Source organism: Camellia sinensis, chromosome 15, assembly GCF_055761805.1.
Source record: "Camellia sinensis isolate YWXY chromosome 15, ASM5576180v1, whole genome shotgun sequence".
Classification (NCBI taxonomy): Eukaryota; Viridiplantae; Streptophyta; class Magnoliopsida; order Ericales; family Theaceae; genus Camellia; species Camellia sinensis.
In genome coordinates, this window is record NC_138975.1 from 13,478,355 (window position 1) to 13,549,803 (window position 71,449).

Here is a 71,449-nt window from a genome sequence, read left to right on the forward strand (position 1 = left end):
ATTTCATCTTTTTATCTTTTTTGGGTCACATCAATCAACATCTCCTCTCTACTTTTTCTATACATAATACAAAAAAAGTCAAAAAGTGCACTTATTTAGTCTTTCCAAACTAGGCCTTAGTTAAACTAGTAAAGCATTTCAAGTTTCCACTTAACACCATTCAGGGTGTTTTATTTGAATTTTTTGAATTAAATTTTTTTAAAATTATATTTTTAAGTTTTTGTATTTTTTTGTTTTTAGTAAATATTTTTAAAATTTTAAATATTTTTTTAACTTTTTTAGATTCACCTTACTTAGATGTATCTAAAAAGTAAAAAATTTATGAAAAAATATTTTTAAAAATTAATAAATACATAAAAATATAAAAAATGTACTGAATTTTTATATTTTTTTTGTATTTTTGATATTTAGTGAATTTTTAAAAGTTTTTTTTTCAATTTTTTTTTTACTTTTTAGGTATATTTATGTTAAGTATGACTAAAAATAAAAATAAAAATTGCTCAAAATATAAAAAAAATCAATAAAAATAAAAAAATACGAAAAATAAGAAAATAAAATTTTATGAAAAATATTTTTAAAAAGTGGTAACTAAGCATAGTGACTCTTGTGTAAGGATTTTATAGTGATCCTATCAATAAGGGAAATTAATATTACCACTTGTTTATAAATATATTTAAGTATTGTAAGTGTTATTTTTTAGTTCTATTTATTTTTGTCATTAGTTAACTTTCTTTAAAAATTATAAATTTTCTTTACTTTTCATGTACGTCTTGATTAGATGATTCTAAAATTTTTATTTTTTTTTGAAAAAAATACAGAAGACAAAAAATAATCAGTTTTTTTTTGGGATAAAATTTGGCGTATTTTTGTTTTTCCGAACTTTTTAAAAATTGATTAGTCTAGCTGAGATGGATTTTAAAAGTACACATTTTTTTGACTCAAAACAAGGGAAATTTACCAATAAATTTCATTTTACAAACTATTAAACCAATTAGTCCCAACTTTATTCTTTTGTTCGAATAAGTCCTATCAGTGGGGAAGTTTATTTCTTGTTAATCCTATTTTTCATATTTAGTGTAACTGTGTGGACGATTTTACCCATTATTGTTTTGTTTCCCTATACTGTTGGTGCACCCTCACTTCACCATCACTTCACCATCTCAACACTGAACATCATCGCCAAACTCTCTCTCCCTCTCCTCCTTTTCCTCTTCATCTTCTTAGGAGTCCCTCTCCTCTGTCCACCGCATCTCCTTTAACGACGGCACTCCTCAGTTCACTGCCTCCTCCTCACCTACTTCAAGATCCACCACCAGAACCATTGCCCCTCTTTCTCTCAGATCGTGAAACCCTAGGCGGCGATCCATCCATCGCACTATTAGGTCCTACTCCGTAACCGCCTCTGTTACTCCTCCTCCCTTGCCGTTGTCGGAGACGAGGATTGGCGATGGAGGAGATGAATCGAGATCGGAACACGAGGTTGTGATCGATTTACGCGCGGATTTGAAGGGAATTTTGAGATTGAATGCTTGTGTGTAGGGTTTTGAATAAGATTGCTTCGTAATGGTGGAGTTTGAAGCGTGTAATCGAGTGTATATAGGTCTGTGTGTATGTATATATATATCTATTGTGTGTGTGTGTCTGCCCCTCGTAATGCTTGTGTGTATCTGTGTGTGTGTGTATCTCTGTGTGTGTATGTATCTGTGTGTGTGTGTATCTGTGTGTGTGTGTGTGTATCTCTATGTGTGTGTATGTATCTGTGTGTGTGTGTATCTGTGTGTGTGTGTATCTCTGTGTGTGTGTATGTATCTGTGTGTGTGTATCTCTGTGTGTGTGTGTATGTATCTGTGTGTGTGTATCTGTGTATTTGTGAGCAACGGTTAGATGAGGGTAATTACGTCCCTCACAATTAAATGGGACTAAACAGTTTACTAGAATAAAAATGGGACCAATTGGTTCATAAGTTTACATTTTGGGATTTATTGGTAAATCTCCCTTTAAAGAAATTCAAATTACAAAAAAATTGAAAATTTTAAGCAACTTTTTAGTTTTAGCTAATTTAAAAGTAACTAGGGAAAATTTAGATTCCAATTTCAACCAAGTTATAAATCCCAGTTTTAGCAAAAAAAATAGCCAAATTATATATCCCAGTTTTAGCCAAAAACTAGCATTTTTTTTCTCAATATGTTTTGATATATAAGTAATATATACAAATTGGATGATCCGAATATTTTGTGAAAAATAATGTGTATTATAATTTTCATGCTTTATCCTGGTTGAGATGAAGATTGACTGCTTGGTTTGGGAAGTAGGTTGGCTTTTTGGCTTTTTGGCTTTTTTGACTATTTTAGCCTGGGCTAAAAAGCTTGGTTTGGGAAGGGCTTTTTGGCTTTTTGACTTTTTTGACTTTTTTTGTGAGAGAAGAATGTAATGATTATAGGTTGGATGTGATGTTTTGTTTGTTATGGCTAAAATAGCCTATTTTGTTTTTTGTGACTAAAATAGCCAAAAAAACCTGAAAACCATCTTGCCAAATAGAGGCGAAATTAGATTTGAGTACCAATTTAAAGCACTTTTTTTTTATATTTTGGAGACTACATTAACATAATTTTAAATATTAAGAATTAAAATGACACAAATATCTTATTTTAGAGATTAAAGAGTAATTTTTTTAATTGAATTTTCATATTTACCCCCTATAGACAAAGTTTGATTGTGAAACCAAATCGAATTACATTTTATATATTGAGATTAAATTGACAAGAATTCAATATTAGAGATGAAAATGATTTCGTAAAATAGATTGTTTAAATTTAATTATATTTACCATTCATTTTATAAAATAAAATATGATTTATTTTTGTATTTATAATTTTGTGATGAAATTAATTATTTTACATAGATGACCTTTATTGTCAGATTTATTAGAGAGACGGTTTAAATTATCAATGCAAGTATAAATTAAAACCTACAAAAATATATATATATATATATATAAACAAATATAACGAGATAAAATATAGAAGGGGGTTTATCCATACAACACCAACGCTTTGGGAACTAAAAAACTAATTACCCATTGTCCTTTATTATCTTTAATTTAAACTCTAGCATATCCCATCAAAAATTACTTTTAAAATATAGAAACTAATCACAAAACGGACATAATTTTTTTATAAAACGTAAGTCCCATCCTTTTACAAGTTGAGGGATGGTTTTTTTAAGTTTATTGTGTAGATTGAAACATATCATTATGTTTGTGAGGCTCATCGTGAGTCCTGTTTTGATAATTCAAACTGTTCAATATGTAGAATTTGTCGAATATTTCATATCTATAAAAAATCACATTGATTGAAACACATTTTTGTTCATAATTTATTTTTAAAATTACATTTACTATTGATAAAAATATATTTTGATAACTATTGATATCCAATCAATTTAATTTTTTCAGACATAAAATACTTAACAAATTTTACATATTAAACCATTCAAATAATCAAAACAAAACCTATAGTAAACTACATAAACTCAATAATATATTTTGATCCATACAATACAAGAGAAGCTCTTCTTTGTAAGTTCTATATACATATATGAGACTCCAATTTTGTGATCGCGCTACTCAAACTTGACTGATGCCCACCCTGCCATCTAAGTCAATGCCAGGTGAGATTAGTAGACCTCACCCAATCAGATGGTGCCAAGCCAACCAAGCCGATATGTGCATGGCTGTTTAGAAATAGGGCAAATTACATATACCCCTCGAGGTTTGGCTAAATTACAAATATCCCCTTGAAATTTGAGAAATTACAAATTCCTCCCTGAATGCTATATTTGCATAACAAATTAGGGGGTAATTTGTTATGAAATTTAAACCTCAGGGGACAAATTGTTATAAAAATACAAACCTCAGGAGGCGGGATTTAATTTCTGAAACCTCAGGGGTATCTATAATTTAGCCAAACTTCAAGAGAGGTATATGTAATTTGTCCTTAGAAATTTTGTTTATTTATTTATTATTATTTTTTAAGTCAAGCCTATTGCATTTGCAAACTAAGCTGGCTTTTTGATTTTTGATTATTATTTATTTTAAAAATATGTACAAAATGAAAAGGTATGTCTAATTTGGAAACTTAATTTATTATTATTATTTTAAAAAATATATGTAAAAAAATGAAAAGGTAGGTCTAATTTGGGAAAGTTAAATTTTAAATTTTAATATATTTTGAATCACATCACATCTCTATTTTTTAACATTTAAAAAAAAGATTAAAAAATTAATTTTTTACCAACTTCTCAAAACAAAAAAAGCAAAAAGTCAATTTTTTTTTACTTTTAACTCAATTGTCAAAATATGACTAATTATTAGGGCATTTTCAACCATTGTTGCTATAATGTCATTGCTATTGTTATAATTTGACAATAAATAGTGTTATTTTGCCAAATTATAGCAATTGTGCTTCAATGGTCATTTGCTATTTTAGCAAATCTCAATCAACTTTCCCTAGGTGTTGTTTGGATATAAATTTTTTTGTAATTTTATTTTTGTTTATTTTTTGACTTTTGTGACATTTTTTTACCCATTTGTAAAAAAAAATTATATATTTATATTATTTTCAACTAGACAAATATAAAAAAATAAAAAATAAATAAAAAAATTGGAAAAAAAATTAAATATAATTTACCCCACCAAAAAATATATCACTGCATATTTAATAAATTTTTTTAACTACATATAAAAAATAAACAATCACTAATTACCCACCAACAATCATCCATCATTCACCCATCATTCATTCACTAACAACCATCCATTATTAACCGAATATTCATTCACCAACAACTACCCACTCAACCACCATCCATTATTCATCCACCCACCCAACCATCCATCATTTACCCACCCATAATTTTCTCTATAAATATAACACAATTTTCTATAATTTTCATATTCACCTATTCATCATTTTCATATCTTCTAAACTCTCTGTACCCACACAGAAGATTTTCTACAATTTTCATATTCACTTATCCATCATTTTCATATCTTCTAAACTTTATGTCCCCATACAGAAGATTTTCTACAATTTTCATATTCACCCACTCACCCATCCACCTACAATGAACAATTTGAATAAAGTCATATTCAATGGAGATTTTGATGAATCTTCATCATCATCTGATGATATCATCATGATGCAACTGTTCACAGTGCAACAACAAAAAATACAAGCGTTAAGCCTAAACCAACCAACCAACCAGACATGTTGGTTCCACAAGTGGTCGTCAATACATTAATCGTGAGAGGGTTAAAGGCGACGAACAAATTTATAGAGATTACTTTGCAAATAATCTTGTCTATCCAAAAGAATACTTCCGAAGACGTTTTTGAATGAAGCAGCCATTATTTGTTAGTATCTTACATGATATTCAACAAGTGAATGAGTATTTCATCTAAACTCGTAATACCACTGGTGCTCTTGGATTATCCAATGTACAGAAGATGACTGCAACACTTTAGATCCTACAGTATGGCGTGCATGCTGATACTGTAGATGAGTATATTAGAATCGGCAAAACTACTGCAATTATCGCCTTAAATTTTTTTACTAGATCAATTATTGTTACCTATGAAGCCGTTTACTTAAGATCCCCAAATGAAGCAGATGTCACTAGATTATTGCAAGAGGGAGAGCAACGCGGGTTTCCTGGAATGTTAGAGAGTTTGGATTGTATACATTGACGTTGGAATAAATGTCCAACTGCCCAAGCCAGTGCTTACACTAGACACTACCACAAACCAACAGTTGTATTCGAGGCAGTTGCCTCCTACGACTTGTGGATTTGGCATGCTTTCTTTGGCATGCCTGACTCTCTAAATGATACTACTATTCTTGATAGGTCGCCTTTATTTGCTAAATTAATTAGAAGACATGCCCCTGCTGCCAACTACATCATCAATAATCACGCGTACACTATGGGGTATTATCTTGCTGATGGTATCTATCCTCGTTGGGCAACGATTGTGAAAACAATATCTCAACCTCAAGGCGCAAAGAGACAACTATTTGCAAGGATGCAAGAGGCATGTCGGAAAGATGTCGAAAGGGCATTTGGAGTGCTCAAAGCACGATTAAATATTGTCAGAATTCCAACTAAAGGTTGGAGTGATGAGGATCTACACAACATCATAAAGACGTGCATTATTTTGCACAATATGATCATTGAAGACGAGCGTAATATTCCAGAAAATGAACGCAATGCAGAAGAACTTGAGACTGATACCAGTAATACCCGTTGTTAAGTGTCACGCGATCCGAATGAGGAGTATGCTCAATTTATGTTGAATTGGCAGAGGATTAGATCTACTGAAACCCATAATGCAATTCCTAATGATCTAATTGAACATTTGTGGTCCCGAGCTGGACAGTTAGATTAAGTCTGTATTTTATCTTTTTAATGATAGTTAATGTCATTTAATATCTTTTTATTATAATAAAATTATTTTCATTTAATGTCAGTTAATGTATTTTATCTTTTTATTGTCTTCATTTGAAAAAATATATTTATTTTTTTCATTATACTTTATTGAAAAAAAATTTACAAAATAAAAATTGACATTGCAAATAAAGACTAACAATTACATCAAAAATTAAACGACATTGTAAAATTTAAAAATACATTATCCCATAATTATTTATCAGGAAGTAGGGGGAAATAAAAATTTGAACTGCTCACATTTGAGGACCACTTGGCGAAAATCTCATTTTTTCACATTGTGTAATATGCTTTCATCTGAGGGTCCAAATGAGAAATGTCCGCAATCATTATTATATATTCTTCTTTTTTCATCTCAAAGTCATGTTTTTTCATCTCGAGTTCTTTCATCTCTTGTAGTGCTTGAATCATTTTTTATTCTCTTTCCTTTTTTTTCTTTTCTTTCTCAGCAAGGTATTGGTTAAATGTCTCCAACTATATGCTCATATTTTGGACTTCAATTTCAACGAGTTGATTTCTCCGAAATAATTTTTTTGTAGCTTTCCTACCCATAGGCCTTTAACCCCTCGCAGAGACACTGCCCTCACCAACAGTTGGATTGTTATCAACACTTGGAGTGTTGCCGTCTTCAAGAGAAATGCATTTATCCATAGGGGAATCGGGGGATGAATTAGGGGTAAACGCTGTGCGCATCCTTGACTTTACCGTATTCGTAGGAGTTACATCTTGCCACCTGATATTGTCTTGCAAGATTGGCCAACAATATTCAACAGAAAAATGTTTGCTTTCATCTTAACGGTATAATAGTTTTGCTTTAAGCATTTGTATCAAAAAAATTGAAGCTTTATTTAATTAGTTAATTTTTATATGATACCAGAATAAAAAACTAAACATAATAACTGAAGATGAAAACTTACTATATCAACTTGAGATATCCCACTTGAGTGAAGATTTTCGACTTGCGCTAAACACCTCCAAAATTTGTTACAACATTTCATGATTATAGCCCATCGAGATTGAATAGACACTTGTGTTCTTGATTAATCATTCTGAAACAAACAATAATTTTCGTAAATTCTCCTCCAAAAGTGAGCATACGATTGCGAATTGCCAACAATTGGGTCTTCCGAAATGTGACACCAAGATTTACAAATTGTCATATCTTCTTCAATGGTGAATGATTTTCATCTCTTTGTTTTTGATGAACCTTCCATAGTGATTGGATAAAAAAACCAAAAAGAAAATAATTTTAGAGGTTTGTTGTGAAATCAAATTTAGAGAAGAGAGGAGAAAAGAAAAATAAAATCCAAATGTTTGTTGTGAAATAAAATTGACATAGAGGGTTTCAATTTATAGAAATTCAAAATATTACCGTTTGGGGGAAATAGCCATTTGAAGATAGCTATTGTAAAAAATTAATTATTATTTTTTAAAAAATTTTAAAAAACAAACAAAGCACAGCGGCTTTTTTTATACAAATGGAGAGCATCTCCACCGTCCACGTATAAAACATCAATGGTTGAGATGATTTCTCTAGAATCATCCAACCTCCATTTCACTTGTGAAATGCACCGTTTTCCTCTCTCTCTCACTCTCACTTTGTCTTCCCTCTTCTCAAACCACTCTCTCTTATCCTCCTCCATGATTGAAATCTCTCTCTCTCTGTTTTCACTCTGTCTTCCCTCTCACTCTGTCTTCTCTCTCTTTCTATTTTCACACTTTCTCTCCCTCAACCAGTCCCTTCTTCTCCTCCATGATCGAAACGTCTTTCTCTTTCTCTCTATGAAGCTGTCTTCACTTTTCCTCTCACTCTCTCACTCTCTCACTCTCGTCCATCATCTAAAGCCCCCAATTTCCTCTCTCTGTCTCTGTCTCTGGTACAATTTCCATCTATATACATACTTATATATATGCTTTGATTTTTTGTTTATTTTTCTGGTTTTTGATGTGGATCTGAGGTGATCGCGATTTTTAAAACTCCATTCTCACGATGGCTTGAAACCGGATCTTCAAAGAACTCAAGTATCTCCAGAAGGATCTTCAAAGAACACAATCTAGTATGTTTGCTAAAATTTTCTTAATTATTTATTTTTATTTTTGTTCATCCATCTATTTTTGTTCATCTATTTATTTTATTTTGATCTTCAAAGAACTGAAGCATATTTTGGTTTGGTTTATTGTGATAATATCTATCTAATTTGGTTTGGTTTATTGTGATAATATCCATCTGATTTGGATCGACTGATTTGGTGATAAATGATTAAAAAAATAATAATAAGAGAAACAAAATTTGAGTTTGTCAAATTTATTATGAAATTTGTTAATTTGGCAACAAAATTGAAAATTAGGTTTGATTCTCTTATTTGGGTTTGATTTTGAATTTTTTGGGTTCCCTTTTCAATTCTGTTTTTATTAACTGAATTTGGTGCCAAAATCTGTTGATATTTGCTGATTTGGCAAGTTTGACAGCTACTATTCAACTTGCCAAATTTGAGAACGGATATGGCATATGTTATCTTTGGCAAGTAGAATAGCAGGCCATTGGAGACCATCTTTTTGCAATTATTGTCAAATTTTAGCTTTGGCGGGTTAAATAGCATTGGAGATGCTCTTACGACTTATTAGACTAAAAATACATAAAATAAGTTATATAAATAAATAAATAAATTTGAGAATTTTTTTAACAATTACATGACATAACAAGTCAAAAAAATTCTTCTTATTTTCACATTTTGTTTCTATCATATTATTTAGGGTAAGTTACCATTACCCCTTTTTTTTTTTTTTAAGATTTAAAAACATACAGTTAATTTAATATTTTTGACATAATTATAATAATTTTTAATTTTAATAAGTCTAAAGTGATCAAAATTAATATTGTGGATAGATACTGAAGTAAACACTGATAAATATATGTTTTAATAAAAAAAATAGATGATAATAATCACAAAAGTGTTAGTAATAGATGATGCTAACAAATTATTTGTAAATTAAAATTTCAAGAGAGAAACCAATAGGGGTGAGCATGGTCCGGATTGGAGTAAAATCAGGATCAATCCGTTATTTACAATTTCTAAAAAATTGGAATCAATCCAATCCGTTTAAATCGTGAAACCAATCCGAACTAATTCATTTAAACACAGATTGGATCGATTTAGCATCACAGATTCACATAATTAAATAATAAAAAATAAAAAATATTTTAATTTTATAAAAACATAAATATAGTATCACACTAGTTTCACAATAGCAACATGTCTTTCCATAATAGTGAGATATTATTCTAAAATTTAAATAATCATAAGAAAACTGGTTCATCATAAGTATTTAGACCATTACAAATTAAAACTAAAAATCAACAATCAAAAGCAATAAAAGAAGATATTGTGTGAGTTGAGATTTGGACTTAGGTTTTATATGGAATAAGATACTATGCCGGAGAGTATATAATATAGATATAGACTATTTGTATACGGTTCGGATTAGTTCTAATTAGGAATTGTGGGGTTCAATCTGGAACCGATCCGTGCATTACGGATTTTTTATTTTTCAATCCGAAACCGAATCACGTATTCAAAAAATTAATCTAAACCTACTGAATTAGACTGGACCGGATCGAATTACAAATTTCACAAATTCCTTACTCATTTCTATAAACCAATGTAATAATCACAAAGTATAAAATTAATTATATATATTTTTTTTCGAATATAAGAGGAGGTGAGTATAATTCATCTTATTATTTAAGTAAATTTTATTCTAGATTTAAATTTTTTTATTTTTGCATGACATACTAATTTACAAAAAGTTAAGGCTCAGTTTGTTTATGTTTTCAAACTAGTTTTTTACATCATACTTTGAATATGATGTTTGTTTAGTATTTTAGAATTACATTTCGAAAGCTCTGCGGAGAGCTCTGTCTCAACCGCTTTTTCAGCCGCGCTTTTCAGATTTTTTTTTAAAAAATTTTGCCTGACGAGACGTCCGGTCGGTTGACCGGAATAGTGATTTATTTTATTTTTTATTTTTTTATGCAATTGATATGTTAATTTTTATATAATCGGAAAAAATATTTTCTAAAATATTTTTATGTGCTTTAAAATAATTTTGAGTTGTATGTTTAGTTATGAATTGTAAATTTTTATATCAAATATCAAATGTCACATCAACAATTTCCCACTCAAATCAAAACTCTTTTCAAAAATTATTTTTAAAACTCTTTATTAAACAAATTTTCTACACTCAAATCATAATTTCAAGCCCCACAAATTCAAAATATAACTCATACTCCCAAATCGTAACTACAAAAGACAACCAAATGTAGGCTAAAATTTTATTTTATTTACTATAAGTTTTTTTTTAAAGATAATTATAATAAATGTGAGGATATTTTCGTAAATAACAGGCACTTATAGGGGCAAGTTGACGAAACCATTTCCAGGAGAGGTCGACAATTTCCCAGATTTATCGTGGCGCGTGAAAAATAGGTCGAAGCATTAATTCAAAGCCAATGGCGTATTCGAGAGTATACTTCACGCTCTGCAAAGCGCGTGGCTCAGTGCCTCTTTAAATAAAGGGCGGCTGCACTGTACTTCTCAACATTAAAATCCATTACTGATTACACATCACACTACACGACAAAACAATTTATTATAAAAATATTAGTAATAATGTTATGGATTGGTTTGGGAAGTAGGTTAGTTTTTTGGTTTTTTATTTTTTATTTTTTAACTATTTTAGTTTGGAGTTAAAAATTTTTGTTTGGAAATAATTTTTTTGATTTTTTTGATTTTTTGTGAGAAAAAAACGTAATAATTATGTGTTGGATGTGATGATTTGTTATATTGAGTTAAAAAGTTTATTTTATTTTTTTTCAGTTAAAATAGCCTTAAACCCAACCCAATCCTTCTTCCCAAACAAAGCCTGTGTTTGGCAAGTAGGTTTGTAGGTTTTTTTGGCTATTTTAGCCACAAAAAACAAAATAGGCTATTTTAACCATAACAAACAAAATATCACATCCAACCCATAATCATTACATTCTTCTCTCACAAAAAAACTCAAAAAAGTCAAAAAGCCAAAAAGTCCTTCACAAACCAAACTTTTAAGCCCAGGCTAAAATAGCTAAAAAAGTCAAAAAACTAAAAAGCCAACCCACTTCCCAAACGGAGGCAAAGCCAATGGGTTCGTTTTGGAAGTGGGCTAGCTTTTTGATTTTTTTTGCTTTTTAACTATTTTAGTTTGGGGTTAAAAAGTTTCGTTTGAGAATAACTTTTTGACTTTTTATGAAAAAAAGAATGTAATGATTATAGGTTGAATGTGATATTTTGTCTTATTAAATTAAAAAATATATTTTATCTTTTTGTGGCTAAAATAACCCTAAACCCAACCTAACCCAACCCAACCCATCTTCCCAATTGAAGTCAATAAAAAATACTAGTATTTGAATTTTATAATAAAAAGTGAGTAATGTTAGAGACCTCAAAAGTTCTATTAAAATTTTTATCAATTATCTCATACGATTGTGGGACTTACATGAGTGAATCTCACACCCATATAAGATATTTAGTACTGTAAAAATTTTGATAAAATTTTTAGATCTCTAACATTTTTAAGAAAAAAATATATAAAAAAATAGTAATAATGTTATACTTTTCATAATTGTATACCATATTGAGCTCTCGGATAAATGTTGAGGTTAACATACCTATATAAGGCAAATTCATAATTGTATACCATATTGAGCTCTCGGATAAATGTTGAGGTTAACATACCTATATAAGGCAAAATATATTATTTTAGTTAAATAAAATAAAATGTCACATTTAATTTATAATTATTTTATTTTTTTCTTATAAAAATCAAAAAAATAAAAAAGCTATCCTAAATAAGAATTTTTAGGCCAAGACTAAAATAGGCACAAAAAATAAATAAAAATAAGAAGTCAATTCACATATCAAACGTGCCCTAATTGTGTTTGGTGTAATTCATTCACCATATTTGGTTCCAGCAAATTCATAAGTACTTTATAAAAAAATTGATTTTTTTGATTTTTTTATACTTTTTATTGAATTTTTAAAAATATTTTATGGAATCTTTTAATATTTTTATACACTTAATCTAAATATACTTAAAAAATATAATATTTGTGATTTTTTTTTTATAAAAAAAGTCATCAAATACAAAAAATTATAAAAATTCAATACATTTTCATATTTTGTTGTATTCAATAAATTTTGTAAAGTTTTTTGTATAAATTTTTTACTTTTAAGTATATTAAGATTGAGTGTATCAAAAAATTAAAAAAAATTGATTAAAATACTTCAAAAATCATTAAAAATACAAAAAATATGAATTAAAAACTCAAGAAACTATTTTTGAAAACTCAAAACCAATCAAGGTGATTATAACTCAAAAATTGATAATAAAAAATATATATCAAAAACTCAATTTTCAATTTTTAAATAATCAGATTTTTTTTTAATTTATTTAAATTATTTTTATTTAAGAAGATATAAGTATTAAATAATTTGAAATAAATATATATATCTATATATATATGAACAACTTAGATAAGATGCATCAAATATAATGAGATGTTTGGTGTAACTTATATGAGGTTTATAACTTTCTTATTTTGAAAATTTGAGTTAAATTATTTAATACAATTCTGTTTTGTAAAGTAAAAATAATTTAAATTAATTAATTTTTTGCAATGGAGTGAGATGTGTTTTTAACTTTTATTCTTGAATTTTTAATTTCTAATTATAATACTCCAAGTTGTTCCAAAAAACACCAATATATTGTAATAAATTTCACCACATATGTATTTTTAATGTGATACTAATAATCATATTAAATAATAAGATAAAGGGTTATTTTGGAAAGATTGTTATAATCAGTTTTTTAGTAAAAAATTACTTATAAGGAGCTTATAAGTAGCTTTTTTGTGAGAGAAGAAGTGAATTATAATTTGAGAAATGAATTATATCCCACTTTTCAAAATATGCCAAAATAATAAAATTTGATGATAATTATAGTATTACACATAAAAAAAATAATAATAATAAAGAAAGACGATGGTGGACCGGTAGTGATCTTAACTTTTATTTGAAATGCGAGTTAAGTTTGTTTGTGGAGTATTATATAAACATATTTTTTATTTTTATTTTTATTTTTTGGGTCATATTATTTTTATAATTGTAAAAAATTAAAAAATTAACCTATTTTGATCATTCCAAATAACTGATTTTTTTTTTTTTACTTTGGATTAAAAAGCTTGGCTTGTGATGGATTTTTTAATTTTTTAATTTTTATGAAAAAAAATAAAATAATTAAGATTTAAATATAAATTTATTAATTTTTAAATTTATTTTACCTCTTCAGGACTAAAATAGTAAAAAAAAGTCAGGCCAAACATAACCTTATAGCGTGCTGAGAAAGGAAAAAAGATTTTTTATTATTATTATTATTTTTAAAAGTGTTTTTAATAGTGTGATATGAGGAGGAGGGGGAAAGGAGCCGTTCTTCTAGGGAGAAAGAAGCTGTAGTAGGAGTATATATACATACATACATACATATATATGCATAGATTTACTAGAGAGAGAAAAACATGGTTCTAGACAGAAGAATACAGCAAGACTCAGGGGTTTGAAGAAAGGAGACATGCCCAATTCCATCCCAACATTTTCCACTCCTTATCCAATCCCAAAGGTCTCTCTTACCCTTTTCTTTTCTTGGGTTTTACTCTGCATCTGATTTTCCCATTTTATATGACATGTATATATCTATATCTATCTATCTATCTATATATATATATTCTGGTTGTAGTTGAAATCATATATAGTGTATGTGTTATTATTGTTTGGTTTTGTGTTTTTGATTGAGCTTAAGATGGTGAGGTTGTTTGTTGAGAAGATGGGGCTTTGAGTCTTGGATAAAAGCTCTGCATGTGTTGTTGATTTTACAGTGTTTTATAGTTATATCTTTGCCTTTTATGTTGTTTTTTTATCTGGGTCTGCATTGCTTTAAAGGGTTTCCATTTCAGGGATGGCTTTTATTTATTTATTTTTGTGAAATTCTTCCTCTGGAAAACGGTTCTCTATTGATTTCCAAGTGTTTTTGTCTTCTTTAATTTATTTATTTATTTATTTTTGGGGTCTAAAACTTACTATGATGTTAAGAATAGTTTGTGGGTTTGTGGTCAATTTGATTTTTAGTAATTTATAGTTGATGGGTTTTTATTTTTATACAGGAATATCCCTATTTATTCTTTCTTTCTTTCTTCTTCTTCTTCTTCTTTTTTAAATAGAGAATTTTCTACCTCCCGAAAACTGTTTTCTGCTGATCCTCAACTGTTTTTGTCTTCTTTATTGGTTTTTATTATTTAGATTAAAATAAATAAATAAATAATATGATGTTAAGGATGGTTGGTGGGTTTTTTTTTTTTGGATTTTTGTTTCTTTTCTTTTCTCTTGTCATAGAGGAATATCCCTACTGATTCAGCTGGAACTCTCGTTTGATTGTTCTGTTATGTGATTCGTTCAGTATGCTGTTGTTTGTTGGGCATGTTCTCTTCATATACATTGGTTTTGTGATATGTTTGTTTTTGTGATAACCTAAATCTGTGTACTGATACAAGTAAAAAGTGGTTAATCAATTATCAAAATTAGTTCAAAACTTGGAATGAGTGAAGGCATTCATTGTCTCCATTAATGAGGGAAATGTTGAGGACTAATTTTTCATAATCCTAGTCTAAGAAGCATGGACACGGATACAACACGGACACGCCGACACGTTAATTTTTAAAAAATACAAAACACGACCCGTGGGGGGATACGCAAGAAATATATAATTTTATATATATTTATTATATGTTATATATATAAATATATTATTCAAAGATAATAAAAAATGCAATATGACACTAATTCCTATAAATTTATATGGTTTTTGTTTTATTATTGTATCTTAAGTTGTTTTGTTTAAACTTATAATTAATTTCACATGTGTCTAATCAATAGACATGTGTGTTTAAGCGATTGACACATGTCCTCCAAGCGTCCAAAGAGTGTTTGGGACTTTAAATTTTTTTTAAAAGTAGGACACGTTTTGAAGAGTGTTCGACACGTGTTCTAACAGTGTCCAAAGAGTGTTGGTGTTTGATACGGATACGACACGGATATGTCACCTTCTTCGAAGTGTCTGTGCTTCTTAGACCCTAGTTTTAATTGTTTGAGGATTTTAAAAATCTAACCTGCCTAGGGATGTAATCGGTTCGGTATGGTCGGTATTTAGGTAAAAAATTACACCGAACTGATAATGTCGGTTTTATTATTTTAAACACCGATATAGACCCGCTTCTCCCATCAAACCGCATTGAACCGAACCGAACCGAATTGATTGAAACGGTTCAATTTGTTGGTTTAGGATTTTTCAAACTTGAGCCACTTTTAAATATAATCATTAATCTATATAAAAACATTAAATTAGTTATTTGTCTACTATTTCAAACATATTCAATCCATCCATTTAATACATACTTTTCAATTCCTAAATTAACAAAAATAAAAACAAAAAAAAGTTTAAAAATACTAAGGTTTAAAGAATAATGAGTTAGAGTTAAGATTATATATAATAAAAATTTACAAACTTAGGTTATAAAGATGATAAGGTTAATAATTTATTATATATATTAATATCATTATATTATTAGATTATATATATATTATAAATACAATATATGTTGAAGCAGTCAGTTTTGGTTTAGATTGGTGCATAAGGTGCTTAAATCGATACCGAACCGAAAATCGAAAAAAAATCAAATTTAAAAACTGCACAGACCGATTTTTGTTAGAAAACAGATCAAATATAGCCGGTTTGGTTCGGTTTTTTTGGTTTTTCTTACCTCCTATAATATATTGATTATCGCGATGTATAGTGACCATTCATTTGTCTGATCTGTGCTCATCCTTGCTGGGTGGAAGCCAGGGGTTGAGGCATTGAAATTTTTTAGGTTAAGTACTCTATTCATGTGGAATATACATAGATGGAGAAAGCAATTAGTTTATTCTATCAACGAGCTTTTGTTGTGGTCTTAGTAATACTACTGAATCATTTTTGATTCAAGGATCAAGTAGTTTGTTGATAGCACCATTGCATCTCTCTAAATTTTGATGCCTTGATTTTTATTTTGCAATTTTTCTGCTTTTACCTGATAGTTGATAACAACATTGAAGCAAAAACTTAAGTTGGATGTTTGGCTGTTGATTATTAGGTAAGTTAAACACTGTTGGGGGTTTCCTTATAGCCATTTACTATCCAGAAGAATGCAGGGTTTTCGTAAGAAAGATTCTGATTTAAGCTCTGCCCAGTCAACGGTTCCACGTGTTGGTCATTGTGCATCTTGGTGGACTTCCACTGCATCACAAATTCAAGAGTCTTCTCTATCCAAAAATTTAGGCTTGAAAATGTCAACTCCAAATCAACATGGCCACAATGTGAAGCAAATGGGATTTCAATTTCAAGACCAAGACTCATCCTCAACTCAATCAACTGGTCAATCTTATAATGAGGTAGCCAGTGTAGGAGAAAGTAATCCTTGTGGAAAAAGCATAATGTCAATGCAATCGGGTAATTATATCCATGTTCTATCTTTCTAATTTTTATGTTTCAGAAAAATGATGATTAGTTTGTTATCTAGAAGTTGATGGAAAACTAGGAAAAGCGGGGGTTGTCTTGTATAACTCTTTTGATTGCTTGAGGGCACATAATTGCATTGATTGAATTGATGTCTTTCAATTCCCTCCTTATGTTTAGCAAGACAATTATGCGGTTACTGATTGAGTTTTGGCAGTTGAAACTTGAAAGCCATAATGGATTGTTTAGGGTTAAGATTAGATTATTGCATAATTTAGGTGGGAATTCAACCAAAGTGTGTAAATTGATTTTATACATTTAATGCTTTAGGAGTTCAACCTTTGTTTATTTCTCATATTGTGAAATCCATGATCTTTTTTTTAGCAAGAAATCACTGATGCCCTTTTATAATGGAATTGGTCACTTTTATGTACATGGGTTCGTATCTTTTGTTGAAAGCTAAAAAATGAAGTATTATGTTAAGACTGCGCACTTTGGGCATCAATGGGAGACTAACTGTTATTTTCAATGGCTAGTAACTAAGGAGCATAGATGATTTTTTCTATTTCTTTTTTCTTGCTTTTATGATTGATCATAGAAAAAGTGTTAGCTTGATTTACATTGTTTGGTTCATTTCCTAACGGCTTAAGTTTTGGAGACAATTCATGATGTAACATGTTATTAGTGCTTTTGTTTTAGGAAGTCTTGGGTTCTAGTCTTGTACTTCCTATTATCTTTGTCATTGCGCTCTTTGTTTTGTCTGTCGTCGTGCACCTTATTTCTCGGTCAGTTTGTCTATCCATGTGCGAGATAGGGTCACTCATTAGGGGGAGTGTTAGCTTGATCTATATTCCTGGGCTCGTTTTCTAACAGTTTAAGTTTTGGGACAATTGGTGATTTAACTAGAAGATATATACCCATACACATTAATATAGATATTTTCTATGCATTTCAAAGCCATTTACTACTTGGTCAGTCTTAGAAATATATAGAATGTCCTCCTATACATGTGATATTTCCATTTTCCATCTCTATTTGTCAGTGGTTTTTGCAATGGTGCAAATCAACTTCCTGCTTACACTTCATATAATTTTGTCCTGAAACCATGGTTTTTTTCTCTTCTCCCCCCTTGCATGCCTTGTTGCTAGGCCAGCTAACTTTATGCTTTTTGGGGCATTCTTTTGCTTTTGCTTTTATTTATTTTTAAGGATATAATGGAACACATGGGAAGCCTGACGTGGGTCAAATTAAGTCAGCTTTATTGAATGGCACTCAGGACTGTGTTCTACCTCCTTCACAAGTTGATTATAGACAACCATTTGTAAGTTGAACATAGCTACCCATGTAAGTTGATTCTTACCTGTTCACTTTGTCGTTTTTAAGTGAGTTTTTGTTTTCTTTTTCAGACTTGCATTCCACTTCCGTATGCAGAACCATACTATGGTGGGCTACTGGCTACTTATGGGCCACAGGCTATGGTTAGTACATATGGCATGTAATCCTGAGCCATTCCTCTTCTTCTTCTTCTTCTTCTTTTTATATTATTATTATTACTGTTATTTATTTATTTTTTAATGTATCCTAATTGCAATTTAGTAACGTCTAGTATGAATTGGAAGTTAAATGATAAAGTGAGTTAGTTTGAATTTCAGATTTTCCTACTTTATTTTAACTGAATTTCCATTTCTTGAAGTTTTAAACCAGAGTTGTCTGAATGAATTGGTCCCAATTTATTCTAAAGAGTTTGAAAATTATTGGTTTATTTAATCTTTTGGAATGAAATTGAATTAATCACTATCAATGAGTGATTTAATTTACAGGAGGCCAAATTTACTTTAACACCCTTGGTGGCATAGCACTCACTGTTATCAGAAAAACCCGAGGGTTTTTTAATTTAATTTTTTTTGGGTGTGTATAACCTCTGGATAACATGCTATGGTGAACCATGCAGGTTGCATAATATGTGGTATGACTAATTTCTTGGTGTAAATTTCAAGAAATTATAATCAATGGTTTATTTATATCCTCATTAACTTTATAATGTTGCCTGTGCTGAGAAAATTACTTCTTGTGTGTCAATCTGTTAGTTCAATTTATTATTATTATTATTTTTGCATGCGGCGGGTAGAATTATGTCTTGATTCCCTGTCAAAATATTACAAAGTTTGACAAAAACTTGCATAAAAAAAAAAAGGAAAACTTTATAAATAAGTTGTTTTTTGTGAAGTTAAAGCATTGAACTCTGTTGTAATCTGTAAATAGCACTTTCAATCAAATTTCTTGCCAGCATAACCAGTGATATGTGAGCTAAAATGTGTTGGTTGAGTTACTGAGGGCTTATTTGGTATAGTTGTTGAAGACTTTTCTGTTCTCAAAAACAGAAAGATGAAAGTGAAGGATGATGCATTTGGTGGAAGTGTTTTTCAGAAAGTGTTTTTTGAGGAAAATTTCTTCAGACAGTTATTTTCAGGAAACTATTTTTAAAATGTTTTATCTGTTTTTGAAAACTCAGGATCACAAGAAAATCTATTGAATTTGGTGACAATTGTGTTTTCAAACTTTTCATTGTATCTTTCTGTTAGAATTTCCCATCTTTACCTTCACCTACTCCACTACACACTCCACTTCACCTACCTCCACTTCACCACACACTCCACTTCACCTAACCCACTATCACCTCCACTACACCTACTACCACATTTTCTTCTATATATAGATTGTATAGGAATTGTAATTAATCAATCTTGTAATACAGAATCATCAATCAATCAATAAATACATAAATTCTTACATGGTATCAGAGCAAGGTTAAAGAAGCTAGTAATTCTGCTTCCCCGGCGGGCGGCAGCCTCGCCTTGGCCGCCCGCCGGACCTCTACACATTAACCGTCTCTCTTGAATACTGCCTTGATGCTTTTCTCCAATCCGTCCCGGCCTTCATCATTGATGCAAACTCTTCATGACTTCTACGTCCATCCTTGTCGGTGTCCACATCCTGCATGATGGCATTAATGACTTCTTCATTGTTGGTCTCGACTTCATCAGCCAAGAAATAGTAACAGCACCCCGATTCAGCCTGCGATCTGGCTTCCCTTTCTTCACGGTGGCCATCACCCTGTCTCCAACGCAGGCCGAAGGCAACCGATTCAGCCTCTCCTTGATAACATGGTGGGGAACCAACCTTCAAAGTGGTGACGGCTTCGGTTTCCACCACGACAGATCTGGACAGATCTACGTAGATCCCATCTCCTCCACACCACCGCAGTCTCCGCACCACCGTAGATCCCATCTCACATCTCAGATCTTGATGATGTTGCCGACGGAGCTACGGGTTCCAGGGGATGTGGTTCTTGACCTCTCAAGTATGGCTAATCAAACCATCAAGCTTGGGGTGGAACTGTCATAAAAGAGGGCTTGGAGACTTCAGTTGGTTGTCCAAAAAGGGCATGATGAGGGTGGAACCAGAACCTTGGGAACTGTATCCAACCCTCTCATAGGAGCCAACAGCATCATATGTGAAGACACAACCCTTTCCTTCAAAGGACATTGAAAGCATAATAGGGAAAGAAGCGTTTGTAGTAGAGGGTGTTTGAGAGCAATTGAGCCATTACAGGGCAGCTCATCTGCTTGTTGTGTTGATGCTGATAGATCAAGTACCTGGCTGCCAAAACCTTTTGCAAAGCTCTAACGTCAGCCTGGAAACCAGATGAAGCCATCACAGATTTGTCCGCTAGTTTGCAGATTTTGGAGTAATCGCGAGTAAGAATGTTGTAACCAGTCGACCTTCGTGTATCAGCCGCAATCACGCAGTAATCGCCACCTGCGATAGCAACGCAAGTTCCGCCATTGTTGAAAAGCAACCGACACATGGTTTACACACCCCAAAACTTTCTTTTGTTTTAATTATCCACCGCCCAAACTTCACACTCACTCTCTCTCCTCACTTTGCATCCACCGCCCACAATTGTTTTTTTTTTTTATTTAAAAAAAAAAAAAAAAAAAAAAAAAAAAAAAATTCTTGGTGCCCTCATTGTTCCTACTTTCCTTTTCTTTCTTTTATTTTATTTTATTCTTTTCTCTCCACTCAAGAACAGTCACCACACCCCACTTTCGTCACCATTGCCCCATTTGTATATATATATATATATATATTTCTTTTTATTATACTATCTTACTCAAAACCCAAACCATTATCATTATTATTATTTGTTTTTGGGCGTGTTCCCCCTCTTTAACAAAAAAAAAAAAAAAAAAAAAAAAAAAAAAAAAAAAACCACAACCCTTTTTCCATTTGCACAACAACCATATTTTATTCATCTCCGGGGCTCAACCCCGATCACACTTTTACACCACCAAAAAAAAAAAAAAAAAAAAAAAAAAAAACAGCAACAAATCAACCACATCCACAGGCAGAATTTTCTTCTCTACTCTGCCGCCGGTCTCTTCTTCTTGCCTCCGTCCTGGGCGGCCCTTGACGGTGTTGCCTCCGTGTTTCCCACTCCACTGGGCACGATCACTACTCCCTGCTCCTCCACTACAGCATATGGAGGCCCTCCAAATCGGAACATCACGGTGTCCTTCCGCTTCAGCTCCTTGTTTTCTGTCTTTGGCACACTTATCTCTGCTCGCGCATCCTTATACATGCGTTGGAGCAGAGCCAGCTGGGAGTTTAAATGCTGCACCTCATTTGTTCTACTCTGCAGCCGGTTCGACAAGTTTGTGACCGCCGTCATGCTTTCCACACATGCCTTCAGAGTATACTGATTGGCCTCCACATCCGACTGCACCGCCATTTTTTGCTCCACCGACCGCATCGGAAAGTTCAATGGAGCAAAACCAGAGGTGTTTGGTTGCGGTTCACTGGACACCGCACCAGTTATTTCTCCTGTGGGCTCGTTCAGTTCTGGAAAGAGCGTGAGCAGGTTCTGGGTAGTTGGACGGGAAGACGAGGCCATGTTTTTTTTTGGGTTGCTAAGTGTTTCAGCGAAATAGCAATTTCAGACTAGTAATGTTCGGAAGGGTTGGTGACAGAATGGCAACAGAGTGTTCCAGAATCTCTTTCTCAGAAACGGAAGAGTTTTTTCAAAGGATTTTCGGCGGTTTCAGACTGGTTTGCACAGCCTCCGCCTCAACCTTGGTTAAATAGTCGAGGCAGCCACGCGCATCGCGCGCCTCTTACCACCAGCCGACAAACGGGCACGCAAGCCAAGGCGCCCACGTGCCTCGCCATCATGTCCGGCACACCTTTTGATGAATTGGGCACGCCTTTTGATGGCACGCCTTTTGACAAAATTGGGCACACCTTTTGAGGGTGCCACTTTTACAAGGGTCCGACAAGACTCTATAAACTGTCCCGACATTTGATACCGGTTAGCTTTTTCAAGGGTCCGACAAGACTCTGTAAACTGTCCCGACATTGATTCCGGTTAGCTCCTTTATGGGTCCGACAAGACTCTGTAAACTGTCCCGACATAGATTCCGGTTAGTTTCTACAAGGGTCCGACAAGACTCTGTAAACTGTCCCGACATTGATTCCGGTTAGTTTCTACAAGGGTCCAGCAAGACTCCGTAAACTGTCACAACATTGTCTCCTTCAACGGTCCGACATGACCCCATAAACTGTCTTCGACAAACGGTCCGACATGACCCCATAAACTGTCTTCTACAACGGTCCGACATGACCCCATAAACTGTCTTCTACAACGGTCCGACATGACCCCATAAACTGTCTTCTACATCGGTCTGACACCACCATACAGTGTCCTCTACAACGTTATGACACCCCATACAGTGTCTTCACCAACGGTCTGACACGACCATACAGTGTCTCCTATCCTTTTTTATTTTTATGTATTTTCTTGTTTTGTTACTCTCTCCAAACTCAAGTTGGTTAGTTTCTCTCCTCCTTGAGTTTGCGGGGGGCTGTTAGAATTTCCCATCTTTACCTTCACCTACTCCACTACACACTCCACTTCACCTACCTCCACTTCACCACACACTCCACTTCACCTAACCCACTATCACCTCCACTACACCTACTACCACATTTTCTTCTATATATAGATTGTATAGGAATTGTAATTAATCAATCTTGTAATACAGAATCATCAATCAATCAATAAATACATAAATTCTTACACTTTCGTAACTCAAAAAATGAAAACTGAAAACGAAAAACATGATGCAAACACAATCCCTAGATTGTTGTTGCAACTGACAGTGAGGTAGGTACTTGAAATCCTGTTTGTTTTTGTTAATAATTGACTTCTAGATTGATGTACATTGGTTTTGGTGTGCGTATATGTCTCTACATAAGGATCTAGTTTTTGTTGTGAAAAAACAGTCGTGGCTTAAGGTTAACTTGCTTGAGCTGATATAAAGGAAGACTAATATGTTTTTCGAGGATCTAATTTCTGCTAATAGCATATACAATGCAACCACTAACTGTAGGATTACAATGCCATAACATGAGTCCTTCATTGCCCATACCTAATTTTCTTTATTAGTTTCCTTACCGTGATGAGCATTCCTTTGCTTCTATTGATGCCCTGCAATTAAAATCCAAAGCTTGGGCTACTCTAGTTATTCCTTGATTATTAATTTATATTGATTTAGTTTTTAGTTAAATTTGTTACAAAGCTTAGATATCATGTCATGTGCTTTTACATTAGTATGTTGAATTTGTATTATGAACTTATGCTTATGAGAGACTTCCATTTTCAATATTAAATGTCATATTTTTTCCCTTGACAAGTGGAAGTTATATAAAGTAAAGAAATTTAATACATGCAACAAAAGAAAAAATCTTTATAGCAAGTTAAAACTAGTGTAAAAATTAGTAATATATTAAACCATATTTAAAACCTAAACAAAACCCACCAAAAACTATTGAATAATGCTATATGCACCAATTAGTGTACTGACTAGTTAATACACTAATTGGTGCAGGTAGCACCACCGAAAACTATTTTGAAACTCCTTAAATGTAATTATGAAATAAAAATTTAGGATATCGGTATTTTTTCCAATTGGTGTGAAAAACTAAAAAATTCATAGTTGTGGTTGCCACCACTGTTACGCTACAACTGTTATACCCTGCAACCGTGTTAGCAACCATGTCAGCACCACCGTTACCATTACGGTTGCTGCCATTGCTAAAACCTTGGCCCATATCCCAACAGCTTGAGTTTTTAGGACAATTCTTTGATCGTTCTATTCAAAGTTCTTTTCTGAGAATTATTTTTTTTGTGGTGCCTCTACTTCTATGCCATGGCTGTCTGAATGCTAAACTCTGATATCCAGTGGCATCTGTTTGCTTTTTTGCCTTAAATTGCTGATTTAGTAGATGGAAAATTTTGTAAATTTAAAATTAAGAAATGGCTAGAGTTGCTGATTTCTGTACTTCCATGCACCCACTAACCATCACATCCTTTAGAACAGCATAGTGGCTGTTTATAAGTATCATCACATCCTATGCACATTCATTTCATTCGCATCACACACTTGTTTCTAGAAAGTACAAAAAGATGAGCTAGTGTCTGCACTACTTTTAATATTTATGGCGCACTCCGTGATTTTTGATACTCCTTCGGCAGTAACATGTGAAGTTATGCAACCACAGGGTTTAGCCCAGTGGCCAGTGTACCTCACTAAAAGGTCAGGAGTTTGACCCACCCGTCCCCTTCAATGTACCAAAGAAAGTGAAGTTATATGTTTTGTTTATTTTGTGATTGTCAAAGCCTAGACTCTAGACCATCCTTTTCACCTAGTAGAATCTTCCTTAGCATTAATGAATAATCCTTTTTTGAAAAATAAACAATTAATTATGCTGTCCTCACAGATTCTTCAGAGTTAATAAAGGAGGTCTATGAAGAACTATGTGCCATTCTAAATATACATCTTTTCCAGTTCTTTTTTACTTTGCATATCACCTTTGTTCTTATTCTTCTCCCAGCACTTCTTTTTTTTTAATAATTGAAGTAGATTTCCTTTTTGTTTTTTTTTTTTATGAAATGTAACACTAAAAATTTGTCAATTGGTAATATCAGCAACCTAATATTCTTGTTAAAGTAGCGAAGAAACGGAACGTTTACTTGGTTTTACGTTGAATGCCACTTGTGGTTTTGACTCTATTCTGATTTTCTTGGAATCAATCAATGACCTGCTAGTTTATTTAAACCACATCATTATGGTGATTGAGTACTCAAGATGTGTTTTATCTGCAACCCTTTTATGAGATACTTACCATTGCACTGTCACCAGATTCATCATCCCCAAATGCTGGGGGTGGCTCGTGTGCCACTGCCTCTTGATTTTCCTCAGGACGAGCCCATATATGTTAATGCAAAACAATTCCATGCAATTCTCAGGCGAAGACAATACCGTGCCAAGCTTGAAGCTCAAAACAAAGTCTCAAAAGCTCGAAAGGTATGAACGGACCTTATATTTTCAGCTTCTTTCATGTGTTTTCCTACAATCAGTCTGCTGTGCCATGGTATGGTGCAGTGCTGTGTCTATTTGACCAAAGAAGTATTATTTCTTCAAAAGGCGAGCTCCTTTCGAGTTTGGGCCTCTGAACTGGACGTCTAGTCTGAACAGCCGAGCTTTGCCACATGGGCACTTTTTGTTAATTAATGATTTAAATTTTGTCAACCTACTTACAAACCCAATATTGGATTCATCTAAGAAATTTGATCCAGTATTTAATGGTTTAATGGGTAGACAAAATTTAAACCTTTAATTTCCAGGAAGTATTGATGTGGCACAAATCTGTTGCTCGGACTGTTCTCTCCCATCCGAACCTGAATTGGAGAGAAACCATTCTCTTTGCTCATTAATTAATCCCTTTCTGAAATCTGTCAGCCGTATCTGCACGAGTCTCGCCATCTACACGCGTTAAAGAGGGCAAGAGGATCTGGTGGACGATTTCTCAACACACAGAAACTCCAGGAATGCAAGCTCAATGGCATGACCAATGGGAAAGACAACTCCGGCTCGGTTCAGTTTCATTTGACCGCTAACATGTCGGAATCTGAAGTTCACCACCCTGAAAATTACAAAGAGGGTCCTTCGACAACGTCTTGTTCTGACGTCACTAGTGCCTCCAACAGTGATGGTATGTTTCAGCATCAAGAATTTCGGTTCTCCCTCTACCCTAATTGCATTGGTGGGGCCGTGCAAAGTGGCGAGAACCTGCACTCTCTCTCAGTTCATCGGTGAGAGATGAGACCAACGGCGTTTGAATCAGCAAATCCGTGTTCCGGTAATGCTGATGAAATGGGGAAGTCATCCTTGGCTCAGTTTGATAGGTTATGTTTGTGTTGCTTCTTGACTTAAAACTTGTCGATAACATGGGATGTGGAGGTTTTGCTATGTCATAATTGCGATTTGGAAAAACAAACATGCTTTAATTAGGTTATGGGTGATTTGAACAAGTGAAGAACACTATAGCTTTAATTCCTGGTTGTAAGGTGTGTTTTAAGTGTTTGCCAAGACTAATTGCTTTGGTTATTATGAGGATTTGTGATTTGCTCTGGCAAATAAACTAGGATTTTATGATTTTGTTAACACAGTGCAGCTCCAATTGCATTTGCAGAGATCAAACCCGGAGTTGGAAATAAAGTGGCCTGATTTAAAAAAAAAAAATGACAAATCCTGGTATGGTTTTGTAATGGCAACTAGGGTTTTTGTATGAAATGTTGTTTCCTTTCATTTTTTTGAGAAAGAAGAAATTCAGGAGAAAATTTGGAGTGCTTTATTTAGCATGTGCTTTTTTTGGTAATTTGTTTGGCTTTTTTAGAAGCGAAAAAAGTACTAGTTGTCTTATACTGATAAGTGGATTAACTGGGCCTTATTTTTGGTAATTGTCCTATCATATATATATATATACACTAGCGTATGTCCGTATTTAAAGGTATGGTATAAATAATGTCGGGATTAAAATATAATTGTAATGTATACGTAATATGTTTAAATTTGTTTAAATTTATGGAGTCTGTAGTATTTTTTGATAAAGATATTATTTTTTTTAAAGAATTTGTAATCATTTTATTTGTACCACACGTTTTACAGAATTTAAATAAAATAACTTTTCCTTGTGTATGCACGGGGCACGGTGAAAATAATAATAAAAACAAAATTACTCTGTTATTAAAAATTTAATAGAACCAATATTTTTTTTTTTCATGACTTTAGGTTTCTCAATAAATATATGTCAAGTATTTGAATAACTAAAGTTACTTGATATTTTTTTATTTTTTTAATAAAAATAAATAAATTATTAATATAAAAACAATTATTTTAACAATAATGTGCTATAAACAATCCGGTACAATTACTTAAACAAACCTGTGCAATTATTTAACCAAAACTACTTTTTCGTTTCTTCTACTTCTTTGTGTTTTTGTTCTTTTTTGGGCAGGGAGCTTTGTCTTTTTTTTCCCTCTACGTCTCTCTCTTCCTATATGAATTCCGTTGTTGCTCAAGTTTGAGTTTCAAATGGGAGTCATAACCCAGTTAATGAAAATTTATTAAAATACATTAAAAAGTGTTGGTTTGGGCTATTTTGGGAAGTGAGCTAAAAGCCACTTTTCAGCTTTTAACCCACTTCCCTCTCTCACAAAAAGCCAAAAAATAGTTTTTAACCATTTTCCCAAAACACCCTTTTGTAAACATCTCAAATAATTATTTGGAACTATGTTAATTTGGTGAAGCATGATCTAAAATAAAACAAATGCTTAGAAAGCTAGTAACCTTAGTAAATAACTGTATAGAAAAATTTAGAAAGGAAGGTGGCTCACATCTGCCATCTGGACATCCACAGTTGGGTCTCCTTCCATGCGCATGAGCTTCCACTAGTTACTTAGCTCCTGTGCTGCCTGTAAGAAGTACCTCCCATTGGTCCAAAGCAGCGTTTCATTCATTGTAATAAGTGCCAAACCTAAATGGAATTTAGCATCAGTAACCTTACAAAACTAAAACTGATTAATCAAAGGTTTGAATCATTAACATGTCAATACGTTGCATGGAAAATAAGGCTGTCATTTTGTATGATGGAAACATATAGGATAACTCTACAGAGAGGCACATAAAACCTACATTGATTACACGCAAAAGATATAGTCCAGCACCAAGGTAATGGAAGATTCCCCCAAAAGCAGGCACATAAAACCTATATTGTTCACACAACAAAAGATCTAGACTACATTTCAATACCAATGTAATGGAAGATTCGCTAAAATGTGAGATAACCATAAAAGCACCATTTCAATGTACCCGTAATGTGGCTAGCTAGTGCTTAAAAACAAAAACATGGCGTCATCATTCATGCATTCAACAAAAGAGGATCTCTTAAAAATTCAAGACCATAACTTCCCAATGATAACCAATGCCTCATTTTAACAGAGGCAAATTCCTCAAGTATTGCACTATGAACAATAGAGTTCAAGGTATGTTTTCTCACAATTTTTTTTTTAATAAATTTAAGCTATTGTTTGGTTGGGATTTAAGATGCAGTTATAATCTAATGAACAAATTGAGTAAGAGAGTGTTCGATAACTCAATTCCACACATTAAGTCTATTTGATAATTACAATTCACATCACTTAAAATTTTAACAACCTATTAAAAAAAAACTAAAATTTTAAGCCAAAAATTTCTTACTTAATGTTGAATGCTGGATTTTTAATTGTTTATGCTTATATTATCGTTAAAGTGTATCATCACCACAATTGTCACTCTACACTACTGCCACTATTTCTGCCACCACATTGCCACCGCCACTACCACCACCATCATCACCCTACCTTACCATTACCATACTACCACACAATAGCCATCACTGCCGTCACCACCACCACATCAACATTGTTACCATGTTGCCCCTCAAATACCATGCCAATGCCACTGACATCACCACTACTGTCATGTCATTACTACCATCATTTCTGCTACCACAATTGTCACCACTGAGTCTACCCAGCACATTGCCACCGCCGCCACGTTGTTACCAACTAAACATGTAAACAAAAAAATATATATAGAAAATAAATTTCAAACTCACCTTCTAATATACATATCAAATAGCTTGATTAAATTCAACACCGAAAATTTTTTGTACACACTTCGAATATAATTTCAAATTAAAAAATTCATTTTCCAGATTTCATTTTGATCAACACCACCAAATTCTGATGCCTAAAATTATATAAACAATTAAATAAGCATAATCAATTGACCTCACAGTAATCAGTAAAAAGATATAAGACATAGCTAACTAACCAGCTATTCCGATGAAGCCAGATACAACTTCACGCCTTTTATCCCTGTCAAATACATACTCACTCTGCCACGACATTCAGCAAATGAAAGAATAATCCTAGGTTTTCAATCAATCAAACATTGATAAAACCATGAAATATCATAGAGAAATAGAGAGAGGGGACTTGGTGATAATCTTTGAAGGAGGAGCAGCGTTGTTTGAATTACAGCAAGGGAAATCCAATCTAAACAAACCCAGCCAAAAACAAAAACAACAGCCAAGGGTGGGTGTATGATTTAAAACAAAACACATGAAGCAAAGCCAGTTATGATGAAAGAAAACCCTTCTCAGTTGTTTTCTGTGAGACTGTCTCTTCAATCTCTATACTATGTTTCTAGATAGAGAAAATGGAAATGGCTCAGTGAACTCGTTTGGCAGAATGTTTTGTTCTTAAAACACAACATAGTCAAATGAGATCATATACAGATTTATATGGGAATCCAACTGCATTAAAAAAAAAAATTGGCTATCTAAATGCTATTCACAATGGAACAAAAATCAAAGCACACAAACACAATAAATAAATGAATAAATAAACTCACTAATAGAGACTAAAAAAAAAATACAACAAAGAGTAATCAAGAGAATCCGAAAAAATATGTACTCAATAATGGAGGAGAGGGACTAAAAATTTGAGAAATTCCAAACCAATATCAAGGACTCACAGATGTCAATGAAGGTGAGAATTAGGATTGCTTGATCATAGAAGATAGCTTCCAAGGACTCACAGATGTCAATTAACATGCACTATACATATCTATACAATATCTGTTTCCTTTAATATATGTACTCACAGATGTCTTGGCCTTTTTGGTTCAATCAGGTCTGCGATTTCGGTCTCAAAGAAAGGGAAACCAATTAATTCTAAATAAATAGTTTATATAACCAAAAATTTGAGAAATTCCAAACCAATATCAGCCTATCACCATCATCGATGAACTTGAACAACTGCTAGTGTATAGATCTGTGTTTGGCAAAAGATTTTTTGAGGCAGTGGTGGTGAAATCATCGGTTGTCTGTATTAGGGGTGTACACGGTCTGGATTGGTTCGGTTCTGAGAAAATCCAAGAACCGAACCGATCCTAACGGTTATGTGATTTTGAAAACCAGACTAGACCAGACCGTTACACTTGTAAAACCAGACTAGAACCAAACCGAAAAAACAGTTCGGTTTCGATTTGGTTTACGGTTCCAAAATTTTTATTTACAAGAATAAATTATTAATATTAGCAAAATAATTACTCAAACTAATTACATTTAACTCATGATAAAAACTAATAATATTAAGGCATTACTTAATATTACATATCTATACCATCCTAATATCATTAAAATTATAAAAAACCAATTAGTAAAAATAAAACTTGATATTATATATATATATATATATATATCTTTTAAAATTAGGTTCGGTTCGGTTCGAACCGCGGTTTTTTCATAAAATCCATTAACCGAACCGTTTTTTACGGTTCTCATATTTCTTAATCCGAAACCGAACCAATTCTTAATAAAGCCGAACCAAACCATATGATTCGGTCTGGTTCAGTCCAGATTACCGGTTTAAACGGATTTTTGAACAGCCCCAGTCTGTACGCTGTAGCAGAGGAGGGGTGTGTGAGAGCTACGGATCTCATGACCGGCGGTGGTGGTGGTTCTAGATCTAGAAGCGACGACACCGAAACAGCAGCACCATCGAGCGGTCAGAGAGAGATGTACCGGTGGGAAGTAAGGCTGTTGATCTAGATCTAGAAGCGACGACACCAAAACAGCGGCACCATCGACCATTTGGAGAGAGATGTACCGGTGGGAAGTAATGCTGAGAGAGAGAGAGAGAGAGATATGAGTGTGGGTGGGTTGGTGTGATTTGAAGTGAGGTGATTGCAAAGTTTTAGATATTTTTGAAGCGTGGCTCTTAGGTGGGAAGTTGAGGTAGAGTGAGAAACAAGGTTATCATCTCTACCGTTCATTTTCAGGCAGAAATAAATCCTAATCGTTCAAATGTCTTAGTAGGACAAATGTGTGTAGGACAAATTCAAAACCATTCTCCCTTATTATATAGATATATATATATATATATATATATATATATAGAGGAATCTTGTCATCATATTTGATTAAATATGTGACAATGTTACATAACTAATTTTCACTATATATTTTTGTGAGTTTTAACACACTACTGAATAATATATATATATTTTTAAAATTTAATGACGTGACGAATCATTGTACGAGTTGAAAAGAGAAGTTATTTGCTATTTTCAAATAATGTGGTTATGTATTTATCTAATAACAAAAAGATAAGACTAGTTTTTAAAAATAAAATAAAAAATAAATCGAACATTTAAACACTTGTAATTAAATTGGTATATGATCACCTTAAAATTTTTGAATTGGAATCTTTTCGTATTGATTAGTGATTATGAAAAAAATGAATTTATTCATACATTTTTAGTGTATTAACAATACATAAATTTTGATTTTTAAATTTTTTTTTTTATCAATACATAAAGCTTGATTCATCCACAACAATACACCCCATCTAAAAGTGTTGGTCCTACTATTTTTCAACTAATCAAAAACTAACAAAATGGACTCGATTATTAGGAAGAGTTGAGACGTCAATTGGGACCCGACCCGAAATAACCGGAGGCCCATTGGATTGGCCCGTTGACTCGGGTCCATTTGGGTTCGCTCCGTGTCTCGGACTCATCTCCACACTCTCAAATATAGTTAAACCGCTCTACTCTGAATAGATTCAAATCCGCCCTCTCTCTCTCTCTCTCTCTCTCTCTCTCTCTCTCTCTCCCCTCTTTTGTAGTCTCATCTTTCTTTCTTTCTTTCTCCTCTGAAACTACGTGCTTTTTCTTCACTCAAAACCTTGCAAATCACAGCAAAATAGCCCTAAAAAGCTCCGTAATTCTCATTCCTGTTCTCTCTAGTAAGCTCTCTCTGTGGACATTTTCACTCTCTCTCTCTCTCTCTCTCTCTCTCTGCTTCTAATGGACGGAGGAGCTCAGTACAATCCTCGCACTGTCGAAGAGGTTTTTAGGGATTTCAAAGGTCGACGAGCCGGCATGATCAAAGCTCTCACCACAGGTTACTGACCCTTTTGTTTTTTTGTTTTGTTTTGTTTTGTTTTGTTTTGTTTTGGTTTCAATTACTGGAAATGTGTTTTCTTAATTTTTTACATTTTTTTTTGTTGTTGTTGCAGATGTTGAAGAGTTTTATCAGCAGTGTGATCCTGGTTAGGGTTTTATTTGATATTTTTCTACACGCGTGTGTAATTTTTTAATTTTTTATTATTGTAATTGGTTCAATGCTTGCATGTCGGTTATCTAAAAATAAATTGCTACTGTTCTTGTCTTGTTGTCCTTCTGCATCTATAGTAAGTAGTTCTGTAGTTTATTTTGTATATTGTTGATGCATTGTATATTCTCGTTCTAGTTATTTTGAAGGGAAAATTACACCGGTAGTCTTTGTATTTTAGTCATTGTGTCATTTTGGTTCCTGTAATTTCAATTGACTCAATTTTGACTATGAATTTATGACTTTGTCTCAATTTAATCTAATTAATTATGAAAACATGCACAATAGTGGCAAGTGTCATGCTTTTAAGAACAAAATTATAAACTTGCTTGACATATTTTTTTTTTGAACAGTATAAACTTGCTTGACTTGGGGAGTTAACCTCAACCAATTCAGTGATCATTTTCCATAAAAAATATTACCTTCATTATCATTTGGACCAGATTGACACAAAATCTAAAATTAAGGATCAAAATTGAGTCAATTGAAAGTGTAGGGACCAAAATGATACAAGGGTCAATATATAGGAACTATCGGTGTAGTTTACCCCATTTTGAATTTTGGATATTGTTGCTTGTCTGAATTTTGGATACAATATAGTGCATTGGGTATTTATTAAAATAAACCGATATTGTATATTGGGTATTTGATGATGCTATGGATTTGTGGGTGCTCAATATTGGGAAATTGGATACCTAAGATTCTCTATGATAAACTTGCCTGTTTCTACTTCTGGATGGCCTAGTATGTGACAAACGTTTTTGTTGTGTACTCTCTCTCTCTTTTTTTTTTTTGGGTATGATGGTTGGAAGTTTGCTAGGTCTCAAAATTTTGATTTTTCTTGCTAACTTTGCATTATAATGCTAAATTGTTTGGTCGTTGAAAGAACTAATTTTATATCTATCTTTTGATTTTAGAGGACAGGACATAAATTTGCTTAATAAAGACATTTATTATTGAAAGATGTGGTCCTGAATATTCTTTCAGAAGCGCCCTTGTTTAGCATTCGATCTGGTGATAAATCATACATTTTTTATATTGTAAAAGGACATAAATGTGCTTTATTTATTAGCCAGATATCATATGCATCATCTTTATTCCTTTATTTGTGAATTTCTATTTGAAGGTGACTATGAAGCACAGACACGGCAAAATCAGCGTTGTGGCAGTGTCGGACACGGGGACACGCCGGGGACACGTATGGGACACGCCATCTGCCGTGTCCCTTTAATTTAATTGTTTTTCTTGTAGGGGACACGCGTGTCCAGATCTGGACACGGCATGAGACACTGCAAGGAGGGAGAGAAAAGGAGAGAGTGTGAAGGAAGAGAGTGAAGAGAGACAAACCTGTCGAAGATCGAAGCTCCATGAATCCAGTTGAAGATCGAAGCTCCAAGCTCCATCAGTCGATCGAACACCCCAGACGATCGCGATCTGTCTCTCTCAGATCGAAGCTCCAAGCTCCATCAATCGATCGAACACCCCAGACGATCGCGATCTGTCTCTCTCTCTCTTGCCTTCACAATCTCTCTCTCTTTCTCTCTCTCTCGCGATCGCGATCGCGACCTCGACCTCGACCTCGACCCTGTCTCCCTCACTCTCTCTCCTTCTCTCTCTCCCTTGCATCTGTCGTTTTATCTGAGAGGGTTTATTGATTATATAATGACTATTATTATTATATATTATATAATAGTTATTATATAACATATTATTATATATTATATAATAGTTATTATATATCATATAATATATTTAATACATATTGTAAGATAATATATATTCATGCATATTAATAAAAAAAATAAATAAACAGATGTATATAAAATAAAATAAAAAAATTAATTATTTAAAAAATATAATAAATAAATAAAATAATTAATGTGTATTAAAATAAAAATATTTATAAAAAAATTAAAAAAATTTGCCGTGTCCGCGTCCCTATTTTTTAGAAATTGCCGTGTCCGTGTCCGTGTCCTTATGCGTGTCCGTGTCTGTGTCCATGCTTCATAGGAAGGTGAATAGAGGGCCTTATCATAGACAATGGAATGACAGCTAGGTTATCTATCAGAGAAACCGGTAGTTCAGTGTGTTGAATGCTATGTAAGAAGATGTATATAATTTCTACAGGGATAGATTCCATCTCCGATGCTCATGAATGGAGCTGTGCTAGTTTTCATCTCATTGTAGTCTTACTCTTCCAGGGAAAAGTGATGGATTGGAAGTTGAGCAGGTTGGAAGTTTATTTGTAGACCGGGGCTTAATGCAATTTGACACCTTATAAGGGTATTTAGGCCTCGTTTGGGAAGTAATAGTTTTAGCCTAAAAGTCAAAAAGTTACTAAAAAAATAAAAAAACCTATATAACCTATACAAAAAAGTCAAAGATTTTCTTTTTACTCTACTTTTTGCACATCTTTTTGTAAAAAACAAAAAATTCATTCCAAACATACAAATTTTTTTACCTTATATTTTAGTCAAAAAGTTACTGAAATAGCGTGTTCCCAATTGAGGCCTTAGTTAATGGCTTAAGATGATATGTTATCCATGTGAATTAGTTAAACTTTATGACCATGAAATTTTGAAGGTACTTTTTTTTTCTTTTCAGTCTTCATAGAAACTCCTCATCAGTGGCCACTGTTGATTGAATTTAGACTTCTAATTTGTCATTCACATCATTGGAAATCAGGTGGAACGCATACTTGGTTAACTTTGGTTTGATTTGAACAACCTACAAAGTTTTATGATCTCACCTATATTATTTCTGATATCCCTCCCGGAAAAATGCTCCTCTTGTTTTGTTTCTTTGTAAAAAGTTACTTAAATATTATATACTAGTTGGTAAGTTACCAGATTGTCCATTTTTTCTCGGCACCAATTCCATCATTTTTGTTCTAAAATATAAATACTTTGTTCAAATGTTTTAATTTTTTTGACGGAATTGTTTGGGACATTCTTTAGATTGATATGTATGAATAACATAGTTTCGAGTATTTGTATGAAGGAGAATATTTTTTTTTTTGGATGGTGGAAGGAGGGGGTAAGCACAAGTGAGAATTTAAATTTGGTGTTTTCCTTCTGCTTCTACTTATTCAAATATGTTATATATTTATACAATATTTCTAATATATAAAGTTATTATTACTTAGGGCATGCTTGCATATAATTTAAATTAAATGGAATCTAGAGGAAAGAAATCATTTTTGTTTCTGTCGCTATGTGATACAAGTACAAAACCCTTATTTGCTATCAAAATTGAGCCTTTTATTCATTGGAGTGTCCAATCTGGACATGTATGATAAGTGCATTGATACATATCCTATAGTCCTAATTCAAGCTTTTCCATCTAATGTTGGCATGTGTACCTTGGGTATAAAAGAAGAGTCTATGTGAATCAGGTTTTGTTCATATGTATATAGTTATGTTCCACAGGGAAAATGGTGCAACGGCCGACTTATCAAAATTAGAAAAAACAAACAGAAAAAGTCCAAAGGCTGTGTGCACACGTCACAGTCATGCATGTATGTATGGCACATGATTTGTATTTATCTAAAAAAAAGTGTGTCGTATGGTTTGTCTGTTTTGGCGGTTGTAATTGTGCATATCAATTATGTACTGGCACCTTCAATTATTGTGATTACACTGTCACGTGTGCTTTTCTATTTGTTGGTTTATAATGCCCAAAAGTGATTTTGTTCTTCACATTGATGGAATGTGCTTTCCCATACTAGCTTTCTCTTACTTTTTACTGTAGAACTTTGGGAATTATTTATACTACTGTTTGATGGTTGTTTTTGCATGTATCTGATAAGAATTTAGCTCAGGAATTGTAAGGGTGATATTATCTGATAAGAACTTTTGAAATCTTGCTTTGTGATATATCAAACATGTATTTTTTCATCTTTATGTTTGATTGCTCCTACAAGAAAAGAAAGAAAGAAACGGTTTTGGCCTATATGCATCCTATTTCAATATTTTGTTTCGTTTGCAGCTCACCCCAAAATAAAAAACAAATTTAGGAAATAATTTTAATGATGGAAATCTTTTATAGGGAAATAGACAGATATTCTTTTTTGACATTGAGAAAAGAAAAGTGGAATTGGCCATAATGCAAAACAAGATTTTAAAGCTGTTAAAAAAAAAAAAAAAAACGAAAACAAAATTGTGTAACCTTGTCAAACTTCTTTTACAGAGCATGTTAGTCTTGTTTGTGTAGTATGTGTACTTGACTTTTTTAACATTATCATTACCTCAGATAAATATTTTATATATCCTAGTTTTATATTTTTTGTTTTCTCCAAGTTTTGTTCCTTCATGATGTGGACATTTAAAAAATGTTTTTAGACATATTTACTTGAAACTATTTTGATTGTTTTGGGCACCAAACTATCTTCAAGGCATTCTATAAGCTAGTATTGCTTGAAGTTTTAAATTTATTATTTGATTTGTGCAGTGTTGTTACTTTAGTCATTATGAAGAAATGATTGCCCTTATACAACTTTCCATCACTTAGATGTCAGTGTCACTTTCATTTTGTTTGTCTCCTTCCAATCCATGGCTATTATTTTAGTTTCTATGTCGACTAATGTAAATACATGCATATTGTGCAATACAGAGAAGGAAAACCTGTGCTTGTATGGATTTCCAAGTGAGCAATGGGAGGTCAATTTACCTGCTGAAGAAGTGCCTCCAGAACTCCCAGAGCCTGCATTGGGTATTAACTTTGCCCGAGATGGGATGCAGGAAAAGGATTGGTTATCCCTTGTTGCTGTCCACAGTGATGCATGGTTACTTTCTGTCGCCTTCTATTTTGGTGCTAGATTCGGATTTGATAAAGCTGACAGGTACCTATAGTTTTGTTGGATAGTTGCCTTTTGGTGTTGAGCTCTACATGGGTCATGCTCCTTACTAGATAAAAGCAGTGATAACTTGTTGATTGATATAGTGAATTAAAAGAAACTCATTATACTTGAACAACTTATTACCTTATGGTCGCCTCTTCAATTCATGGAGGCTTCATTGCAATGGTGCTGCCAGCTACTTCTAATTTAAGTTGTTTGTTGTCACTCGCTACACATTCTCACCTTCCAAGCTACAAACCAAGATATTCACCCTACCTCTGATTCGAATGGGAGGATATATTTTTGCAACATAGTCCGAAAACTCAAGCAATGCAGCCAACAGTTTAGCTCAAAACTTGGTTGTCTTGGCCAGAGCAAATCTTTAGTTAAGTCACTTTGAAAATTTCCCCCTTTTGTTGGCATTTCAAGTCAACTCATTGCAGTATTGGCTTTATTGCAATTTTGCCTTCCGTTCTTGTGCGATTGTTTTCAGGCCTGACCTTCCAATGGTACATTTCTGTGGCATGGGATGTGTGATAAATGTTGGGAGTCAAGCCTTGCTATGACCTACTGTCAAGTTTTGCCAGCTTACAAGTTAGTGCCACACATATATGTGCTCTAATGAAACTTAATTTGGATGCTAGTTTTTTATTTTGACATGCATGTGTCATTCCTGTCCAGCAAAAATTATTGTTTGCTTGTGTATTTAGTATACTGGCATCAGAAGTGAGGTTAAGTGCAGTTAGTTTCAGCATTGTTATGTCCTGTTGATGATATCTGGAAATTTGGAAATATTTATGCTTTGGGTCTTAGTCTTTCAGCTACATATGGAAATCTTTTAATTGTGTCATAGATGGTCTTTGAATAAAGATTGGATCAAACTTTTGAATGTTTTCTAGTACACAATACGATGTTCTATAATGAATGACGTGTTGCATAAAAAAGTCTTCACTCTTTTTGGTAACTGCTAAAGGAAATTTCAGGTGATGTTCCTTATTAAATACATTGTTATTTTTGAGTCTTCGACATTTGTAGAACATCTGGGCTATTAGAAAGATATTAACTTGGCAAAAATTGTTCATCTAAATGTATTTAGGATTGCATATGAATCCGAATTTTATCTTTGGTGCAGGAAGCGACTTTTCAATATGATAAATGATCTTCCTACAATATTTGAAGTTGTTACTGGTGCTGCAAAGAAACAACAGAAGGAGAAATCTTCAGTCTCAAATCATAGTAGCAACAAATCCAAGTCAAACTCTAAAGTGGTAAAAAGAATTTTTTGTTTGTAATGTCTAAATGTGGTTTTGAAATTTCATGCTGATATGGGTAATGACTGCTAAGCTGGTGCCAAGGATGGCATTAAGTATTGTATTATAGTTTGTTTCTTTCAGACGAGTTTGAATATCACGAGCTTATGGCAATCTAACCTTTTCTGTTCCAGTAATTAATCCTCACCTCTGTTCAAGCATGAAATATGTGTATGTTTCATGGTTAGGTCTTGAACATCAGCTTAGCTACCATAGGCAAAAGTAAAGTTAGCTTTGTTGTTTGTGGAGCTGTTATAAGAAAATATGGGAATTGCAAGCCTACTGAGCATGTTGTTCACAAGTTTTGAGATGTGAGGCGATCCTTATATTCATTTTTTGTTCTTTTTCCTGGCAAGCCCTTAGGATATCATTTGTTCATTTTGCTAGTAGCCAAATAGAGAAATTTCATCCTTTCTTTTATAACGGGGTGTCTAGGCTAGCTTGTGTCCACCTGGACTAATCCCGAGGTCCTGAAGTTAACGACCGGGCAAATCTCCAGTGGCCCCTTGGGGTGACTCGAACTCAAGACCATGGATTTTATCCTAAAGTATTTACCGCTTGGCTAACCCCTTGGGGTAGAAATTTCATCCTTTTGGTCTAATTATACATTCTTGTCTTTGTTGGTTTCACAGCGGGGATCCGAATCTCAAACAAAGTTTTCAAAGCCACAGCCGAAAGATGAAGAGGAGGGTTTGGATGAGGAAGATGAAGATGAGCATGGAGAGACCTTGTGTGGGGCGTGTGGGGAGAACTATGCATCGGATGAATTCTGGATCTGTTGTGACATATGTGAGAAGTGGTTCCATGGCAAGTGTGTGAAGATTACCCCGGCTAGGGCTGAGCATATTAAGCAGTACAAGTGCCCATCCTGCAGCAACAAGAGAGCTCGTCCTTGATATAGCTGGGAAGTATGTTTTCTCTTGCTTTGTACGCTTGATTCACTCTGTTAACTGCTTCTCCAGTCTGGTTTTTTTCTTGTTTCTGAGTGGCTATATTTTGCACAACTTGTGAATGTGTGCTTTTATGGTTTGGGGGATCTCACTTTTCATTAGGGTACTGTTCATTGTAGCTTGGCAAAAATATCCCCCTATTTTATTTAAAAGAATTAGTACTAATCTTATTCTGAATTTATTAGGAATTTTAATCTCTCAATCACTTGCATTCTGTAGGCTTTTGTATACTCATGATTTATGTTGATTATTTTGATGTCTCATCAACTTTTATCTTTTTCACTTTGCATCGAATTAAACCACATGCTCCATTGCTTGTGTGGGCACCCGCCACCCAAGTGGGATTCGCTACCACTTAATACCGAGCTACGGGAGATTAGATCTCATAGAGTTCGGTTCCCATTCCCAACCAATGACTATGAGCTTGAAGCTTCCTTCATAACTCCCAGAACTTTGTGCATACCTCATTGCATTATATTCTATTCATTTAATAGTCTTTGGCGTCATTGATGTAACTTTAGTCTCTCCCTTTACTTGGAAAGTTAAAAAAATATCATATAATAATCCTGAAATTGCCATGATATGAAAAAGTATAACAAAAATTATAGGGCATGTTATTGCAAATTATACACATGTTGCTCTCCTGTTCAAAAAAATATGTAGTTTGGTTTAACAGAAGTTATGATCGAGTGCTGTTTACTCATGTTGCATCTCAATAAGAGTATGAAAAAAGCAAATTAAATCAAATTTTGCTTAAAGTTTAGGTTGTTTAATATTTGCATTCATTTGGGAATGTTGTATTGCTCTCTTTTGTTTCTAGCATATCAGGCAACTTGCTTTAGTGTGAAGTACATGCAAAGAGTTGATCTGTTGACATTGACCATGCCATGGCGTGATCCAAGGCTTTGTTTTCAGCTTGATTTTTCAATTAAATTTTTAGCTTGCAGCCTTTGTTCTATTGCAAGTTTTGAACATCTAGGGTAATGTTTTTTTTTGGGTGTGCGTGTGCACGCACGTCCCATGTAATATGTGAATTAGGCTCTTAAATTGTTTTTAGCATTATTATTGTTTAATAGATAGGATCCTAGTATGTTATCCTCTTTGTCATCTCTATTACCATAGTTATGACTCCCATCTTCTGTAATGGTGTTCCCTTTTTGGGGATGAATTATTGGATCGCAATGAATTGGTCCCATTTTAATGGGACTTTAAGCATCCTCAAAGTAGTGTTTGGATGGCTGTTTTTCTTTTCATATGATCATACTTGTCATTTTATTATTGATTCTCTAATATGCATCTTGTTTTGGGGAAATCTCAAATCAATTGAATAGTTGGGAATTTGTTTTTTGTTTTTTTTTAATGGGGTGCAAGTTTGTCTGAAACATATTACATATTGAATTGACTGAGAAACTTCCTTACAAGTTAATAATCACTAGTGATTTGATTTATATGTTTCTTCTGATAGAAAATATGATATTGAAAGAATAGAGCTCATTGCTGGGGTGGTTGATCGATCTGTGAAGTAAAATGTTACAATCATTATAATGTAGACAGAAACCTGGCCTTTGAGATCGCTATGTTCTTTTTATTTAGGTTAAATTACATTGACCTCACCTGAAGTTTGGAGAAAAAATAACAAGTTTTATAGTTTTAGTATTGATGATGCAATAACTTCAATGGAGGATGGGTCAGACTGATCCACGGTTCCAACGGGTTTGCTGACCTTGATGTTCGCGAAGGGTGCCTGCAAAAAGGTCCAGAGGGGGAGATCGTTCCCCAATGGACGCTCCGACCATCAAGTTAGGTTAGGGTATTTGGACTTTAAAGAGAGAGAGAGAGAGAGAAGGGAAGGGGATAAGAACTTGACCTGTAACATATCTACAAGGCGTCCTTATATTCCCTACTCATCATTTCCTTGTCCATTCTAAGCTGTCTTGTTGACCGAAAGTCTATGGCCTAATTAACATCGTTCATGGTGATTCTGCATACTCCGGCGTGAGAGGTCTTGCTGCATTTAATGCTACAGTGGTCTCATTAAATGGTTGATGTGTAGGTGCAATAATTTTGCATGATCTTTGTCTGCTCATGTGGTTAATTCCCTACTTGACAAGTGTTTGAATGCTATTGGTCCTAGGCCAGCATTGGCTTTTCAAAGTTACTAGTGATGAGGTATCGATTCCCGGGTGGATGGGTCGGACCGGCCCAGGCTCTTCAGGCTCCGGCTCAAGAAGGAGACTCCGTCAGATGACCTGCATGCAAGTTCAGGGGGGAACGGGGTAGTCCCCCAGTGAACCCTCCGGTGCAAGAATTAGTAGAGCAGAGTATGAAAAAACTGTATATCGAGAGATCAAGAGAGAGATAACTTAACCTTTTTCTTTCCTCTTATCCTTGCTTATATCCTTTTGTTATCATTTTTCCTGTCTCCTGTGACGTGCTTTTTTTCGCCGAAAGCCTGTGCCATAGCTCATCTTGTTTAGGGTGATGGAGGCTCTGTTCCGGCGGGGAGTGCTGTTGTAATAAATGCTGTGATGGGTTGCATTAATGGTGATGTGTTGTGATAATAACTCTGCAGATCTTTGTCTGCTGATGTGGCCCGTGTCCCACCTGCCGTGTGCCTAAATGCCGTTGGCCCTTCATGTCTAGGTGGCCTCCAGCTGTTCTGGGCCTTGTCAACCGGGTTGTGCTATTGGCCCCAAGCGATGGGTTCGGGGTGGTTTGCCGTGGGCCGTATGCCTTGTGGGCCTATCTATGTCAGTAGTCCTCCATTTCCGAGTGCAGCTTTAGACCAACGAAGGGAATAGTAAGAAGGGAGAGAAGTGTGAAACGAGTGGAGAGGCCGACTGGAAGGTGTGCCGACTGCGAGGATAGCCGAGCGGGAGAGGTCGACCGTGAGGCGGGCCGACCACGAGGGTGGCCGAGCGGGAGGGGTCGACCGTGAGGCGGGGCGACCACGAGGGTGACCGAGCGGGAGGGGTCGACCAAGAGGCGTGCCGACCACGAGGGTGACCGAGCGGGAGAGGTCGACCGTGAGACGTGCCGACCACGAGGGTAGCCGAGCGGGAGGGGTCGGCCGTGAGATGTGCCGACCAGGGCGGCGTGGAGTTCAAAAAGGTGCTGATGTGAAAATGGAAAAGACAGGGTAAGGGGAGGGGACAGTGCATCGTGGCCACACACGTGGCAGTGTCGTGGGGGAAGATGAAGCGTTGGGGCAGGAAATGAAGCGATAGGTCACGGGGGGTTTTGAAAAGGCGGTTTTGGCGGTTGATTTGAAAGGTTTTGAAACGGGCGAAAATTAATGTGGATCCGTGAATACGGGCAAAACCGTAGGTTTTAGGTATAATGCGTTTCACTTACCGTGGTACAAGAACTCAAAATATCCAACTCCTTCACGGCGTGCGACATATCTGTGTAGCATTCTCTCAACTTTCTTGTGTCTGCGTCAGAAGTGTTTTGTGAGCAAGCCCTAGAAATGGCACAAGAAGGAGTAGTTAACGTGAGGGTAGACCCGTTGGGGGACGATGATGGGGAGGAGTTAGCAGCGCAGTACAGGACAGAGGCATCGCCCTTGATATTGGCCCCAAAGCCATTAAACCAGGTGGAGTCGGGGCAGTGGCACACTAAGGCGGACAGATCCACACTCACGGTGGCGGATTTGGAGGCGATTAGGGAGCGATACCAGATTCCGGCGGAGGTAGATTTACGGTTGCCGACGCCAGAGGAAAGGCCGTCTATGGTGAAGCCAGGGGAGTTTTCCCTGTACGAGGAGGCGCTGAAAGGGGGGCTGAGGCTGCCATTGCCTCAAGTGGTGGTTGATGTGCTAAATCGCCTGGAGGTAGCGCCGGGGCAGTTGATGCCCAATGCGTGGAAGATTCTGATGGCTTGTGCGAGTGCGTGGCCTAAGGCGAATGGAGGAGAGGCCATGACGATCGACGAGTTCTTCTCATGTTACAAAGCGTCGGGGCAGCAAGAAACGTGGGTCACCCTACAGGCGGTGATGGGCAGGGGGTTGGTGGCAGGGCTGCCTACGTCGATCAAGGGGTGGCGGCCACGGTGGTTTTTCGTGTCAGTTAATGGGGGGATGGGTGTGCGCACCATCTGGAAGGTGCCAAATCGGTCGATGGAGTCTAGGCTGGGGGTGGTGGCGGAAGAGAGGGTGAAGAAAGTGAGGGAGTGGAGAGAGAGAGAAAGCCAGATGGGACGATCTTGTCCAGCCGTCTGCACTGTTTGAGGCGGGGCTGGGACCGCAGCTGAAAGGTGGAGACCTCGGCCGGGGGGAGTTGGAAGAGAGGAGAAGAGCACAGGAGATGGAGGATCGAGCCATTATAGCCAAGGCTGCGAAGTTGATAGAGGCGCAGAGGGACCAACCGGCTGAACCGCTCTCGCGGGAGAGGATCCGACCGCGCCCTAGGCCTTTGGGGGAGAAAGACTTGGGCAGCTTTGAGCCGCTTCCGCCGCCTGTAGACCCTGTAAAGGAAAAGGCCAGAGAGGGGGTGACGGTCATGAAGAAAAAGAAGGAGAAGAGGAAGAGGGGGGCCCCAGAGGAGGCTGCAGAGGAGTCTGGGGTCAAGAGGGCGAAGGTGGCCCCAACGGATGCAGAGGTCCCTGCGGCAAAGGACGCCCCAGAGGAAGTGGAGATCATCCCAACGGTGGAGGTTGTGGAGGTGGGTCCACCAGTACAAGCGGAGGCTGGGGTGGGGGAGGCGGCGCTGAGCGGGAGGGAACAGGTTCAAAGGAGGCCCGACCCCCAGGAAGGGGGGGTTCGTGTGGCCACGGCTATTTATCATGCGCGCGCGGTAGCTGGGAGGATGGAGGGAGAAGAAGGCCCAGCCAGGGCGGGAGCCGACCGCCTGGTGAAGATTGTGGACGAAGGAGCTCTGCGCGCGGCATCTGGGTATAGTGAGGCCGACCTGCTGAGGGGGTTATGCTCCGCCCAAATGGAGGTGACTACCTTGGCGGGGGCTCTTCTCAGGAAAGCTGGGGCCGCCAAGTTGAAGGCTGAGGAGGCCAGGGCCCAGCTGGCCAAGTTGAGGAAGGACAGTGCCGACTGGGAGACTGCCTATGCCGACCTGCCAGCAGTTAAGTTGGAACTGGAGGACACACGCCATAAGGTTGTGTCGCTGGAGTTCCAACTGGCTGGTGAGCAGAAAAAGTTGGAAGAGTCCGAGAAGGCCTGCGCGGTGGCGGTCGAGAGGCACGAGGAGGCTATGACCAGCAATGAAGAGCTGGTCAGGCAGAAGGATGAAGCGGACTCCAGAATTGGAGACCTGCTGAAGGAGCTGGGGGAGGAGCGCACCAGAGCAGAGGAGGACAAGGGGAGGCTTCTGAGGGAATGGGAGATGGAGAAGGCGAAGATGGCGGCGGAGCTAGAGAGTCAGAGGAAGGGGATGGAAGAGGAGAGGGCGACGGCAGCTGCTGGAAGGGTGGCTCTGCAAAGGGAGCTGGACGAGGAGAGGGCGAAGGCGGCGTCTGAAAAGGTGGCCTACCCTGATCTATGCGTCGCAGCAGTGGAGCAGTATAAAGGGTCCTCCGAATTTCAAATGGTGGTGGATGCTGCTGTCGCCAGGAGTCTGGCTGGTCAAGAGCCTGGGGGGGTGGGCCCGTCAAGGAAGACTGCTGGAGGTAGGACAGAATCAGAGGTGATTGAAAGCTTCCAGCAGTCCGACTTCTATAAGCATGAAATGGCCGAGTACTGGGACAGCGGTTGGAAAATGTTCAAGCGTAGAGCTGAGGAGCTGTTTCCAGACTTGGACCTGAGTAGTGTGACAATAGGCGAGGATGATGTGGCCCAGACCCCCCTGGACGAAGGCGTTGAAGAAGAGGATCTAGTATCCAGCGAGGAAGAGTAGCCAAGGAGAAGAAGGGCTGGGCGTGCTTTGTGGGGTTTGGTTAAGTGTATACATTGTAATTTTTGTTCATTGTTTTTTTTTTTTTTTTTTATACATTGTAATTCGATGAGTGAATGAATAAATAAATGAAGGGTTTGGTTAAGATGAATTTGTGTACGAATGTTATTTTGTGTCTGTTGGCAGCTGACTGTTTGTGCAGCAAAAATGAATAAAAACCTTGTGCAGTAAAAATGAGTAAGAAATTTTGTGCAGTAAAAGTCCACAAATGAGGATAAAGGGTAAGTTACAAGTAGTAGCTAGACAGTTAAGCGTAAATTTGAAAGTGAATGTGAAAAATGTAAGTGTTATGAGGAGGTTTTAAAACGGACGAGTGAGAGTGTAAACATGAAAGTGAGAGTAAGTAAGTGTTATGGGGAAGTTTCAAAATGTGACCAAGTGTGAAAAATGTAGCCTTGTTTGGTTTTGGAGTGCTCGGTCGAGTGTTCAGTCTAGCTGGGGCTTTGAAGTGCTTGGTTTGGCCGAGGCTTTGAAGTGCTCGGTCTGGCCGAGGCCTTGAAGTGCTCGGTCTGGCCGAGGCTTTTGAGTGCTCGGTCTGGTCGAGGCTTTGAAGTGCTCGGACTGGCCGAGGCTTTGAGTGCTCGGTCTGGCCGAGGCTTCGAGTGCTCGGTCTGGCCGAGGCTTTTGAGTGCTCGGTCTGGCCGAGGCTTTGAAGTGCTCGGACTGGTCGAGGCTTTAAAGTGCTCGGACTGGTCGAGGCTTTGACGTGCTCGGTCTGGTCGAGGCTTTGAAGTGCTCGGACTGGCCGAGGCTTTGAGTGCTCGGTCTGGCCGAGGCTTCGAGTGCTCGGTCTGGCCGAGGCTTTGAAGTGCTCGGACTGGTCGAGGCTTTGACGTGCTCGGTCTGGCCGACGCTTTTGAGTGCTCGGTCTGGCCGAGGCTTTGAAGTGCTCGGACTGGTCGAGGCTTTGACGTGCTCGGTCTGGCCGAGGCTTTGAAGTGCTCGCACTGGCCGAGGCTTTGAGTGCTCGGTCTGGCTGAGGCTTTTGAGTGTTCGGACTGGTCGAGGCTTTGACGTGCTCGGTCTGGTCGAGGCTTTGACGTGCTCGGTCTGGCCGAGGCTTTGATGTGCTCAGGCTGGCTGAGGTTGTGAAGTTTTGAATTGCTGTCGGTGGCAATGTTATGGGATCGTCATACAAACATTTGAATTATGAAAGTGTAGATCTGCAATCGGAATTTGCGTTATATATAAAGAAAAGGGGAATACAACAATATTGGTAATACAAAAATATGAACTTATTGATAGTAACGCTTCAAATGTTCTGCATTCCAGGGATGGGGCAGGTCTCGGCCTTCCATGTCTTGGAGTCGGTAAGTGCCTGGTCGTGGTCGGGCTTTGACGATGTAGGGGCCCTCCCATTTGGCTGCCAGTTTGCCCTCGGCTGGATTCTTTGTGGCGAGAGTCACTTCTCGTAAGACAAGATCCCCCACAGAGAACTCTCGAGGTCGGACTCGGCGGTTGTAGTGTGTTCTCATTTTCTGCTGGTAAGAAGCCAATCTGACAGCAGCGGTTTCTCTGAGCTCTTCGACTAGATCGAGGTGTGTTCGATGGAGCTCTTCGGCTGAGGCCAGATCCGGATGTAAAACCCTAGGAGTGGGGAGGCCGACCTCTACCGGGATAACCGCCTCAGCGCCATATGTTAAGCGAAAAGGGGTTTCGCCGGTGGGGGTGCGAGCAGTGGTTCGGTAAGCCCAGAGTACATTGGGCAGTTCCTCGGCCCAAAGGCCTTTAGCAGCTTCGAGCTTGGTTTTGATGATTTTGAGAAGGGAACGGTTGGTGACTTCAACTTGGCCGTTTGCCTGGGGGTGACCGGGGGAGGAGAAGCACGGTTGGATCTGGAGATCTGCACAAAATTTTCTGTACTTCGCGTTATCGAATTGTTTGCCATTATCAGAGATGATGGCTTGAGGGATGCCAAATCGGCAAATGATCGATTGCCAGATAAACCTGGTTGTGTTCCGCTCGGTGATTGTGGCAAGGGGTTCAGCTTCGACCCACTTGGTGAAGTAATCGATGACAACGATTGCGAATTTGGTCTGACCTCGACCGGTGGGAAGGGGACCGACCAGGTCAATCCCCCAATTGGCAAACGGATAAGGACTGCAGAGTGTGATTAACTCTGTAGGAGGAGCATGAGGGATGTTGGCGAAGCGTTGGCATTTGTCGCATTTGAGCACGAAATCAGTCGTATCCTGACTGAGTGTTGGCCAAAAATACCCAGTACGGAGTACCTTCTGGGCAAGGGATCTGCCTCCTGAGTGATTGCCACAAATCCCCTCATGGATCTCCTGCATTACGTAAGTTGCTTGCGCTGGATTGAGGCAGCGTAGGTATGGCCGGGAGAAACCGCGTTTGTACAATATGTCGTCGATAATGACGTAATTGGACGCTCGGGATCGGACTTTGGAAGCCTGCTGCTGGTCCTCTGGGAGTGCTCCTGTGGTCAGGAATAGGAGGATGTCGGATGCCTATGGGATAGGTTCATTATGAATGTATTGTATAGCTTGTAGACTCGGTGGAACGGCCGGGTGGTGTAGGTATTCTATGCGGACATCATGGCTGAGAGTAGGATGGTCAGCTGAAGCCAACTGAGCCATCTCGTCTGCTTTGGAGTTGTCTGCCCGAGGAATATGTCTGATGTGGAAGGTATTGAAGAGGCGAGCAAGGGGGAGTGCCAGGTCTCTGTAGGCTCGCATCATATCGTCCTTGGCGTCAAAGTCCCCCGTCATTTGACCGACGACGAGTTGGGAGTCGCTGAAAACTCGGAGGTGGCTGACCTCTATGTCCTTGGCGAGGCGGAGTCCTGCTATTAATGCCTCATACTCGGCTTCATTGTTGCTTGCTTCAAACAGGAAACGGAGGGCACATTTGAAGTGACCGCCCTCAGGAGAGGTGAGGATGATGCCGGCACCGCTTCCTTCTCTTCGGGACGACCCATCAACATTGAGAGTCCAGGAATGAGGATCTTCTGGCTCTGTTGGAGTTGGTAAGGGCGGGGGTGTGGTGGTCGGGGTCGGTTTAGTGAATTCCATGATGAAATCAGCTATAGCTTGCCCTTTGATTGCTGTCCGAGGGCGGTAAGAGATGTCAAACTGGCTGAGTTCTACTGACCACTGCATCAATCTGCCTGAGAGTTCCGGTTGCTGCATGACCTTCTTCAGGGGCTGGTCGGTGAGGACCACTATGGAGTGGGCTTGGAAGTATGGGCGGAGTCGTCTAGAGGCAATGACCAAGGCCAGGGATAGTTTTTCCAGCAAGGGGTAGTTCTGCTCCGCGCCCCTGAGAGCTCGGCTAATGTAATAGACCGGTCGTTGGACTGAGCCATCTTCTCGGAGGAGAGCCGCACTGACTGCGGTTTCTGATACTGCTAGGTAGAGAAAGAGAGGCTCACCCGTGATTGCTTGAGAGAGAAGGGGGGGGTTAGCCATGCATTGCTTTAACTGTTGGAAGGCCTCTTCGGACTCAGTTGTCCATTCAAAGGTCTGCCGAAGGACTTTGAAGAAGGGCAAGCACTTATCTGTCGCGCGGGAGATGAAGCGGTTAAGGGCCGCCACTCGGCCGGTGAGCCTCTGAACTTCTTTGACCGTCCGAGGTGACTGCATCTCGACCAAGGCTTTGATCTTCTCAGGGTTAGCTTCGATGCCGCGTTGGCTGACCATAAAACCCAAAAATTTGCCAGATCCTACGCCGAACGCGCACTTCTCTGGGTTGAGCTTCATCTGGTACTTGCGCAGGGTGGTGAAGGTTTCTCGTAAATCAGTGAGGTGGTCGGAGGAGTATTTGCTTTTGACTAGCATGTCGTCGACGTAGACTTCCATATTCCGGCCTATTTGGTGATGGAAAATGGTGTTAACCAGCCGCTGATAAGTGGCCCCAGCATTCTTCAATCCGAACGGCATTACCCGGTAATGGTAAGTACCTCGGTCGGTAATAAATGATGTGTCCTCCTGGTCGGATGTGTGCATTAGGATTTGGTTGTACCCAGAGAAGGTATCCATGAAGCTGAGCATTTGATGACCGGCGGTGGCGTCGACCAGCAGATCTATGCGAGGGAGGGGGTAACTGTCTTTAGGACATGCTCGGTTCAAGTCAGAGTAGTCGACACAGAGCCGCCATTTGCCATTGTGTTTTCGGACGAGGACCACATTGGACAACCACCTAGGATAGTCCACATTTCTGATGAATTGGGCTTCGAGGAGTTTGTTAACTTCGGCGGCTATAAGGGTGTTGCGCTCCGGATGAAAGATGCGCTGCTTCTGGCGGTGGGGTCGAAAATGGGGTTCGATGCTAAGGCGATGGGTTATGAAGGAGGGGTCGATGCCTGGCATGTCAGAATGAGTCCAGGCGAATACATCTCTATGCTCGGTTAAGAGGGCAGTAAGGTCGGCCTTGGCTTGAGCGGGTAATTGGCTGCCGATCTTGGCGGTTCTGATTGGATTGGTGGGATCAATGTTGACTTCAACAAGTTCCTCTACAGGTTCACCTCTGACCAGCTCGTCCTCGTCTCGGACGTCAAGCCCTTCGATGATCATGGCCTCTTTTAGCTTGACTTCTTTGAGTGAGGCGACATAACACTCCCTGGCTGTGGTTTGTTCGCCTTTGACGGTTCCGACGCCGAGGTCGGTGGAAAATTTCATGGCCAGATGGTATGTGGAAGTGATGGCTTGGAAGGTATTTAGGGCTGTGCGGCCAAGGATGATGTTGTAAGCGGAGGGGCAGTCGACCACGAGGAAGGTGAGCAGCTTAGTGGTCTGCCGCGGGTGCTCACCGATGGTGATAGGCAGATCGATGGAGCCGATGGAGGTCACTCGGTCTCCGGTGAAGCCGACCAGAGGGGTTTGGAGAGGGGACAGGCTCTCTTCCCCAACCTTGAGTTGGCGGAAGCAATTGAGGAAGATGATGTCTGAAGAGCTGCCGTTGTCTATGAGGACTCGTCTGACTTTGTAGTTGGAGAGGATGGCGGAAATGACAAGGGGGTCATCGTGTGGGTAACGGACTCCAGCACAGTCGGTATCAGTGAAGGTGATGGGTTCGATCCATTGTTTTGACTGTTTGGGAGGTCGGTCCACCGTCATTACTGCTTTGTCTGAGCCTTGTCTGATTTTTCTGAGTTCTGCCTTCTGGGCTGAGCGGGATGATCCCCCGCAAGCAAGGCCTCCTGAAATGACTCTAATTTCGCCGACTGGTGGGTGGGGATTGCCCGGAGGCCGAGGCTGTGGTGGGGGGCGATCGTGGCCTTCGTTTGGTGGGGCTGGATTGCGGGGCGGTGTGCGTCGGCGATTGTTCCTGGGATGGTCAGTTCTTTGTCTCTGTGGGGGACGGGGGTCTGTGAATCGGCTGAGACGGCCCTGGCGGATGAAGGTCTCGATCTGGTCTTTGAGGTTAATGCACTCGTCGGTGGTATGGCCATGGTCTTGGTGGAAACGGCAGTATTTGGACTGATCTTTCCGGGTGGAAGGGTTTCGGGACGGTAGGGGCCATTTGAGGGGGTAGTCCCGCTGGATCTGGTTGAGGACGTGATCCATAGGGGAGTTGAGAGGGGTGTACCGCTCGAACCGACCGGGCGGTCGGGTCGGAATCGATCGGTCAGTTCGGGGGGGGGCGGTCATTATACTGGGCGGTTCTGGGCTCGGAGTCTTTCCTCTTCTCTCTGGGAGTCGGATTTTTAGGGGTCGGCTCTTGTCGAGCGGCCAGGGAATCTTCTGCATTCATGTATTTCTGAGCTTTGGACAGTAGGGCTGCCATGGTGGTTGGGGGATTTTTGGAGAGGGAGAAGAGGAAGTCAGACGACCGCAGGCCGGCCATAAAGGCGGTGAGGATGACCTTGTCGTCATTTTCCGCTACTTGAAGGGCTTCGGTATTGAAACGGGTGACAAAGCTGTGGAGCGACTCCCCCTCAGTCTGACGAATGTTAAGGAGCTGGGTGGCCGGGCGCCTCTGACGCTGGGCTCCAATAAAATGGCTCAGGAAGGAGTCACTGAGGTGTTGAAAGGCGGAGACGGATTCCGCCGGTAGCTGGCTAAACCACAGCCGAGCTGATCCCTTTAGTGTCACTGGAAAAGCTCGGCACATGATCTCATCAGGGAAGGCATGGAGGACCATGAGGGTGCGGTAGGTTTCCAGATGGTCGACTGGGTCCGTCGTGCCATCGAAGGAGTCAATGGTAGGCATCTTGAACTTGGCAGGCAATGGTTTGTCGCGGATGGAGGCAACAAAAGGTGAGTTGGCGGTGGCCGAGGGCTTGTGCTGGATGTTCTGCATGACCCCTTGTAGTTGGAGTTTCATAGCTCGGATTTCAGCGTCCCAGAGGGGGGTGTTGTCGCCATGGTCGGCCAATGGAGGCTGGACGCTGCTAGCTTCCCCCTCAGGAGTCAGTACTGCAACCGGCGGGCGTGGAGGTGGTATGTTTTCATGTTGGGGAGGAAGGTGCTGCGAACCTTCTGGGTTAGGTGGAGGGGGCTGTGGAGCGAGATGGCCTGGGGCTGTTCCTTGGTTGGGTGGAACGTTTGGAGGTGGAACGGGGGGGTTTCTTTGGAGTAACGCATTGATCAGGGCCTGGTTTTGCTCGGCCATGCGGTTAATGCTGTTGGTGAGCTCGATGATGTATTGTGGTGGATTGATTGGGTGGGAGGGGTCTGTTTGGTGACCGGAGGCGTTGTGGTGAGAAGCCATGGACCTAGTCGTGACCATACACCTAGATGGGCAAAAAGGAGAGGTGATAGTGAGAAGGGAGGGCTCCGGCGGTAGTGAACACAACTACCGCGCGAATAAACCAGTACCTTCCCACAGACGGCGCCAACTGATGAGGTATCGATTCCCGGGTGGATGGGTCGGACCGGCCCAGGCTCTTCAGGCTCCGGCTCAAGAAGGAGACTCCGTCAGATGACCTGCATGCAAGTTCAGGGGGGAACGGGGTAGTCCCCCAGTGAACCCTCCGGTGCAAGAATTAGTAGAGCAGAGTATGAAAAAACTGTATATCGAGAGATCAAGAGAGAGATAACTTAACCTTTTTCTTTCCTCTTATCCTTGCTTATATCCTTTTGTCATCATTTTTCCTGTCTCCTGTGACGTGCTTTTTTTCGCCGAAAGCCTGTGCCATAGCTCATCTTGTTTAGGGTGATGGATGCTCTGTTCCGGCGGGGAGTGCTGTTGTAATAAATGCTGTGATGGGTTGCATTAATGGTGATGTGTTGTGATAATAACTCTGCAGATCTTTGTCTGCTGATGTGGCCCGTGTCCCACCTGCCGTGTGCCTAAATGCCGTTGGCCCTTCATGTCTAGGTGGCCTCCAGCTGTTCTGGGCCTTGTCAACCGGGTTGTGCCATTGGCCCCAAGCGATGGGTTCGGGGTGGTTTGCCGTGGGCCGTATGCCTTGTGGGCCTATCCATGTCAACTAGGCCTACTGGGCTTTAACACTTGGGCCCTGAGCTGGGCCCCCTTGGGTGCCCATCAGTATCAAGTATAATTACATTAGACTTTCTTAAAATTTAGTTTACATAAAATTTAGGTTTTTTTTTTCATCAATGATTTGTTAGTCTTTTATTTTTTATTTTTTATTTATTTTTAATGGTAATGAAGATCGAAATTAGACTAATAAAGATTAAGCGGTTAAATTTTTAGGGTAAAAAGTACCCTTAGCGTCTTCAAATACTTGAAAGGAAATACAGTTTGGAATAGAAGAGAAAACAAGTAGATCCTCATGAATGAACACTTCGTTGGCAAGCTAGTTTGCGCATTTGTTTCCCTCGTGATAGGTATGGTTAATAGTCGAGGTTCCGAGCTGGTCCAGGAGGTACCTGCAGTCATGAATGAGATTACTAAGTTGATGACAATGGTTGGAGTTATCAAGAATGAGATTTTTCATGATTGTTGCGTCTGATTCCATTTATATTCCTGTGAGATTTAGGTTAAGAGCAAGTTTTAGTCTATCTTGCATGGCCCATAGTTCGGCTTCGATACTGGACGAGTGGCCAATGTTGCGGCAAAAACCAGAAATCCATTTACTGGTCCAATACCACCAGCGATGGCAAGCCTAGGGTTGTTTTTTGAGGCACCATCAGTATTGGGTTTGAATTGGCCAAGTTTGAAGGGGAGCCAAGAGATAACAGATGGTGGAGAGGGGTGTGGTTGCTTAGTTGGGGAGAGATGTTGCCATTCGATGGTAGAGGCAATGGCCAAGGAGGGGTTGAGAAAGCGAGGGGGCGGGGGTGAAGAGACACTAAGAATTTTGATTTTTCCAAATGAACCACCAAGAATTTTGAATTTCGAAAATTGATGTGATCATATTTTTTATATTAAATATATATTAATCCTTGTGTCGTCACATTATTTGTGTTAGTTTTAGTGGCTTTAGCCTCATTAAAAGGGAGTCAATGTAATTAGGGCTGCAAATGAACCGAGTTGTTCACGAACAAGCTCAGCTCGGCTCGGCTCGGCTCGGCTCGTTAAGGGCAGGGCTCGGCTCGGCTCGGCTCGTTAAGGGTAGGGCTCGGCTCGGCTCGGCTCGGTTCGTTTAATAAACGAGTCGAGCTCGAGCTCGATTATTAGGCTCGTTTAGTAAACGAGCTGAGCTTGAGCTTGCATCAGCTCGGCTTGTCAAGCGCGGCTCGTTTATCTTTATTTAAATTATATAATAAATATATTATTTATATATTAAATAATATATAAATATATATAAATAATAATATAAATACATTATTTATATATTAAATAATATAAATAATATTAAAAAAAAATTATCGAGCCGAGCCGAGCCGAGCCGAGCTCGAGCTTCATTAATGTTAACGAGTCGAGCCGAGCTCGAGCCTAGTTTCTTATCGAACCGAGTTCGAGCTCAATAAACGAGCTTGATAAGCATATGAGATGAGATGAGATGAGCTGAGCTTGAGCTCAGCAAAGCTCGGCTCGATTCAGTTCAGTTCGGTTCGGTTCGTTTGCAACCCTAAATGTAATTATGTTAAAATTGTGTATTTTTTCAAATCTTAGAGGAAGTTAGTGTTTGTTATTAAAAAAAAGAGGGAGTTGGTGTAATTTATCAATTTATTTAAAATAAAATAGCTAGTATACAAATGAATTTATTTCTTGTTTTATGTTAAAATGTAATTACAAGACTTTTATTTTAATTATTTTTTAAAAATGCGATTGCCACATTTTTTATTATATGCATAGAAGCTGTTTTTTTTTTTATTTAATTTTTTTTTAAATTTTTAAGTACTTGTATTCAACTAATTAGAACGACTAATTGGGAAAAATAATTTTTCTGCTTATGCTAACAAAATTTTGAGTTGCATTTTTTTTTAAACGTATTCAAGTTAGAAAAATTTTATGTTTTGTCTGTATACTAAAAAAAAGAAAAAAGAAAAAAGAAAAAAGTATTTAGTGAAAGAGTCCATTTTGGTAATGGGGTATTTTAGTCAAAAAAAAAAAATTTAAAAATTATTATGAAAAAATCAACAATTCTCTCTATTGTTTTATACATTTTTTTTAATAAAAAATTAAAGAAGCTAATCAAAATAATCACTTTTCGAAACAACAGAGTTTCTAAGATTTTTCTATTAGAAAATTATATTATTCCAATCTAAATCTCGTGAAAGCTTAGATGAGTTGTTTATAATTTATTTTATTTTAAGTCTTTACCAAATTGTTTGATATGATATAACTTAATAAGTAAAAATACCTTAAACAAGTTAAAAAATTTAATTATCTGAAAGATGAGAAAAGGATCTTTTTTGAATAATGCTAGAAATCTTAAATATTCTACTAAAAGTTTTATCAAATGTCTCACATGGATGTGAGATCCATACAATGTGGGTCCCATATGAATCCCACACCCATATGAGATATTTAGTAAAATTTTTAATAAAATTTTTAGAACTTCTAACATTTTTGCTTTAAGTGAAGCCTTACCCTCTTTGTAACTCCAGGAGTGAAAGCCAAGAGACACAGAAATGTAGATATATTAGTAAAACAGTAGGGCCCACTTCTATTCTTATCCATATCCACCCAAATGTTGTGTAGGCCCACACTGTCCCCACCCAACAAACAAATTGCAATGAATTACTCTTTTAATTAAAAAAACAAGTGAAGTTTGGATTACCTAACTTTTTTCCACCCACAAACATGTGCAAAGTCAAGAACGAATTGACAATTTTAATCATTCAATTTGATGGCCAGGATTTATCCAACAAACCAGTCAAGATTCCCAGATTTCCAAATGACCAAAGACTTGTACCCAAATGCTATTCACTTTTTGACTGCAAGGACTCTGGAAAATGCCAAGTGTTAAAAAGAAAAGGAAAAACAGTCCCCAATATTTGGGAGCAATTGCGTACCATACCAAAATCTCCCAACTTTAAATAATCAAAAGTTGTAGATATTGATTTCATTGGGTACCACCACTAATCAATCAAAATATTCTATTTATTTGTTTAAAAAAAACTAATTAACAGTGTTTAATTATAATTATAAATTATAAATTATTTAACTTTTTTTACTAGTTTGTTTGATTAAAATATTGAGATTTTCTATGATAAAAAATAAAAATAAAAATGAAAGAGTTCATTTAATCAAACAAGTTGAACTTTTTCAGAAATTATAAAAGTTATACCAAATTAATTTAAAAACAATGGGCCAATATGGTTCCAAATAAGACATTGAATATTATAAATATTCATATTTCTATATCAACAAAAATTGCAGCCTCCTACATTGATTATCCCCTGGGCAAAGCACAGCACCAGAAGGACAGACACAAAGAAAAATATACACATAAACCACAAAATCAAGAAAAGAAAATTTAAACAGAGATTAAAGAGAAAAAAACCTTAAATTTCTCCCACAGTTTTGCTTCTGTGTGTGTTCATGATGTCAAACCCTCTCGATTCTTAGCAGAGAGGCGTTTCAGAAACTCATAAGTAGTGATCATTGTAGTTGCAGACATGGACATTGAAGCCCACCTAGGTCCCAAACCTCTGTAACAAGCCGTCCACCCACCTTCCCTAACCAAATTCCGAACCGTTGTTCCGATACTCGGTCCCTTCCTCCCATTCTCATCTCCATCCAAGACCTGTAATCTCGTCTTGATTGTATCCAAAGGCATTGTAATCAATGCCGAAACACCACCCGCCATGGCTGCACTAATCCCCTGAACCGCCATTACAGTTTTTGAGTCCGGTCTGAAGGTATTCACACCATTTTCGCTCTTTGAATAGTCTTTTTTACACACATAGTTTCCAATTCCACCCCAAACGAGTCTCTGTGCAACAGAGTACGAAGCCCACCAAACCGCATTTGAAGGAGCATAAGTCAGAATTGAAATCCCAAAACCTCTGTAAAGACCCTTTGGTCCATCCGTGTTGAGAATTTTCCTAAACGCATCGATTCCACCGAGGTATTTACAAGAGGGATTGGGGGTTTTCGGGTTTTTAAGGTTTTGACTGCCCTGAACCATTAGTCTTTGACTCACAACATCAATGGGAGTCCAGATAAGCTGGGCAGCCACGGCAGCACTTACTCCAGCTGCAGCACTAGCAATTGCAGCTGCAGTTGGCTCGGGAAAACCTAATTTTATGATTGTGGATCCAACATTGCTCTTTGTGACTTCGAGAGCAGTCATGTACAATGCTCGAGCTGGAATTGTACCCATCAATGAAGTTCCAAATCCACAATAGAGGCCACGAAAACCCTCGTACCGAACGATCGAAATTGCAGTGTTTATCGAAGAAACTTGAGATTGAGCTACTTGTTGACGAGTTTTCAAAACCACAACAGGGTATAGAGAAGCTGAAACGCCCGAAAACAACGCGGCACCGAGGAAGAAAAACTTTGATTTGTCGAGCATTTTCCAATCGATTTCGGCTGGTAAATGAATTTCTTGTGCGGATTCTTCTTCATCGGCTGTACGTAAATTCATCTTCGCCACTTTCAGAGCTTTGTAATAAACCCTAAATTACAAAAACGAATAAACCCTAAATTACAAAAACGAAAACCTAACCCTAATTTCGAGACTGTACAATCGGGGGATCATTATACAAAGATACGAACACAAGAGTGAACGTATTTCGATAAAATTTACATAACTAGGGTTAAGGATCTAGGGTTTGGCTTTTTTCTTCTTGCGAAGCCAGATCTTGGATCGAACTTTGATTACAGCAAATGGATCCAACATTTCTGGATCGTCCTTAAATTCATCGTCGTCGTCGACCGGTGCATCTCGGAACGACGATCGGAGAAGCTCGCCGGAGACAGTCAGATCGTCAGTCGAGGATTTTTATGAACATGAAACAAAATCGATATATATATATATATAGAGAGAGAGACAGAGAGACAGCGTAGGTATATGGAGTTGGGGCTGGGAGAGAGAGAGAGAGACAAGAGGGAGCTTTCATTTGGGATAGGAAATGCACTCTGTCTAGTAACGCTTCGTCTGACAAATGAGTTGAGTTGAATTTAGGCTATTAAAACGGGTCTTTTTCCGATATAAGCCTTTTTTACATTGTATTTCTAAAATTAGGCCAACTTCTGACGGAATTCTAAAACTAAGTTAAAGCGTCATTACTATTCGCGCTTTTACTGTTAGGAGCGCAAAAGTAGATGAACAGGAAAATCGCTATTACAAATAGCGACTTTGATTAAGAAGTCGCTGTTACAGATAGCGCTTCTAGGGTTAATTTTTTTCCCAAGGAAAACGCTGTTAAGAACAGCGCTTTTTACACAAAACTGTTTTGCCAGAAAACGCTATTTCTAATAGCGATTTTACACAAAATTTTTTTGCCAGAAAAACGCTATTACGAATAGCGATTTTAACATGAATAAACGCTATTACAAATAGCGATTTTAACAGAATTTTTTTTTTGCCCAGCGTTTTTAACATAAACTTTGTTGGAATAAAACGCTATTTTCAAGATAAAACAAAAAAAAAAAAAACATAAAACATATTTTAAAAAATATATTTACACTGTATATTTTAGTACTTGGCTTTACTAAAGCCATTATCATGTTAAAATATGTTTTTTTTTTTCTTTTGTTTTTGTTTTTGTTTTTGTTTAGAATGTGTAATTCATAAATTTTACATAATATGAAAAAAAACCTCTTTTCATATATTAATTTTACATACTATTTTTCATATATATAATTTCAAAATTATATTCATGTAGATATTATTAAGCCAATCATGTTCATTTATTTGGCTTTACTGAAGCCGTTGTCATGTTACATTTTTCATTTTTTCCTTTGTCTTTGTTTTGATTTAGAAAATGTAATTAAATTTTTTTTTTCGTCTTCACTAAAGTTGTTTTCATGTAAATTTTTTTTTTGCTTATTGTTTTGTGTTTGTTTTGGGTTAGAAGGTGATAATGTAATTAATAATTTTTTTTTTCGCTTTACTAAAGTCGTTTTCATGTAAATTTTTTTTTTCTTTTGTCTTTGTTTTGGGTTGGAAAGTGTTATTTAGAAAATTATTTTGGCTTTACGAAAGCCGTTTTCATTTAAACATACATATATATTTATTCTTTTGTTTTGGGTTAGAAGGTGAGAATGTAATTCAGAAAATCAGTTTAGTAAACCAGTTTAGTAAAACCGTTTTGTACCCGTTTTCATTTATAAAATTTATTTTTATCGTCTTTGTTATGGGTTAGAATGTGATATGCATGCTGTACAGTTCGAAGCACACCCACACACTGTGCAACTCGACGAGCAACGACGAAGGGTGAGACGCGAAGACCACCGCGGAGTAGGCCAAGAAGACAAAGGCCACAGCGAGAGCTTCTAAAATAAATTTTCTCAACATTTTTGTAATAATACTTAATACATAATATACGAAGTCAGTACTTTACAAAATACTCATACGGGCATGAAAACAACATAACTGAAGTTGCAAATGTAATAGTTTTCAGTTACATAGGTAGTACAGACATAATTCTCCCACAAAAATACATTATGGACACCATGAACTGAACACACATTACATACATCCTGGACACTCTTAACTGAACACACAATACATAAACATAACAGTTAGATAGACAAACACCTAATTCATGACCTAATATTGCATATTAATAGCCGTAACATTTGACAGACACAATACATAAACATAAACTTAAACATAAACATAACATAACATAACAGTTATACTTACTCTAACACAGACATTACATATTAATGCAAGTTGTTATATTGCCGAAGTGAAGACATTAACACCTAATTCGCGCTTAAATCGGCAGGTGGCTCAGAGTCTGAACAATCCGAAAGCTCAGCGTCAGAGACAAGTTCATGATTCTCTATGATAGCCTTGATAGCCGCAACATTTGGTTCTGTTTGTTCTTCTGGGCATCCTTCTTAAGTATGAGTAGCTGCATATCGCGGGCCAATCTACGACCCATTTGAGAAATCTCACGTTGTATTGTTTGACATAGTCGATCAACATTATCAGGATCTTCCTTTTGGATCTCAACAGAACGTGCTTTTGGCACCTTCAGTCGTCTTTCCCGACATAATCTTTCATTTTGCACTCGCTCTATAAATAGTGCGGGCCACTTAAGAAGTCTAGCCTTTGCATAACCATATCCTGTTTGATTTTCTGATGGATCCTCCACCAAACCACATGGATCTCGATAATACTTGGGCATGACAAAATGTCGCTTTCCAAACCTATCATGATAAGCACAAGAGGCATCCAAGAAAGGAAATGGTGTTTCATCTTCAGCATCGCCACTTCCCCTTCCCCCTCATCGTCGTGAACTTTCACCCCTTTGCAAGTTCCTACCACCTCTGCGACTCCCACTCCCTCCTATGAACCATGTAGTCATGCTAATTTTTTAAAACAAATGAATGATAATTTCGTAGGGCGAAATGAGTTGTAAGGTTGTGTCTTCACTTTTACTCGTTTATATAGTTGATTATGAACGGATAAATGAGAATCCCACATATATGCATGCTGACTGTAAGGTAAATGCATGCTGACTGTAAGGTAAATCAGTGGATTCACTATTGCCATGTGACTTTTTGAATTGAGAATCCCACATATATCAATACGAGATGAGTTGTCACTGTAACAAAAAAGTCGAGCAAAAAATGGAGAAAACCAAAGCATGTGCACCAAGTCACATGACTTCACAATCCATCTGCATATACGAACAAAATAAGGGCATGCTGACTGTAAGGTAATTCAGTGAATTCACTGTTGCCATGTGACTTTCTAAGTTGAGAATCCCACATATATCAATAACAGATGAGTTGTCACTGTAATAAAAAAAATCGAGCAAAAAATCGAGGAAACCAAAGCCTGTGCACCAATTCACATGACTTGACCATCCATCTGCATATAAGGACAAAATAAAGGCATGCTGTTTGTAAGGTAAATCAGTGAATTCACTGTTGCCATGTGACTTTCTGAGTTGAGAATCCCACATATATCAATAACAGATGAGTCGTCATTGTAATACAAAAAATCGAGCAAAAAATCGAGAAAACCAAAGCATGTGCACCAAGTCACATGACTTGACCATTCATCTGCATATAAGGACAAAATAAAGGCATGCTGACTGTAAGGTAAATCAGTGAATTCACTGTTGCCATGTAACTTTCTAAGTTGAGAATCCCACATATATCAATAACAGATGAGTTGTCACTGTAATAAAAAAAATCGAGCAAAAAATCGAGAAAACCAAAGCCTCTGCACCAAGTCACATGACTTCACAATCCATCTGCATATACAGACAAAATAAAAGCATGCTGACAGTAAGGTAAATCAGTGAATTCACTGTTGCCATGTGACTTTCTGAGTTGAGAATCCCACATATGTAAATAAGAGATGAGTTCTCATTGTAATAAACAAATCAATAAAACCAAAGATTGTGCACCAGGTCACATGACTTCACAATCTATCTGCATATACTGACAAGTCTCTCCACGATTTGACTACTCAATGTGTGAAAAAATGAAGCTTATGAAGCTTACGACCCGCTATTTGTATTTCATTGAAAAGTATGACTATTTGAATTGTTCTTGTCATTTGGGAAGCTATTCACCGACCTGCCTGTTATGTTTTATGTGTTGTTGAAGGCGGTAGTTCGATTCACTGAGTTTAATTTTTTGTCAACCCCTCATTCATTACCGGAGTCATCATTTTTACTGGACTTTCAAGAATTGGAAGGTGACTTTTTCTTCTTTCCCGATGGAGATTGAAATTCGTTGTAATTTCATTCCTATTTCAGCAGCCCCAGTTAAGGGAACCTTTTCTCCGAGTTGCCTGATCTATGTTATGTGTTTTAAGTATTCACATAATTGAACATACATTAATCCATTCATTAATCCAGAACATTCATTAACAAATTGCAATTCAATAAAGAAAGTCATGAACTCATAAATGTGTATTTATAAATGTAGTTATTTCATAAACTTCAGGTTCATAACAAAAATACTTGAAATACATCCGTACGTTAGACCAACAACAACATTGTCTTACACTCCAGTAACGAACATATGAAAGATAACGGTGTTTGATTTCTTATTCCTCATCTGACATGTAGTAGTCAGAGAGATATTTTTCATTGTTTAAGACATTATTTCGCTCAACCATTGTCAAATCTCTGTTGCTTGCTTCTGCCATTTCAGTGGCTAGCTGAAGCATGAAATGTCGACATCTCCGCATCAACATCCTGTTGTTCTCCTTCTTAATTCTGCTAACTGCTTTTCCATAGTCACTCACATTTCGTCTAGCCATGGTTAATGAACGACGATGAGGTACCGGTGCCCCAAAGTTACGTAGATCATTATACAATCCTTCTTGCTCCATTACCCTGAACGCCCATTCTGCTCGGATACCAGCATAATAATCCTTCGGACTCGAGTACTTTTCGCTCTTGTAGTCATACATAAATGGAGGTAGCAGCCACACTTTCGGATTTATTTGCCGGCGTGAACTTCCTGCACCTCTTGAAGACATTGTTAATAAAATTAAAAAAAAAATAATAATAGTAATTGTATATATATTACTATTGTTATGACTTCAACAAATATCATACTGGGGTATTTATAGACATCATAGTGGTGCTAGGGCACTATGGAATAAGTGATACACGTGATATTATTTGATGTTATTCATTTCATGTAATTTTGATTACCCGTGACTTTGTGTACCTGTGATGTAGTCACGGACGTGGTTGTAAGATAAAATCATAATTGTAGGCCATAGAATCACAATGCAATCCCTTCATATTCGAGCAGTGCATTGTCAAATAAAACAAAATGCAGTGAGTTGTCACATCGCGACATGAAATTATTGTCATGCTTACTTTTGTAATACAATAAGTAGTCACTTGGAATTGACGATTTCAGTACGTATAGGTGTTTTCGAAAAATTATAAATGAAATCAAAAAATGAAATTTTCTTTATATTAAAGTAATATTGTTCATAAACTATCATTGTTTTTCTCACCAACATAATAAAATGGTCACCTGGTAGGTAAACACGATTGGAACTTTGGTGCCTATATTTTATCTTATTTTCAGTTAATGAACTTCACAGTCATCCGATTTTTATTGTCATTACACAACCGTCCATCATATTTTTTTACCAACATAATAGCATTTTCTGCTTCTTTTCATAGTCGTAATAATGTGACTTAGATGAATTCTAAAATGTGCGGAAAAAACAAAGCATGTAAGTTGCACTGCAGAAGTCACATGCATCACGTAATGTCAAGAAAAAAGTCACAACGTATACAAGCATGGCAAAGTCAGAAAGTCACATGCATTACTGCATCACTGCATAAAGTGACATGCAGCATTGCATCACTGCACAAAGTCACATGCAGTGATGCACAAAGTCACACGCATCACTGTATCACTGCACAAAGTCAGATGCATCCCTACATCGCTGCACAAAGTCACATACCTCCTACCTACTGTGCCCATTGGAATTATGCACAAAGTCACAGGCATCACTGCATCTGCGGCACAATAGCCGATGCTACAGGCCGTTGATTCGTTCATGACTGCACAAAGTCGAGTCCTGACAGCCGAATGCACTGGATAAGGTCAGTGGCATGCATGTGATCGAACAGGAAATTGCATACATACAGCTACCATGTGTATATATGGTATAAATATCGTAGCATACCACAACAAAAGTTTTACAGCTATTTCTAGCGATATCATCATGACATATACGGTGGTTGATCTATATTCAGCAATGGGTCGCTATTGGGTTGCAGATGGAGATGAATTTCAATACCCATTAAATCCAAATTTGCGTTACTCACGTGCCACCGTCAATACCATGAGAGCTGAGTGGGAATTTCGCAAAACTCGAGCAAACGTTCTCGTTGAGCTATGCCGTGAAGTTAATCTTAAATTTCCTCGCCGGTTAGCCATGCGTATGCCAACTGACACTCTATAGTTGTTGCAAAGGGCATTGCATCGTATCCGCGACGAGGTTAATCGCATGACCCAACGTTTGCAAAGGTCCAGACTAATGAAGACCGCAAATGAGCGTGCCGAAGATGGGTTAATGGATGATGCACACTAGTACTACGCCTGGAGCATGGATGTTATGTATGAATCTGATATTGAGATGTCAGATGATGATGATAATGAATGAAATTGTTTGGATGAACGCCCAGGGCATTTCTGTAATGCATGCAATTTGTAATGCTTATCCATGACTTATCAATGAAGCGAGATATTTCAATTATTTTTAGCCTTGAACAAACATATTTTTTATAGCTTCTTTACACGTTTTGTTCAAACCAAACGCGTTTGTAATTTATGTTCTCCTAAATTACGGATAATGAGAGAGGGGTAGAGATGTGAAACAGATTTGTGTGATTCATCAATATAAATAAGAATAAAAAATTGTGAAATTATAATTGCGAATAAATAAGTATGACACTTACATCAGCTGTACAAGTTTGACACATACAAACAAAAAAAAGAAAAAAAAAAACCTATATAGTCCATATCGCAACCGCTAATGCCCTAACCTGCCCCCAGTCCCACAACCCCGACCGTGGATCTCCCTCCTCGGTCTCCTACGGTAGACTCTCTGAATATCTGGCACTCTCTTCCCTGCATGCGGCCCTCCACTGACTGCCTGTGGAGCCTGTGAGTGTGAGTGTGACCCCCCCTCTCCTGCATCTGATGCCCCTGATCCTGCCTGTGCCTGTAGATCAGATACTGCTGTGAGCTGTGAAACTCCCACTCCCTCGTCTGGTGCAACTGTATCACGATCTGCAGCTGGACCCCGACCTCTGCCTCTGCCCGCACCCCGACCTCGGCCGCGACGTCCCCCACGACCATAACCTCTCCCTCGCGCTCTGGGGGGGGCTCAATATGGGCCTCATCATCAATGTGGGAGATGTCAGTGAGAACTGCATCATGTGTACTCCTGGGCGCCGTCGAAGTAGTCCCCATAAAAGCAGGTGGTAACTGGGTGGGTGGGGTAGCAACATCATGCATGAACCGGGGCGCGGTCGAAGTACTCCCCAGAAAAGTAGGCTGTAACTGGGTTGGTGGGGTAATAACATCATGCATGAAGCGGGGCGGTGACCAATCAGGGTCAGGGTCAGCATGCTGGGTAAGATGTACGTGTGGGGAATATGGAGAAATGTATGGGGTATCATGTGGTGGGGTGACTGAAGTCGAAGGACCTGCTGTGGCTGGCGCTGAACTGGGAGGCACTGACGTGGACGGGACTGATGTGTCTGGAGCAGCTGCTGCACTGTGTACACCGTAGTCCCCAAAATGCAGACGATCTACCCGATGGGCATGCTGGATCCCCTCGTACAATAACTCTTTGATCTCTACAAGGGCCTGCAGACCAAGCTGTCCATCACGTCTGAAAATGGCGTCCTCAGCCAAGTGATATGACCTCCCAGCTCGAACTACCTGGAAAAAAAATCAGATATATTAGGCTATAGTTGACTGAAAATAATCAATTATGATATTAACAATTATCGGAGATATAGTACGATACTCACCAATGCCTCGAGAGAAGGCCCAACTCCCTGATATCCGGCCTCAGACAGGTGGCTTGGATTACCGACAAGTAGGTGTGTATGTCGCCGATACCACAACATGTAAGGGTCGGGAGAAGGGAGGACCCCGTCGCTCTAGTCAGCCTGTACAATAGTGTCGCGACGGGCATTCCACAACTGTATATATCGCATATGATGCTGACTCCAATCAGTGCTGGCTCGGCCACGTCTATCCGTCGCATGCAACCGCCACTCGGTGTCACACCGATCCGGCACGGCCTGGACCCGACCAAACTGTCGGAGGACACGATCAGGGAGATGCCACTCAACCACGTCAAAACAAATGAGTGGTACTCTCGCCATCCATATATCCTCACCTAGGCGGCAGTAGTCTGGGAGCGTCTGGAGGACATCAGCATAAGGCTGCCAGATAAACTACAATAACGACAAGTCTATTAAAAATCGCTCATAAACATATACAGTCCATATGACAATTAAAATTTAGGTATTTAAATTTGATACCTCGCCGTCTATCATCCGGTCAAGCTGGTCTCTATACACGACCACTATGTGGGTCGATACGACCTCGTGGCTCATGTCAACCCTCCACCGGCTACCTCGAGGTCCGGCCGGCATCTGCATGTCTCCCTGCCCGATGGGAACCTCACCAGGAGCAACTAGTTGCCGCCTAGACGGGGCAATGCGAATCAATCTCTCCCACGCCCAAATCTGCAATAGTTTGAACGCAATTACAATATTGATATATGCCATACAATATGAATTGACATGTAATAAAATTCTTACTAACCTGTAGCAAGACAAGGGGTCCTTCGATCTGAGTCACACCCACCTGAGTGGCTCGACATAACATCCTATACAAGCATGCCAAAGCCGCGGCGCCCCAGCTGTACTGGCCAATGACGTCAATGTCTCTCAACAGTGGCAAATACATCAGCTTGAGCAGGTTCTGTGACTTATCAGGGAGAAGTACCCCCCCAATAAGCCACAGAATATGTGCTCGCGCATGCTGCTGTACTAACTCATCTGCAGCATGATCTGGAAAATCGCCCTAAAAATGCTCCGACAGCCACCTTACCCTCACTCTACCTGCCTGTAAGTCTGCAGGTGTAGGTGCTACTCCCAATAGCTCAGCACATAGCGCTATCCACTGCTCCGTCGTCAATGATGGGTCAAGTCCAGTAACTGCTCGCCCATCAATCCGTAGACCGTATAGGACAGATACGTCTTGCAATGTGACGGTGGCCTCACCGGTCGAGAAATGAAATGTATGAGTCTCTGTGCGCCATCTCTCGACGAGAGCAGTAATGAGTGGGTGGTCCAGTCTGATATGGCCTATACGATATACACCATAGAATCCCGCGCGTAGTAGACACTGCAAGACTCTATGGTCCAATGGACGATCCCACAGGCCGGAATCTCCCCGTCGGCATGCCATCACGGTGCGTGACTGGTCCTGCATAACAGAATGAGTATTTTAAATTATAGCATTATCAAGGAAATCAAAAACAAAATGCAGTGTATTTTCATTGTACGCGTAAAGTCCAACAAACGTTATTGCATACCGGGTCCTCCCATATACTGTCAGCCCGATGTGGATGACTCAAAAGGGGGACCTCATCAGGTAGATGTGCCATGAAGCCTGTACAGTTGAAAAACAAATACATTTTGAAGAATTGTATTGGTGAGCATGTAATTTAACTATATCAATTAAGCTCAAATTATTATGTACATGACGACTTGGAAAATAAATGTGGTCGATTATTTTAAAAGTATAAATTTGTGTGCCATTAACATGGAAGCAATTAACTAAAATCAGAATTTTGCATATTATGTGCCATTAAATATGATAAGCAATTCAACATAACCTATCGTTATCTATGCTTCGGACTAATATAAAAATCTTTTACAAAGTCATTTTACGATCTCAGTTACATAAACTTAATAATGACCAATAACATGTGGATAGTTTTTGTATGTCAATATTTACAAACAAAATGGAATGATCATTTTTTTTTCAAAACTTCATTATTGATTTTGGCATATTTGACATAACCTCATTATTGATTTTGACATATTTGACAAAATTCGTTACATTTATGGCATATTCGACAACTTCATTATTGATTTTGTAATTTTTGTTTTGCAATAAAGTATAAAATTTGTAAATTACGTACATGTAATTCATAAATTCTAAATGTACAAAATGCTTGAATCAGTCGAAATATTAAAATCTTAAAATGAAAGAAGAACTATGTGATTTTAAATAAAATTCTGTAATAAACATTTTCAATGAAGTAGAGAATAAAAACTATGATAGTTGTAAATTTTGTCAAGCAAATAAAACAATTACAATATATAAAGAATTAAACAATAGAAATGATCTATTACAAATAAAAAATGTTCTATTAAATGTATGACCCCGTTTACAAATAATGAATTACAAAAGAAAAGAAAATGATCTATTACAAATAAAGAATTACAAAAAGATCTATTACAATATGTAAGTATTACATAGTCTTCATCGACCAAGTCGCGCCGGACATGTTCGCCTGTCATGACCTGTCTGCTGGCACTCACTGCAACGAGCGGTCAAACGCCTATCTGATATGTCCATCTCATTCGGAATACGAGACATAGATGCACAACCCCGTTTCACTTGTCGCAGACGCAGTACATTAGGCATTAAAGTCCACTGCGGATCAGCCCAATAATCTTGATGCGGTATTGGATTGAATTTAGTTTCCCAAACCCTCATGTATACAGGAAGCCTATATACTAGATCAACGTACTCGAATGGATTGTCACCGCATTCAGACATTACAGCGAGCATATGAGAACATGGATAGTGTCGTATCTCATATTTCCCACAACTGCACGTGGGTTGATTCATCCGCACAATTTGTGTATTGCGACCTCGTCCATGGCGAAAAGATGTTTGCACCTCAAACACGCGGCGTGGCCTATAAAAAAATTGTAATAGAAACTAATGAAGTTCATGTTTTTAGGTGTAGTTAAATTGACAACATAATAACAATAATTTAATTTATATTACAAACTAACCTGTCATATGATATCAACTTGAAAGTATTTGCCCTTGCGATGCCATCCTCAATAGTTTTTTGCATCTCTCTAGGGTATTGGAACTCATTTCGTACATCTAGTTCAGCTTGGGCTCCCATCTCGTCAAAATATTTTACAAGCCGCCGAAATGTAAATTCAACCATAGCTGAGATAGGTAAGTTCCTTGCACCTTTCAAGACGCTATTGAAGCACTCTGCATCATTGCTAGTCAATACCCTCCACCGATGTCCACCGTCATACGAAAGGGCCCACTCCTCAGGATTCATCTTGTAAACCCAAGTGATGGCTTCTTAGTCAATAGCCTGTATTTGTTGTAAGTAACCATTACACTTTCGTCGTTGATGAGCACTTCCTGCTTTCCATAGAAGTTGTTTCAGCTCTTTATTTCTGAACGTAGTGTTAAAGTTACTACAAACATGTCGAAGGCAGTGTCGATGATATCCAACAAATTGGAGCGAGGGATTCAACCAATGCCGCCTCACAGCAGCTAAAATACTCTCAGCTCGATCGGATATCAAAGTCACTCCCTGTCGGTCCATGACAATATGTTCCTTGATATTTAAAATGAAGAACGACCAAGACTCCAAACTCTCCTTGTCGACAACAGCAAATGCAAGTGGTAGTACTTTGCCATTGGCGGTGACAATCGTTGCTACAAGCAACACACCAGTGTATTTCCCGTATAAGAATGTACCATCTATGGTTATAACAGGCCTACAATGTCTGAATCCATCGATGACGGGTTTGAAAGACCAAAAAACAAAGTGGAAGACGGGCATAATGGTTGTATTTCCGGTATATCTATGCTTCCATTGCACGATGGTGCCAGGATTAGATGTTTGTAATGCATACATGAATTTAGACAACATCATATATGATTCATCCCAATCTCCGAATACCATTCTAATTGCCTTTGCCTTTGCATGCCACGCCTTCTTGTAATGTATAGTATAGTTCATGGACTTTTTTATGTCTTCGATGACATTCTTAATGGGCATATCAGGTTCGTTCTGCATACAACAATACCTATGAGTTAGATTATTTTGGTGTGAACACTTTAAAGACACAATTTTGGTGTGAACACTTTAAATAAACAATGTGTATATAAATGTAAACATTTATTTTGTATACTCACCGCAACTTGTCCCAAAAGATGAGAAGCAATGTAATTGGAGCTAATATTTGTGTGGTCCCTGTTCGTTCGTGGGTATAAACAATGGTGAGAACCCCTATACTGCTTTATTTCAAAAAGCCCATGTCTCTTACTAAGAGATGCACGCAACCACCATCTACAGTCGTGCTTGCAAGCACACACCCAAACGTCTCGCTTGGAGGTTACGACTTTATACTCTCGATTATTTGTTGCATGGTACAATTTCACAGCATGTACGAGTTGTTTCTTATCAACGAAAACCATCCCTTTGTCCAACTCTGGATTTTCAACATTCCAGATTCGGTTACGGGGAACGACATCGCGGTTACTAATGTCAAAATCACCACCCATGTGAATGTTTTCAAAGAAAGGGATTTCAGGTCTAGGTGGAATGGGGGCATTCTGAATATCAACGGGAGCGTCGACATCATCTTCTTCATCATCATCATCATCTGATCCGCCCAATAAATTTTCTTCATCACACATTTCATTCTCATCATTGTCTAGGGCGACATCAGGACCGTACATGTCACTGTCAGCAAACTGCACAAAATTAACCGTTTCAGCCATATTACCAGCAACTTCAACTGGAGTCGTATGATGGCTATAGGTGGGCACATCTTGGGTGTTATTGTGAAATTCAGTCTCGTATCCACCATGTGAACTTGATTCTCCACCATGGCCATGAAATGTCTGTTGTGTGTAGCCAGCTGCATAACATTCATTTGATTCATACATAGGAGCCTGAAATGCTGTCGTGTCAACCCCATGTGTCAGCAATGTAGTGAACGGATGCGAATCCATCTGTGTTATATTCGGAAGATTCTGTACAACCTCTTTCTGAATGTACACTTCCAAACAATTTGGTGGTTCGAAATTTCCACCGATACTTAAAACGGTGTTCAACGCCTCATCGTCATTTATCGGTAATATTTTGTATTTGCTGGTTGCTTGCCACTGGCGATAAGGATATCTACATTTGAAGATCAATCGGACTGTTTCCCCGCAACTTGCGACCTTGGACATAAACATCTCTTCCAAATTGCCAAGTGTGGTGCCAAGTTGCACCCTATATATCCCTTTCGGCTCAGCATCATATGACACACCTTCATCGGGATCCCGAATTATGTTTCCCCCCAGTAAAAGATAATTGGAACAGTTGCCATGTACTTGCTTCAATGAAACAATAAATATTAAAATATCAACAATATACATATATCGAATTGTACTTGTAAAATAAACATTAAAATTTGCAGAAGCCACAAATAAAAGCAACCCTCTAATTTTTTATCAATTTATATTTTCCAGGGTTGAAGGAACTGTAGAGGTGAAACATTAATTCAATTTGTATTTTGTCAACTATATATTTGTGTCTCGACTTGATTATTACTGTTTATTTTCTCATTTTTTTCACTTATTTTTATTCGTATAACAGAACAGCTGAGATTTCATCTA

At 37.8% G+C, this 71,449-nt stretch overlaps 5 protein-coding genes across 8 annotated transcripts; 2 read left to right on the forward strand and 3 right to left on the reverse strand.

The window, feature by feature from the left end:
• The first annotated feature begins 13,954 nt into the window (after positions 1-13,954).
• LOC114296610 (nuclear transcription factor Y subunit A-3) lies at positions 13,955-26,702 on the forward strand. 2 transcript variants are annotated; one of them, XM_028240910.2, is made up of 6 exons: positions 13,955-14,211; positions 16,775-17,130; positions 18,345-18,457; positions 18,543-18,614; positions 25,398-25,562; positions 25,998-26,702. In XM_028240910.2, the coding sequence occupies exons 2-6, from the start codon at positions 16,827-16,829 to the stop codon at positions 26,352-26,354; spliced, it is 1,011 nt and encodes a 336-aa protein (XP_028096711.1). In that variant the 5' UTR covers positions 13,955-14,211; positions 16,775-16,826; the 3' UTR covers positions 26,355-26,702. The 2 variants fall into 2 exon arrangements, with proteins under 2 accessions (XP_028096711.1, XP_028096712.1); XM_028240911.2 differs by having other exon boundaries at positions 13,981-14,211; positions 16,823-17,130.
• Positions 26,703-32,174: 5,472 nt separating this feature from the next.
• On the forward strand, positions 32,175-41,075 carry LOC114296613 (PHD finger protein ALFIN-LIKE 5). Of its 2 annotated transcripts, none has more exons than XM_082908903.1 (6): positions 32,175-32,553; positions 32,669-32,701; positions 37,375-37,603; positions 38,733-38,868; positions 39,543-39,818; positions 40,681-41,075. In XM_082908903.1, the coding sequence occupies exons 1-5, from the start codon at positions 32,457-32,459 to the stop codon at positions 39,804-39,806; spliced, it is 759 nt and encodes a 252-aa protein (XP_082765029.1). In that variant the 5' UTR covers positions 32,175-32,456; the 3' UTR covers positions 39,807-39,818; positions 40,681-41,075. The 2 variants fall into 2 exon arrangements, with proteins under 2 accessions (XP_082765029.1, XP_082765030.1); XM_082908904.1 differs by having other exon boundaries at positions 40,689-41,075.
• A 12,273-nt stretch (positions 41,076-53,348) lies between these two features.
• LOC114296612 (uncharacterized) lies at positions 53,349-58,186 on the reverse strand. 2 transcript variants are annotated; one of them, XM_028240913.2, is made up of 2 exons: positions 56,586-58,186; positions 53,349-53,559 (listed from the first exon to the last, which is right to left on the reverse strand). In XM_028240913.2, exon 1 carries the CDS (start codon positions 57,672-57,674, stop codon positions 56,622-56,624), a length of 1,053 nt encoding a protein of 350 aa, XP_028096714.1. In that variant the 5' UTR covers positions 57,675-58,186; the 3' UTR covers positions 53,349-53,559; positions 56,586-56,621. The 2 variants fall into 2 exon arrangements, with proteins under 2 accessions (XP_028096714.1, XP_082765027.1); XM_082908901.1 differs by lacking the exon at positions 53,349-53,559 and adding an exon at positions 55,860-56,027.
• Positions 58,187-65,738: 7,552 nt separating this feature from the next.
• On the reverse strand, positions 65,739-67,093 carry LOC145812743 (serine/threonine-protein phosphatase 7 long form homolog). Its single transcript, XM_082907873.1, has 3 exons — positions 66,548-67,093; positions 66,262-66,468; positions 65,739-66,174 (listed from the first exon to the last, which is right to left on the reverse strand). Exons 1-3 carry the CDS (start codon positions 66,689-66,691, stop codon positions 65,875-65,877), a joined length of 651 nt encoding a protein of 216 aa, XP_082763999.1. The 5' UTR covers positions 66,692-67,093; the 3' UTR covers positions 65,739-65,874.
• Positions 67,094-68,142: 1,049 nt separating this feature from the next.
• Positions 68,143-69,225, reverse strand: LOC145813628 (uncharacterized). Its single transcript, XM_082909306.1, has 2 exons — positions 68,821-69,225; positions 68,143-68,720 (listed from the first exon to the last, which is right to left on the reverse strand). The coding sequence occupies exons 1-2, from the start codon at positions 69,105-69,107 to the stop codon at positions 68,279-68,281; spliced, it is 729 nt and encodes a 242-aa protein (XP_082765432.1). The 5' UTR covers positions 69,108-69,225; the 3' UTR covers positions 68,143-68,278.
• Between the last annotated feature and the right edge of the window lie 2,224 nt (positions 69,226-71,449).

Excerpts from the sequence above, each read along its gene's own strand:
- LOC145812743 (XM_082907873.1), bottom strand. The coding sequence starts at position 66,691 with ATGTATTTGCCACTGTTGAGAGACATTGACGTCATTGGCCAGTACAGC. Across the intron at positions 66,469-66,547 it reads GACCCCTTGTCTTGCTACAG|ATTTGGGCGTGGGAGAGATT; the intron begins GTTAGTAAGAAT and ends AAACTATTGCAG. Across the intron at positions 66,175-66,261 it reads ACCGGATGATAGACGGCGAG|TTTATCTGGCAGCCTTATGC; the intron begins GTATCAAATTTA and ends TCGTTATTGTAG.
- LOC114296610 (XM_028240910.2), top strand. The coding sequence starts at position 16,827 with ATGCAGGGTTTTCGTAAGAAAGATTCTGATTTAAGCTCTGCCCAGTCA. Across the intron at positions 17,131-18,344 it reads CATAATGTCAATGCAATCGG|GATATAATGGAACACATGGG; the intron begins GTAATTATATCC and ends TTTATTTTTAAG. Across the intron at positions 18,615-25,397 it reads CTTATGGGCCACAGGCTATG|ATTCATCATCCCCAAATGCT; the intron begins GTTAGTACATAT and ends CACTGTCACCAG.
- LOC145813628 (XM_082909306.1), bottom strand. The coding sequence starts at position 69,107 with ATGAATCCTGAGGAGTGGGCCCTTTCGTATGACGGTGGACATCGGTGG. Across the intron at positions 68,721-68,820 it reads AAGTTGATATCATATGACAG|GCCACGCCGCGTGTTTGAGG; the intron begins GTTAGTTTGTAA and ends ATTTTTTTATAG.
- LOC114296612 (XM_028240913.2), bottom strand. The coding sequence starts at position 57,674 with ATGAATTTACGTACAGCCGATGAAGAAGAATCCGCACAAGAAATTCAT.
- LOC114296613 (XM_082908903.1), top strand. The coding sequence starts at position 32,457 with ATGGACGGAGGAGCTCAGTACAATCCTCGCACTGTCGAAGAGGTTTTT. Across the intron at positions 32,702-37,374 it reads TTATCAGCAGTGTGATCCTG|AGAAGGAAAACCTGTGCTTG; the intron begins GTTAGGGTTTTA and ends TGTGCAATACAG. Across the intron at positions 38,869-39,542 it reads CCAAGTCAAACTCTAAAGTG|CGGGGATCCGAATCTCAAAC; the intron begins GTAAAAAGAATT and ends TTGGTTTCACAG.